Here is a 69,534-nt window from a genome sequence, read left to right as displayed (position 1 = left end):
AATTAATTAATCAAATACAACATGCATACTTTATGTTGGACATAGTGACAGGGGGATGCAGCCATGAACATTACAGATGGCATCCCTGCTATTTATTTATTTATTTATGGCTGAGCTGCATGGCTTTTGGGATCTTATTTCCCTAACCAGGGGTTGAACCTGGGCCACAGCAGTGAGAGTACTGAGTCCTAACCACTGGACTGCCAGGGAATTCCCCCTGCTCTTTTTTATAGAACTTTCTTTCTAATGGGGGAAGGAGGTAGATAACCCACAAATACATAAATACAGGTTGCAATAAATGCAATAAAGGGAATGAACAGGGTGTAATGTTAGAGAATAATGTCTGGAGGACAAGGCTGATATTTATACAAGGCGCTCAAGGGAGCAGCTGATTCTAAATAAGTATAGCATTTGCAAATGCACTGAGAAAAGGAGGATGCATGTTGAATTTCAACATCAATATTTCATAGCCCTTAACTTCCCTTTTCCATTGTCTATCTCTTGGTCTTTTTGGATCCTCATACCTGAAAGACTTTTTCAAAATTATTTTTCGAATTACTAATTCTGTTTTCAGTTATGGCCATTCTATTTATTCAGCCCTGTGTCTGCTGATTGCTCTTTTCATTGCAGCCTCTTTTTTTCTTTTTAAAGACTGTACTTTCGGGAATTCCCTGGTGGTCCAGTGATTGGGACTCGGCTCTTTCACTGCCAGGGCCCAGGTTCAAACCCTGGTCGGGAAATTAAAATCCCGCAAGCCCTGTGGTGCAGCAAAGAAAAAAAAAAGACTGTACTTTTAAAATTTTAATATTTATTTGGCTGTGCCGGGTCTTAGTTGTGGCACGGATCTTGGTTGCTGTGTGCGGGATCTTCCTTGCAGCATGCAAACTCTCAGTTGTGGCATGTGGGATCTAGTTCCCTGACCAGAGATCGAACCTAGGCCCGCTACATTGGGAGTGCAGAGTCTTAGCCACTGGACCACCAGGGAAGGCCCAAGACTATACTTTTTTTTTTTTTTTTTTTTTTTTTTTTTTGCTGCGTTGGGTCTTCGTTGCTGCGTGCGGGCTTTTCTGTAGTTGCGGCGAGTGGGGGCTACTCTTTGTTGTGGTGAGCGGACTTCTCATTACAGTGGCTTCTCTTGTCGCGGAGCACGGGCTCTAGGCGCGCGGGCTTCAGTTGTTTTGGCACGCAGGCTCAGTAGTAGTGGCTTGTGGGCTGTAGAGTGCAGGCTCAGTAGTTGTGGTGCATGGGCTTAGTTGCTCCGCAGCATGTGGGATCTTCCTGGACCAGGGCTCGAACCCGTGTCCCCTGCATTGGCAGGAGGATTCTTTTTTTTTTTTAAATAAATTTATTTATTTATTTATTTATTTATTTTTGGCTGTGTTGGGTCTTCGTTTCTGTGCAAGGGCTTTCTCTAGTTGCGGCGAGTGGTGGCCACTCTTCATCGCGGTGCACAGGCCTCTCACTGTCGCGGCCTCTCTTGTTGCGGAGCACAGGCTCCAGACGCGCAGGCTCAGTAGTTGTGGCTCACGGGCCTAGTTGCTCCGCGGCATGTGGGATCTTCCCAGACCAGGGCTCGAACCCGTGTCCTGGCAGGAGGATTCTTAACCACTGTGCCACCAGGGAAGTCCAAGACTATACTTTTTTAGAGCAGCTTTAGGTTCACAGAAAAATTGAGAGAAAGATACAAAGATTTTCCAATGCCCCTTGCCCCCACACATGGCCCATTCTTATTTTGCAAGTGTAGTGTCATCAATATTTAAGAAGATTCCATACTCCTTTGATTACTTTTGTTTCCTCTCATTTTTTTTCCTGTTCCATTTGTTCTTAGTCCTTACGTTTTGTATTATTGGTTATTCTTAAATTAACTCAATGCTTTATACATACTTACTGAATTCTTACTATATTCCAGGTGTGGGGATGCAATGGTGAAGAGATTGAAGACTCTGTCCCCGTGAAACTTACACCGTAGTTGGGGAGACAGTATGTAAAGCATTATAGAGGTAATATGATGAAGGGAAGTGTTAAGTGCTACAGTGTAAAATAAAGCAGACTCTAGAGACAGAAAACTTGAGGTAGAAATATCAAGGAAGGCCTCTTTGAAGGGGCGATATCTAAACAGACCAGGATGAAATGAGGGAACAAGGCACATGCAAAGAGAATAGCAAATAGCGAAGAGCATGAAGTTGTGAGCACACTCAGCATGTATGAAGAGCAGAAAGGAGACCAGTGCAGGTGCAGAGAGAGTGAGGGGGACAGTGGTAGGATGGGAGGTCAGAGATGTAACAAGGACTAGATCTCACAGGGCCTTGTGGACCATAGGACTTTAGCTTTTATTCTGATGGGAGCCAGGAAGGAATTCTGAGTACATAAGAGAAATTACTTGAGTTAGAGTTGGATACCTCTGGCTGCTATGAGGAAAAGAAACTGTAAGGAGGCAAGGAAAGAAGCAGGGAGACTAGTGAGGGAGCTACTGCAAGGGCCCAAATGACTGATGACAGTGCTGGCAGTGGAGGGGATGAGAAGGGGTTGGATTATGGATCTATTTTGAAGGTGGAGCCAAAAGGACTTCCTCAGAGACTAGATGTGGGGGTGAGAAAAAGAGAGGCATCAAGGATGCTTTCTGGTTTTTAAAAGAATGAAATAATGCCATTTGCAGTGACATGGATGGACCTAGAGATTATCATACTAAGTGAAGTAAGTCAAAGACAAATATCATATGATATCACTTTTTAAAAAAAAATTTATTTTATTTATGTATTTATTTTTGGCTGCGTTGGGCCTTCATTGCTGCACGTGGGCTGTCTCTAGTTGCGCTGAGCGGGGGCTACTCTTCATTGCGGTGGCTTCTCTTCTTGCGGAGCATGGGCTCTAGGCGCGTGGGCTTCAGTAGTTGTGGCTCACAGGCTCAGTAGTTGTGGCTTGCGGGCTCTAGAGCACAGGCTCAGTAGTTGGTGTGCACGGGCTTAGTTGCTCCGCGGCATATGGGATCTTCCCGGACCAGGGCTCAAACCCATGTTCCCTGCATTGGCAGGTGGATTCTTAACCACTGCGCCACCAGGGAAGCCCCTGATTATCACTTTTATGTGGAATCTAATTAAAAAATGATACAAACGAACGTTTTACAAAACAGAAACCGACTCACAGATCTCAAAATCAAACTTATGGTTACCAAAGGGGAAACATGGGGGGAGGTGATAAATTAGAAGATTGGGATTAACATATACACACTACTATATATAAAATATATATATACTGATTCACTTTGCTGTACACTTGAAACTAACACAACACTGTAAATCAACTATACTCCAATAAAAGTGTAAAAAAAAAGGATGCTTTATGGTTTTTGACCTGAGAAGCTGGGTGAATGAGGGACCATTTACAGAGATGGGGGAGCCTGAGAGAGGAATAGAGTTTTTGTTTGTTTTGTTTTTGTCTTTGTCGTGGAAGGGCAGGCCTTGGAGGCAGTAACTCAATAGTTCGATTTTGGGGAAGTTAGCATTGAGATGCCTATGAAACATCAAAGTGGAAATGTTGAGGAGGCAGTTGGATTTTGAATCTGGAGAGGCCCAGGCTAGAGATGTGAATTTGGGAGTTACAGTGAATACAGGCTATTTAAATGAATTAGAGGGACTTCCCTGGTGGCCCAGTGGGTAAGATTCCATGCTTCCAATGCAGGGGTCCTGGGTTTGATCCCTGGTCAGGGAACTACATCCTGCATGCATGCTGCAACTAAGACCCGGCACAGCCTAAATAAATAAATATATATTTTTTTAAAATAAAGGAATTAGAATGACAGAGCTCTGGAGGAGCTCATACTGGCAATTAAGTGCTCCAGCTTGAAGCCACACAGTCTGCTTCCACTCAGGATGGACTTCTGCAAAAGTCCATCCTTGCCGCTTGTATTTAGATTGTGGTTCCCTTAGCTCTTTTTTCCATATGGCTTGACTCCATCTGCAGTCTCCTAGAGAATATTCGGTCCCCTGATGGCTCCCTTGAAAAGCACCACTGGCAACATGGATGGACCTGGAGATTATTATACAAGTGAGGTAAGTCAGACAGAGAAAGACAAATATCATGTGATATCGCTTATATGTGGAATCTAAAAAAAAATGATACAAATGAACTTGTTTACAAAACAGAAATAGACTCACAGACTTAGAAAACAAACTAATGGTTAACAAAGGGGAAAGGTTGGGGGGGGAGGGATAAACTGGGAGTTTGGGATTGACAGATACACGCTACTATGTTTTAAATAGACAACCGACAAGAACCTACTGTATAGCACAGGGAACTCTGCTCAATATTCTGTAATAACCTAAATGGGAAAAGAATTGGAAAAAGAATATATATATAGGAGCCGGAGGAAGATGGCGGAAGAGTAAGACGCGGAGATCACCTTCCTCCCCACAGATACATCAGAAATTCATCTACACGTGGAACAACTCCAACAGAACACCTACTGAACGCTGACAGAAGACCTCAGACCCCCCAAAAGGCAAGAAACTCCCCACATACCTGGGTAGGGCAAAAGAAAAAAAGAATAAACAGAGACAATAGGATATGGACGGGACCTGCACCAGTGGGAGGGAGCCGTGAAGGAGGGAAGGTTTCCACACACTACAAGCCCCTTCGCGGGCGGAGACTGCAGGTGGCGGAGGGGGAAAGCTTCGGAGTAGCGGAGGAGAGCACAGCAACAGGGGTGCGGAGGGCAAAGCGGAGAGATTTTGGCACAGAGGATCGGTGCCCTCAGGCACACACCAGCCCGAGACGCTTGTCTGCTCGGCCCACGGGGCGGGCGGGGCTGGGAGCTGAGGCTCGGGTATCGGCTTTCAGTCGGAGCGCAGGGAGAGGACTGGGGCTGGCGGCAGGAAGAGAGCCTGAAGGGGTTAGTGCTAGCCCGGAGGGAGTCCGGGGAAAGGGTCTGGAGCTACTGGAGAGGCAAGAGACTTTTTTCCCTTTTGTTGCCTGGTGCGCGAGGAGAGGGCATTCCCCTCCCTCCCCTCTGCCTGAGTGAGCCAGAGCCCCCGAATCAGCGGCTCCTTTAAACCCGTCCTGTCTGAGCGAAGAACGGACGCCCTCCGGCGACCTACGCGCAGAGGCGGGGCCAGGTCCAAGGCTGAGACCCGGGAGTTGTGAGAGCAGAGACAGGGAAATCTCTCTGTGCAGCCTCGGAGGCAGTGGATTAAAGCTCCACGGTCCATTTGATGTGCCCTGCGTCTGTGGAGTGTATGAATGGACAGCGAATCATCCCAAATTGAGGAAGTGGACTTTGAGGACAAGATTTAAGACTTTCCCCCCTTTTTACAACGAATTATCCCAAATTAAGGAGGTGGACTTAGCAAGATTTCAGACTTCTCGCCCTTTTCCTCTTTTTACAACGAATTATCCCAAATCGAGGAGGTGGACTTGGAGAGCAAGATTTTTGATTTTTCCCCCTGCTCTCTTTTTGTGAATACGTGTGTGTAATCTTCTGTGTAAGATTCTCTCTGTATAGCTTTGCTTCCACCATATGTCCCAGGGTTCTATCGGTCCGTGTTTTTTTTTTCAATAACTACTTTTTAATTTTCATAACGCTACTATATTTCATACTTTATTCTATTTTACTTTACCTGCTCTTTCTTTTTTTCCTACCTTCCCTTCCTCCCTCCCTCCCTCCGCTCCTCCTTTCCTTCTTTCTTTTTCTTTCCTCCCTCCCTCCCTCCCACCCTTCTTCTTTCCACTTTCTTTTTCTTTCCTTCCTCCCTCCCTCCCTCCCTCCTGTCTTTCTTTCTTTCTTTCCTTCCTCCCTTCTTCCATTCACTCTTCCTTTTGCTTTCATTCCTCCCTCCCTCCCTCCTTTCTTTCCTTCTTTCTTTCCATCCTCCCTCCCTCCCTCCCTCCTTTCTTTCTTTCTTCCTTCCTTCCTTCCTTCCCTTCTTCCTTTCTTTCCCTCTCTCTTTCTTTCTTCTACTAATTCTTTCTTTCTACTTTTTCTCACTGTTATTCCGAGCCGGGTGGATGAAAGGCTCGTGGTGCTGCAGCCAGGAGTCAGTGCTGTGCCTCTGAAGTGGGAGAGCCAACCTCAGGACACGGGTCCACAAGAGACCTCCCAGCTCCACATAATATCAAGCAGCGAAAATCTCCCAGGGATCTCCATCTCAACACCAGCACCCAGCTTCAGTCAACGACCAGCAAGCTACAGGGCTGGTCACCCTATGCCAAGCAACTAGCAAGGCAGGAACACAACCCCACCCATTAGCAGAGAGGCTACCTAAAAACATAATAAGGCCACAGGCACCCCAAAACACACCACCAGACGTGGACCTGTCCACCAGAAAGACAAGATCGAGCCTCAACCACCAGAACACAGGCATTAGTCCCCCCCACCAGGAAGCCTACACAACCTACTGAAACAACCTTAGCCACGGGGGACAGACACCAAAAACAACGGGAACTACGAATCTGCAGCCTGCAAAAAGGAGACCCCAAACACAGTAACATAAGCAAAATGAGAAAGCAGAAAAACGCACAGCAGGTGAAGGAGCAAGATAAAAACCTACCAGACCTAACAAATGAAGAGGTAATAGGCAGTCTACCTGAAAAAGAATTCAGAATAATGATAGTAAAGATGATCCAAAATCTTGGAAATAGGATAGACAAAATGCAAAAAACAGTTAACAAGGACCTAGAAGAACTAAAGATGAATCAAGCATCGATTAAAAACACAGTAAATGAAATGAAAAATACTCTAGATGGGATCAATAGCAGAATAACTGAGGCAGAAGAACGGATAAGTGAGGTGGAAGATAAAATAGTGGAAATAACTGATGCAGAGCAAAATAAAGAAAAAAGAATGAAAAGAACAGAGGACAGTCTCAGAGACCTCTGGGACAACATTAAACGCACCAACATGCGAATTATAGGGGTTCCAGAAGAAGAAGAGAAAAAGAAAGGGACTGAGAAAATATTTGAAGAGATTATAGTTGAAAACTTCCCTAATATGGGAAAGGAAATAGTTAATCAAGTCCAGGAGGCACAGAGAGTCCCATACAGAATAAATCCAAGGAGAAATACGCCAAGACACATATTAATCAAACTGTCAAAAATTAAACACAAAGAAATCATATTAAAAGCAGCAAGGGAAAAACAACAAATAACACACAAGGGAATCCCCATCAGGATAACAGCTGATCTCTCAGCAGAAACTCTACAAGCCAGAAGGGAGTGGCAGGACATAATTAAAGTGATGAAGGAGAGAAACCTGCAACCAAGATTACTCTACCCAGCAAGGATCTCATTCAGATTTGATGGAGAAATTAAAACGTTTACAGACAAGCAAAAGCTGAGAGAGTTCAGCACCACCAAACCAGCTTTACAACAAATGCTAAAGGAACTTCTCTAGGCAAGAAACACAACAGAAGGAATATACCTACAATAACGAACCCAAAGCAATTAAGGAAATGGGAATAGAAACATACATATCAATAATTACCTTAAATGTAAATGGACTAAATGCTCCCACCGAAAGACACAGAGTGGCTGAATGGATACAAAAACAAGACCCATATATATGCTGTCTACAAGAGACCCACTTCAGACCTAGAGACACATACAGATTGAAAGTAAGGGGATGGAAAAAGATATTCCATGCAAATGGAAATCAAAAGAAAGCTGGAGTAGCAATTCTTATATCAGACAAAATAGACTTTAAAATAAAGACTATTAGAAGAGACAAAGAAGGACACTACATAACGATAAAGGGATCGATCCAAGAAGAAGATATAACAATTGTAAATATTTATGCACCCAACATAGGAGCACCTCAATACATAAGGCAAATACTAACAGCCATAAAAGGGGAAATTGATAGTAACACAATCATAGTAGGGGACTTTAGCACCCCACTTTCACCAATGGACAGATCATCCAAAATGAAAATAAATAAGGAAACACAAGCTTTAAATGATACATTAAACAAGATGGACTTAGTTGATATTTATAGGACATTCCATCCAAAAACAACAGAATACACATTTTTCCCAAGTGCTCATGGAACATTCTCCAGGATAGATCATATCTTGGGTCACAAATCAAGCCTTGGTAAATTTAAGAAAATTGAAATTGTATCAAGTATCTTTTCCGACCACAATGCTATGAGACTAGACATCAATTACAGGAAAAGAGCTGTAAAAAATACAAACACATGGAGGCTAAACAATACACTACTCAATAACGAAGTGATCACTGAAGAAATCAAAGAGGAAATAAAAAAATACCTAGAAACAAATGACAATGGAGACACGACGACCCAAAACCTATGGGACGCAGCAAAAGCAGTTCTAAGGGGGAAGTTTATAGCAATACAATGCCACCTTAAGAAACAGGAAACATTTCGAGTAAACAACCTGACGCTGCACCTAAAGCAATTAGAGAAAGAAGAACAAAAAACCCCCAAAGTTAGCAGAAGGAAAGAAATCATAAAGATCAGATCAGAAATAAATGAAAAAGAAATGAAGGAAACATTAGCAAAGATCAATAAAACTAAAAGCTGGTTCTTGGAGAAGATAAACAAAATTGACAAACCATTAGCCAGACTCATCAAGAAAATAAGGGAGAAGACTCAAATCAATAGAATTAGAAATGAAAAAGGAGAAGTAACAGCTGACACTGCAGAAATACAAAAGATCATGAGAGATTACTATCAGCAACTCTATGCCAATAAAATGGACAACCTGGAAGAAATGGACAAATTCTTAGAAATGCACAACCTACCAAGACTGACTCAGGAAGAAATAGAAAATATGAACAGACCAATCACAAGCACTGAAATTGAAACTGTGATTAAAAATCTTCCATCAAACAAAAGCCCAGGACCAGATGGCTTCACAGGCGAATTCTATCAAACATTTAGAGAAGAGCTAACACCCATCCTTCTCAAACTCTTCCAAACAATATCAGAGGAAGGAACACTCCCAAACTCATTCTACGAGGCCACCATCACCTTGATACCAAAACCAGGCAAGGATGTCACAAAGAAAGAAAACTACAGGCCAATATCACTGATGAACATAGATGCAAAAATCCTCAACAAAATACTAGCAAACAGAATCCAACAGCACATTAAAAGGATCATACACCATGATCAAGTGGGGTTTATTCCAGGAATGCAAGGATTCTTCAATATACGCAAATCAATCAATGTGATACACCATATTAACAAGTTGAAGGAGAAAAACCATATGATCATCTCAATAGATGCAGAGAAAGCTTTCGACAAAATTCAACACCCATTTATGATAAAAACCCTGCAGAAAGTAGGCATAGAGGGAACTTTCCTCAACATAATAAAGGCCATATATGACAAACCCACAGCCAACATTGTCCTCAATGGTGAAAAACTGAAACCATTTCCACTAAGATCAGGAACAAGACAAGGCTGCCCACTCTCACCACTCTTATTCAACCTAGTTTTGGAAGTTTTAGCCACAGCAATCAGAGAAGAAAAGGAAATAAAAGGAATCCAAATTGGAAAAGAAGAAGTAAAGCTGTCACTGTTTGCAGATGACATGATACTATACATAGAGAATCCTAAAGATGCTACCGAAAAACTACTAGAGCTAATCAATGAATTTGGTAAAGTAGCAGGATACAAAATTAATGCACAGAAATCTCTGGCATTCCTGTACACTAATGATGAAAAATCTGAAAATGAAATCAAGAAAACACTCCCATTTACCATTGCAACAAAAAGAATAAAATATCTAGGAATAAACCTACCTAAGGAGACAAAAGACCTGTATGCAGAAAATTATAAGACACTGATGAAAGAAATTAAAGAGGATACAAATAGATGGAGAGATATACCATGCTCCTGGATTGGAAGAATCAATATTGTGAAAATGACTCTACTCCCCAAAGCAATCTACAGATTCAATGCAATCCCTATCAAACTACCACTGGCATTTTTCACAGAACTAGAACAAAAAATTTCAAAATTTGTTTGGAAAAACAGAAGGCCCCGAATAGCCAAAGCAATCTTGAGAATGAAAAACGGAGCTGGAGGAATCAGGCTCCCTGACTTCAGACTATACTACAAAGCTACAGTAATTAAGACAGTGTGGTACTGGCATAAAAACAGAAAGATAGATCAGTGGATCAGGATAGAAAGCCCAGAGATAAACCCACGCACATATGGCCAACTTATCTTTGATAAAGGAGGCAGGAATGTACAGTGGAGAAAGGACAGCCTCTTCAATAAGTGGTGCTGGGAAAACTGGACAGGGACATGTAAAAGTATGAGATTAGATCATTCCCTAACACCATACACAAAAATAAGCTCAAAATGGATTAAAGACCTAAATGTAAGGCCAGAAACTATCAAACTCCTAGAGGAAAACATAGGTAGAACACTCTATGACATAAATCACAGCAAGATCCTTTTGGACCCACCTCCTAGAGAAATGGAACTAAAAACAAAGATAAACAAATGGGACCTAATGAAACTTCAAAGCTTTTGCACAGCAAAGGAAACCATAAACAAGACCAAAAGACAACCCTCAGAATGGGAGAAAATATTTGCAAATGAAGCAACTGACAAAGGATTAATCTCCCAAATTTATAAACAGCTCAGGCAGCTCAATAGCAAAAAAACAACCAACCCAATCCAAAAATGGGCAGAAGACTTAAATAGGCATTTCTCCAAAGAAGATATACAGACTGCCAACAAACACATGAAAGAATGCTCAACATCATTAATCATTAGAGAAATGCAAATCAAAACTGCAATGAGATATCATCTCACACCAGTCAGAATGGCCATCATCAAGAAATCTAGAAACAATAAATGCTGGAGAGGGTGTGGAGAAAAGGGAACACTCTTGCACTGCTGGTGGGAATGTGAATTGGTACAGCCACTATGGAGAACAGTATGGAGGTTCCTTAAAAAACTAAAAATAGAACTACCATATGACCCAGCAATACCACTACTAGGCATATACCCCGAGAAAACCATAATTCAAAAAGAGGCATGTACCAAAATGTTCATTGCAGCTCTATTCACAATAGCCCGGAGCTGGAAACAACCTAAGTGTCCATCATTGGATGAATGGATAAAGAAGATGTGGCACATATATACAATGGAATATTACTCAGCCATAAAAAGGAACGAAACTGAGCTATTTGTAATGAGGTGGATAGACCTAGAGTCTGTCATACAGAGTGAAGTAAGTCAGAAAGAGAAAGACAAATACCGTATGCTAACACATATATATGGAATTTAAAAAAAAAAATGTCATGAAGAACCTAGGGGTAAAACTGGAATAAAGACACAGACCTACTTGAGAACGGACTTGAGGATATGGGGAGGGTGAAGGGTAAGCTGTGACAAAGCGAAAGAGAGGCATGGACATATATACACTACCAAACGTAAGGTAGATAGCTAGTGGGAAGCAGCCGCAGAGCACAGGGAGATCAGCTCGGTGCTTTGTGACCGCCTGGAGGGGTGGGATAGGGAGGGTGGGAGGGAGGGAGACGCAATAGGGAAGGGATGTGGGAACAGATGTGTATGTATGACTGATTCACTTTGTTATAAAGCAGAAACTAATAAAAAATAAAAAAAAAATAAAAATAAAAAGAAGAATATATATATATATATATATATAAACTGAATCACTTTGCTGTACACTTGAAACTAACACAGCATTGTAAATCAACTATAGTTCAATATAAACTAAAAATTAAAGAAAGAATGAATGAAACAGAGAAAGAAGGAAAGAAAGGCACCACTGAAGATTTTCTTTTCAGGGTATTTTTTGGGTTGCTTTGGGAGAATTTGGGGAAGGAAGGGTGGTATCAACAGATGTGTGTGCTCATTAGACCAATTTGCTACACTCTCCCAGAAGGCTTCAAAATGCAGCAAATCAGAACATGTCCCTGCTGTGCTTCAGGCTGACTGGCCTTACTTTATGTGCCATGAATGTGCCATGCTGCTTCTCACCTTAGGTCCTTTTCTTGTGCAGTTCCCTCTGCCTGAAATGCTTTTCCCTTATACCCAGCTTCCTGGGTAACTCCTCCTGGACCTTTAGTTCTCAGCATGGATACCCTTTCTCAGGGGGAATTTTCCCAGCCCCCCTTCACTATGGGTGGTAGACCCTCTTACCACTGGGTACTTGACAACTCTGGTGTAGAGGCTAAATTTGGTTGAGTGCTGCCAGACAACTGTCCAGAATGGCTGCTCAAGCCCAGACTCTCACCAGCAGTACATGAAGGTTCTTGTATCCCCACATGACTTCCAGCACTTCGTGTGATTTCTAATTTTTGCAAATATGATGGGTGTAAAGTAATATTTCACTGTTTTTTCTAAAATTTGCACTTCTCTAATCATTAGTAAAATTAAGCATGTCTTCATATGCCTGATAACCCCATGGCTTTCCTCTTTTGTGATCTGTCTGTTGCTATCCTTTGTCCATTTCTCTTTGGGGTTCCTGTCTTTTTCTTGCTGATTTCCCAAAGCACCTTTATATTCCGGATGTTTAACCTCTGGTGATTTCAGCCATAGCAAGTAGATATTTGCTGTTATGTCTGTTAACTTTGTGTATAGGGGCTTTCATTAAACAGGAACTGTACATTTTTTTTGGCCGTGCCGTGTGGCTTGTGGGATCTTAGTTCACTGACCAGTGATTGAACTCATGCCCCCTGCAGTGGAAGCAGGGAGTCCTAACCACTGGACCACCAGGAAATCCCCCAGAAATTGTAAATTTTGATGTGTATACTGTCATTAACATTCTTCCTTGTGGTTTGTGCTTTTGAAGTTTTGTTCAGGAAGTCCCTCCCCATATCAAGGTCACATAGGCTATTTTTTTCTATTAATTTATAGTGTTTCCTTTTACATGAAGGTCTTTAACCTGTCTGGAGTTACTGTTTGTATATGGTGTGAGGTAGGGCTCCAGCTTATTTTCTTCCAGTTTTCCAAGCACCATCTACCTTTCTGGCCTTAGAACACATCCTAATACCTGGTAAGTAAAGTCTACCTTCTTTACTTCTCTTTTTCAGAATTAATTTAACTCTTCACAGACCTTTATTCTTTTATATAGATATTTATTTATTGAGATATAATTCACATACCATAAAGTTCATCATTTTAAAGTGTACAATTCAATATATTCTCTCAGAGCATTAATGTCTTCATCTGTAAAGAGAACAATTCCATCTCAAGAAATTGCCGTTGGGACTAAATGGTATTTTAAAGGTACTTTTGAATAAAAGGAAATTGTTAATTGTTAGATAAAGATATCTTTACTTGAAATGAAGATAAGTCATATATTGCCCTAAAAAAAAAAAGTGTACAATTCAATGGTTTTTAGTATATTCAGCCATCACCACTATCTAACACCAAAACATTTTCATCACCTCAAAAAGACACACTGTACTTATTTGCAGTAACTGCCCCCCGCACCCACTGCCATTCCATTCTCTTCTCCCCTCAACCCCTGGCAACCACTAATTAACTTTCTATCTCCATGGATTTGCCTATTCTGGGCATTTCACATAAACGGAATCATGCAATATGTGGCTTTTTGTGTCTGGCTTTTTTTCACTTAGCATATTTTCAAGTTTCATCCATATTGTAGCATGTATCAGTACTTCATTTCTTTTTATGGACAAGTAATATTCCATTGTATGGATGTACCTCATTTTGTCTATCCATTCATCAGTTGGTAGACATTTGAGTTGTTTCTATTTGGGGGCTATTATGAAAAATGCTGCTTTGAACATTCATGTATAAGCTTTGTGTGGACTCTTTATATACATTTTGAAATGTTTTATTGATTTTCTTTAAAATATTCAGCTGGGATTTAAATTAAGATTATATTTAAATTATATATTAATTTGGATATAATTGAAATATTTATAATATGAAATAGTCTCATCCAAGAGCATGAAATGTGTCTTCATTTATTCAGATCATCTTTTATAACTATTAGTGAAGTTTAACATTTTCTCTATAGAAGTCTTTTTTTTTTTTTTTTGGCCACACTGTGCAGCATGTGGGATCTTAGTTCCCCAACCAGGGATCGAACCCATGCCCCCGGCATTGGAAGCATGGAGTCTAAACCACTGGACCGCCAGGGAAATCCCTCTATAGAAGTCTTATTATCCCATTTATACTAGTTTCCTATTGCTGTGTAACAATATTACCATAAGCTTCTTAACTTGAAAAAACATTAACTCACAGTTTCTGTGGGCCAGGAGTCAGGGTGTGGCTTAACTTGGTTCTCTGCTTAGGGTCTCACAAGACCCTAAGGTGTTTACCAGGGCTGCAGTCTCATCTGATGCTCGACTGGGGAAAGATCTGTTTCCAAGCTCACTCAGGTCGTTGGCAGAATTCAATTCATTGAAGTCATAGGACTGAAGGCTTCAATTTCTTGCTGGCAGTCAGCTGAAGGCCACCCTAGGCTCCTAAAGGCCACCCTCTGTTTCTTGCCATGTGAGGTTCCCCAAAGTGGCCATTTGTTTCATCAAAGCCAGCAAGGGAGTGGGAGTTGCCTCACAAGTTGATCATTTCAACCTCATTTTTAGCATAATTATCTACATGTAATCATGTACATCTGGTCACCGTTGGACACACACACACACTCAAAGGGAGAGGATTACCCAAGGATGTGAACATCAGAAGGCAGGGATCATGGGAGTCATCTTAATTGCATGTCCATTACATCATCCCTGGGTATATACTCTTCAGGTCCAAGGGGGATGTGTATAAGGATTTTCATTGTAAAGTTGTTTGTAATACTGAGGAGATAGAGGCAGTTAGAATAAATGGATTAGATATATTCACAACATAAATGGATCTTTCTTTTCCTCACTTTTGATTTATGTCATGTTACCATACTTTAATTCCAACCAAAATGAAAATATCTTTTTTTTTATCTGATTATAATAGTAGTACCTATTCATTGAATCTTTCTTCCCCAGACAACTGAGAAAAGTGTAAAGGAGAACGTGACAAACCATCAGTTATCTCTCCCTGCCCCCAGTGACATGGCCTTCCATACCACTGACATGCCCTTCCTAACATTTTTCCCCCTATGGATACACAAATTTTACCAAAGTTTTGTTTCCTTTGATGAAGGAATGCAAAGAAATCCTTTGAATCCTTTTGATGCTTGAAATCCTTTTGGAACAATATATGAGTAAAATCTATCAGTGTATCTATCTATATATCTATGGAAAACCAAGTAGATACAGACAACAAAATAAAGACAGACGGGAGGAGTGTTGTGGAGATGAAGGGAGAGAAAGAATCAGAGGCAGGGAGAGACAGATGGGAGGGGAAGACAGAGAGAGCTATGGACACATAGGGTCAGAAAGAGAAACACAAAGCCATGGAGAGATGAAGATACTGGCAAACAGACAAGGAGAGAATAGAAAGGAACTTTTATTGAGCTCCTGCTGAATGTCATTAAACCTTCAAAGCCACTCTGGGAAGCAGTTACCAGTAACCCCTTTATGCAGGTAAGGGGCTGCACATTAGAATGGTGAGCTGACCTATGTATGGTCACATCACCTGGAATGAACCCATCACCCTGTAAAGGCCCTGGTCCATAGGGCATCCATAACTGTTTATCCAATGAACAAAGTCATATATCTCCTCCCCAAGGAGGGAGAGGCCGACACCAGACCCTCATTCCCCTCCACTGCGTCAATTTTTCCTGCCTGTCTGCTGAGGCGACAGCAAGGTCTGTTGCCCTGGCAACTGCCCTCCGACCGCCATGGCAACCGCCTTCGCAGTCTCCAGCTCGCCACCTTGCCCCTTGGGCATCTCCATGGCAACGGGCGGGATGGAGGGGCTGCGGGAGCTCCTAGGCTGCACCTGCGTGGAGTGGCGGGAGGGGGTGGGCAGGGTTCCCCGGCGTGCGCAGCCGCAGAGCACCGCATCCGTGTCCGCTAGCCCAGGCGCTGCGCACTTGCCAGCCAGTCAGCCCGTCCGGAGCCCGGCTCGCTGGGGCAGCATGGCGGGGTCGCCGCTGCTCCGCGGGCCGCGGGCCGGGGGCGTCGGCCTTTTGGTGCTGCTGCTTTGGGGCTTACTCGAGCCGCCCCCCGCGCTCTGCGCAAGGCCGGTAAAGGTGCGACCCGGGTCGGGCGCGGGGTGGGGGTGGGGTGGAGGATGCTACCGGCGAGGGTCGGTGCCTGGCCTCTGGCTCCTCATTCTCGCTGGTCCTGCTCCCGGGACGTGCGGAGAGATCGGCCAGGGTGGCCGGGGGTCCAGCCGCCAGTCTGCACCCAGGCCATGCCGGGGTTGGTCTCTTGGGTGTGCGGGTGGCAGTGTCCGGGGCTAGTCGGGCCGCCGCACTCTGCCGGTCCGCCCGGGCTCGGCCCGCCCGCCGCCTGTGGCTCTGTCCGTGGGACTAGCGCGCTTTAAGGCAGGGGGTGCGGGCATCGGTTTGTGTGCGCATGATGTGATGATAGGGACGTGAGGGTGTGCTCTCCCTGTGTGTGTCTTTTCATGTAAGAGCTTCCGAGCATCCATACAAAGGTGCCAGTGTGGGTCCGGGTGTGCAGTGTGTGATGCTTCTGCGTGTGACTTTTCTCAGTGACACTGTGTGCTTGTGAATTCTATGGTAATGGCGTGACTTATGGGCGTGTCTTTCTGTGTGTCTGTGTGGTCTTGTTTTTGTTTGGGAGAGAGTGGTCTCTGCATCCCTGAGTGCATATCCCATTTTGGTTCTGTTGAACTGAGTGACTAGGATTTTGTATGTGTGTTCACGAGGCTGTTCCTCCCTCCTTCTTTGTGGAGCTGTGTCATTGTGGGGAGAGGAGCCATGACGTCTCTTTCTGTGCTGCATTATGTCTTTAAGGGTGGTGCTTGTTCTTGCATCTGGATGGCTTGGCGATTGTAACCGCATGAGCATCGGTGTGCATGAACATGTGCAGTTCCTTGCGTGTGGATGTGGCAGTGTTGAGTTGCATATGTGACATCTCAAGGCCTGTCAGTCCAAATGAGTGTGTGTGAGGCCATGATTGTGTGTGATTCCCCGGGGTGTCTGAGGGGTGGTGGGCATCAAGGGCACTTGGAGCACATCCTCTTCATGAAGAGTTCAAGGCTGTCTGTGTCAAGGATGGTGTTTTTCTTAATTAAATATTTTTTATATATGACATAATACATTTAAACATATGTATATACAATGTAATAATGATAATAATGATAACCCTCTTGTGTACCCATTACTCAGCTTAAGAAATCGAGCATGACCAATCGTTAGAAGCCCCTGGGTGCCTCTCCCTAAGGCAGCCCCTCTTCTCCATAATTATCCTGTATTTTCTGTTAATTGATCCCTTACTTTTGTTTGCAGCTTATCACATATGTATGTATCGCTAAACAATATCTTGTCTAGTTTTTCCTCACAGAAATGGAATCATACTGGGTGTGTGGCTCCTGGTAGTCACTAGGGGTCACTAGGTAGTCATCAGGGTGTCTGGTAGTCGCAGGCAGTCTGCAGTGGAATTCTGTAACTTGCTTTTTTTTTCTCTACATTGGTTGTGAGATTCATCGCATTGAAGTATGTGGCTATAATTCATTTATTTTTATTGCTGCATAATTTTTTTTTTTTTTTTTTGCGGTACGCGGGCCTCTCACTGTTGTGGCCTCTCCCATTGCAGGGCACAGGCTCCGGACGCGCAGGCTCACCGGCCATGGCTCACGGGCCCAGCCGCTCCGCGGCATGTGGGATCTTCCGAGACCGGGTCACGAACCCGTGTCCCTTGAATTGGCAGGCGGACTCTCAACCACTGCGCCACCAGGGAAGCCCATGCTGCATAATATTTTATCCCTTGTGTATATCATGGTTTATAGATACATTCTTAATACGTCAGCAACAACATTTGGGTTGTTTCCAGCTTTTCTTTCTTTTTTTTTCCTCCCTTCACTTTTATGTTATTACAAACAGTGCTGCTGTAGTTCTTCATGCACTTGTGTCCAGCAGTATATGTGCAAAAGCTAGTCTGGGGTGTAACACCCCAGGAGTGTGGCATAGGATATGTGCATCTTTTAAGACATTGCCAAATTGTTCCTCAAAGGTATCTTAACAATTGAGTTCCCAGCAGCCGTGTATAAGAGCTTCCATTTTTTCTATATCCATGTCAACATTTGACATTATCAGACTTTAATTTTGGCAATCTTTTGGACGTATTCTGCATAGTGTATCTCACTGGTATTTTAATTTGCATTTTCCTGATTACTAATGAGGTTCACTATTTTTCATTTGTTTAGTAACCTTTTTTGTATTTTTTTCTTTAAAATTTATTTATTTATTTATTTATTTATTTATTTATTTATTTTTGGCTGTGTTGGGTCTTCGTTTCTGTGCAAGGGCTTTCTGTAGTTGTGGCGAGCGGGGGCCACTCTTCATCGCGGTGCGCGGGCCTCTCACTATCGCGGCCTCTCTTGTTGCAGAGCACAGGCTCCAGACGCACAGGCTCAGTAGTTGTGGCTCACGGGCCCAGTTGCTCCACAGCATGTGGGATCTTCCCAGACCAGGGCTCGAACCCGTGTCCCCTGCATTGGCAGTCAGATTCTCAACCACTGCGCCACCAGGGAAGCCCTAGTAACTGTTTTTGGTTCCTCTTTTGTGAAATACTTGATCATCAGTTTTGCCTATTTTTATATTAGTTTGCTTTTCTCCTACTGCTTTTTAGGCATTCTCTGTTTATTGGACATTAATCCTTTATTGACTGTTTGTGCTACAAGCGTCTTCTCCCACTCTGGTTTTACTTTTCGTTCTTTTTAGGGTGTCTTGGGATAAAAAGAAATTCTTAATTTGAATGTAGTTAAAATTATTTGTCTTTTCCTTTCCATTGTTCCCAAATTTGGATCACTTGTTGTTCCTGCACAATTTATTGAAGGAGTTGGTCCTGTCCCCACTGCTCTGCAGTGTCCCCTCTGTTGTAGCAAGTGTCAGTGTGTGTGGACCTGTTTCCAAGCTCTGTTCAATCCTATTCCTTCCGCTGCAATCGAATCTGCGGTTTAACTTGCCCATTTAATTTTTGATTTCATTAAAAGTATTTTTCTAGATGTTCTAGATGTTTCTTTTTCAAATCTTCATGGTCATTTTAATGGTCATTAGTTCCTCTCTTATACTTTTGATAGTCTTTTATTTCTTTAAACTTATTGAAATTGTTTCAAAACTGCCTGAACTGAAAATTAGTCATTGGGTAATTTATTTTACAGATGGACTTGCACACATGCCAAATGATATATGGACACGGTTATTCATCCCAACATTATTTATGAGAATAGCAAAAGATTGGAAACACCCTAAATGTTCATCAATTGGGCTGGTTAAATAAACTATTATACATCCATACAAAAGAGAATCAATACAGAAGAAAGGAAGGAAGAGAGAGAGAAAGGATGCTCTTAAGGTACTGATCTAGATCTAGATTCCAAAAAGCAAGGTGCAGAACAGTCTGCTACCTTTAGGGTAAAACAAGTGGACAACAGGAAGCTATAAAATGCAAATACAGGTTCCTGTTGTCCACAGCATCAATATAGAAAAATCCATAGCCGTCATATCTACCATCGCTACTCCTATGAAACAAACAAACAAAAACAAACAAACAAACCAAAAAACCTGGTCTTGGGCTTCCCCGGTGGCGCAGTGGTTGAGAGTCCGCCTGCCGATGCAGGGGACACGGGTTCGTGCCCCGGTCCGGGAAGATCCCACGTGCCGCGGAGCGGCTGGGCCCGTGAGCCATGGCCGCTGAGCCTGCACGTCCGGAGCCTGTGCTCCGCAACGGGAGAGGCCACAACAGTGAGAGGCCCACGTACCGCAAACAAAACAAAACAAAACAAAAACCCTGGTCTTCAGCAGCCCTGGGACAAGTTCTGAGTCACTAGGAAATCGTTAGGGGTGGTGAATCTAGGGGTCTTTGGTGGTCCTAAGAGTGTCCAGAGATATTTGGGGGTCTCCGTTGACCTTAGGGGTGTCTACTCATATTTGAGGGGCCACGGTGCCTTTGTTGGCATGTTGGCATCTAGGGATATTTGAGATCCACGGAGTCCCCCGGGTTGGGGGTCCCTGGCCTGACGGACGCTGACGACCTCTCGCTCCCCACCTGTCTTCCCGCAGGAGCCCCGCAGCCTGGGCGCAGCCTCTCCGCCCAAGGCTGAGGCCAGCACTCCCCGCCGCTTCCGGCGGGCAGCGACTCGAGGAGAGGCGGCGGGGGCTGTGCAGGAGCTGGCGCGGGCGCTGGCGCACCTGCTGGAGGCCGAACGGCAGGAGCGGGCGCGGGCCGAGGCGCAGGAGGCTGAGGATCAGCAAGCGCGCGTCCTGGCGCAGCTGCTGCGCGTCTGGGGCGCGCCCCGCACCAACGACCCGGCGCTGGGCCTGGAGGACGACCCCGACGCGCCAGCCGCGCAGCTCGCCCGAGCCCTGCTCCGCGCCCGCCTGGACCCCGCCGCCCTCGCAGCCCAGCTTGTTCCCGCCTCTGCCCCCGCCGCGGCACTCAGACCCCGGCCCCCAGTCTACGACGACGGCCCCACGGGCCCAGATGCCGAGGACGCCGGCGACGAGACGCCGGACCTGGATCCGGAGCTGCTGAGGTCCCCCCCACAAGGGGTGGTCGGGGCGGGGGCGGGCGCCTACATCCCGGGAGGAGGAGGGCGAGGAGCGGCGGGGGCCTGCTTCACGGGGTGGAGGTGCGAACACCTAGGTCCTGGAACCCTGGGAGGGAATTTTCTAGTCCTGGACCTAGGGTGTGGAGGCAGAGATGCCTGGCCAGCTTCCTTCGTCCGAATGGGAGGCGGGGAAACTATAGTTTCAGGGATGGAAGGCGGAGACATCTGTCTCCTGGAAGCAGTGGGATGCCTGGGTGGGAGGAGGCTGCCAGGTCCCCAGGCGGTCAGGGGTAGCGGCGCTGTCCAGGTCCTAGGGCCGGGGCGTTGGCGCACGGACACGTCCTCACTGCATTCCGCTCTGCTGCCCTGCAGGTATTTGTTGGGGCGGATCCTCGCGGGAAGCGCAGACCCCGAAGCTGTGGCTGCCCCGCGTCGCCTCCGCCGAGCCGCTGACCAGGACCTGGGCCCTGAGGTCCCCCCTGAGGGCGTGCTGGGGGCCCTGCTGCGCGTAAAGCGTCTGGAGACCCCCGCACCCCAGCCCCCAGCGCGCCGCCTCCTGCCTTGAGCACCGCCTGGATCAGCGCGCCGCCTCCTGCCCCGAGCACCGCCTGGATCCTGCGCGTACTCCGGGGGCCCAGGACCGCCTCGCCCCTGACACCCCGACAGCCAGTTGCTGCCCTGGAACCCCAAGATCCCCACCCCTGACCCCACAATAAATATGATCTGAAGCAACTATGTGCTTGTTTGAGTGGCAGTGTCTAGGGGGCCGGTGGACTGGGTGGAGACGGCTGCCCTCAGACAAGGGGAAAGGGGCCCCTGCCCTCCATCCTGCACTTTTGAGACAACCCCTGCCTCAGTCTTTGCCTCTCCTCACTGGAGAGATACCCATATGGACAATGGCAGTGCCCACCCGGATTCTGTGCCGTTTCTAGGCCTCGCTTGGGAATGGGGAGCCAAGAAGGCTTTGAAGCCACTTTCAGCGGCATCTTCTGGGGGTCCATCCTCCTGGGGACCAAGTGGTGGTCAAGGGGTGGCTGTTTGTGAGGCATGTGAGTAGAGCTTGGGCGGTGCTGGCACGACCACTTGCACACATGAGCGCCTGCCTGCTGATATGGGGAGGGGCTACCAGCAGGAAGAGAAACGGAGTGGGCTGCCGGCCAGGGGCCAGCCCTCCCAACACCATCACCTCCTGGCCTGGAACTCTCTGGGCCTTGAGGAAGTGTATTAGTCAAGGTAGGAGGATAGGATGTATTTTGTTAGTTTGATATGTAATGTTTAGTTATATAGTATAGACGCCATTCTATCTGTACTCTTATCCCAGCCCTGAAGGTACTGGGAGTTGGTGTGGTAACTGGTTTGTGGTCATGGCCTGTGCACTGGCTATTCCCTCTGCCCCTAGTTATCCACAAGTTTTTACCCAAATGTCACTTACTCAGTAAGGCTTTCCTTGACCTCCCTGTCACTCTGTTCCTTTGCCTGCCTTCAATACATAGCCCTATGTTATATCTACAAGGGCAGGGGCTTTTAGTGTCTTGCTTGCCCCTATTTTTTTTTTTTTTTTTTTTTTTGCGGCACGCGGGCCTCTCACTGTTGTGGCCTCTCCCGCTGCGAAGCACAGGCTCCGGACGCGCAGGCTCAGCGGCCATGGCTCACGGGCCCAGTCGCTCCGCGGCATGTGGGATCTTCCCGGACCGGGGCACGAACCCGTGTCCCCCGCATCAGCAGGTGGACTCTCAACCACTGCGCCACCAGGGAAGCCCTCACCCCACATTTCTTGAATGAAATAATTCTCACAATTCAAGTAACATTCTCCCCAGTCTCATTCCCACCCACATGACACTTGGCATGGAGGCAGCTTTGAAACCTAAGAACACTATTTAATTTTGCACAAAATCAACTTGACATAATATATAACCAACGCTACGGCCCCACATTGCCAAAGAGCCCATCACCAAAAGAAAACATCCCCAGGAGAAGGGTCCATCTATCCCCAGTACACCGGCAGTGTCCCACACAGCTAGCTGCTGGGGTCGGGGAGTGGAGGGGGGGCGGGCAGGTCTCCAGTGAAGGAACCACCACCCTGGTCTGGGGGAGGGTCCACTTTTCTAGACCAAGAACTTCAGGCCACGGAGCAGCCACAGCGGCACATGGCCTTCTGGTGCCGGCCTTTATCCCCACCTGGCCCTGCCATGGCCTCCTTTGCCATGGCCTCCCGGACTCTTTGGATCTCATGGATGAGCAGGGAAAAGGCCTCCTCCACACCTTGGCGTGTCTTGGCTGAGGTCTCCACAAAAGGGGCCCCCCAGCTCTTTGCGAGGGCTGCAGCAGCAGCACGAGCATCTCCGGTGGTGGTCACAAGGTCACACTTGTTGCCCACAAGGACGAGGGGCTGGGTGTGGTGTGGGCCCCAGGTGGCCCGCATCTGCTGCAGCTGGGCTAGAGACGAGGGGTCATCCAGGGCGAAGACACCCAGCACACCATCCCCAATCGCCACACACTGGTCACGCAGGGCCCGATGAGTGGCCTGCCCCGCCGTGTCCAGCACATTCAGAATGCAGCCTCCGTGGTCCAGGGCCATCTCCTTCCAGTAGGAATCCTGGATGGTGGGGTCGTGGTCTTCCACGAAGCACTGGTGGTTCAGCTGGATGGTCAGCGCGCTCTTTCCCACGCCACTCGCGCCCACGACCACGGCCTTGTACTCAGGCAGCTGCTTGCCAACACCCCTGGAGGGTGCCCGAGCCCTGTGGCTCTGCTCCTGGGAGCTAGGGCTCCAGGTGCCCAGGCCCAGATCAATCATGCTAGGCTTTGTTGGCAGCGCCATGGCCCCAAGTGGGCAGCTCAGGGAAGAGGTGCGGATAGCAGGCCCTGCAGGTGGAAAGAGAAGAAAGACAATGGGGGTGGGGGGTTGGGAGGTTAGGTGAGACCATTTAGGGGCAAGGGGACAGCCGGGTGTCATCGAATCAACATTTATTGAGTGCCTAGTGTGTGCTAATCACCTAATATACTATAATACATTATTTATGTTGTTTATTCTCTCTCACTCCCTTTTACAACATAAACGCTGTGAGATTTTAAAAACAGCTTAATTAATTTATATACCGTAAAGTTAACCTAGCTAAAATGTACAATTCAATGTTTTTTAGTACATTCACGAAGTTGTGTGACCTTCGCCATAGTCTGATTTTAGAACATTTCCAGTCACCCGGAAAAGACACCCCCTGCCCATTAGCAGTCCCTCCCCATTCCGGAGGGAGGGCAGGGATTTCGTCGGTTTTGGTTTCGGATTGTGTCACCGTTGGACCCCAACCTGGCACGCTGCTAGTCATAGTTGGTACAGAGCAACATTCCTGCCCCCAGGAGCTTACGTTTTAAAAGATGGAGACAATAAACCAAATAGGTAAGCAAATGATGAGGTCTGTTAGCCATTGTCATTGGAATTTAGTCTTTATTACTTATTCAACATACAAGCTGTTGAGAACCTACTGTGGGGCAAGGACAAAGAGGTGGGGAAAAAACAGATTAAGAAACCCCTGGCCCTCATGAACGTGACATTCTAGTCAGGAAGACAGACAGCAACAAAGATAAATCAGTAAAAAATGTTTCAGCAATAGGTGGTAAGCAGGCAGAAGGTGCTTGGTTAATGTTAGGTATTTCTATTATAATTTAATTTTCATTCATTAATTCGAGGACCTTCCTGCGTGCCAGGCATTGTGATGGGTGCAGGGATGGGGGGTGGGGTGGGGTGGGGGGCGGGGATATGGCTGAGAACAAAATAGAGTCCCTGCCCTTGGGAGGGTTAGATTCTGAAAGTGACAAAGAGACAATAAACAAGATAAGCAAGTAAATTACCATGTAGTTAGAAGAGGATGGGCACACAGCAGGTACTCAATTAGCGTTCACTATTAATACTAAGTCACCATTAACCCATTCAATACACATCCTGGTCTTGGTTCGGTGTGTGGCCTCAGGAAATGCATCATAATGGCTGCGGCCCCAAGTGTCCCAGGAAGCCCTGGGACAGTGGCAGCTGGGGGGCAGGTGGTGGGTTTGAGGGATCCACAGGGGGTGGGGGTGGAGGGGGGTTCTGTGGAATTTGGGATCCGGGGGTCAGGGTTGGGGGGCTAGGTCCCGGGTGGGGATCCAGCTGTGGGGCCCTCAGCCCTGAGAGGATCCCTGAAAAGAGTTGTGGAATGTGCTCGCCCAGGAAGAAGGGGGCCATGATGAGGAGATGTAAGCAGAGGACGGAGCTGAGGGGAAGGGGGCAGCGAGGAGGCCAGAGCAGTAATGCGGGCCACCAGTGGGGGATCTGGATGAGCCGGGTGGGATTCAGAGATGTTCCGAAGGCAGGCCTGACAGGATTTGCTGAGGGACTGGGAAAAAGGGGAGGGAGTCCAGGTGACTGGGGAGGTGGGTGCCGTCTCCCGAGGCAGGGCCCGGTGAGGGGGCCCTCGCTCCGGGCGGGGCGGTCGCTGGGGCTGACACCGAGAGCACCGGACACTGGCAGCAGAGGGCCGGCCGACCTCCCGACACCTGGAGGGGCGCTAGGCTGGCGGCGCCATGGCCGCTTCATCAAGGAACCGTGAGGCTCGGGGAAGTGAGCCGCGGTGACTGGCCCGAGGTCACACAGCCCATGGCAGGGCGACACGGGAATCTGGAAGCACCGCAGTGCCAAGTGCCAGTGGAGCACTGTCGGGGGTCCCTCCCCCACGCCCGTACCCCTTCCTTTGTGTCACCTCGCTGACCTGAGGGGAGCGGGGGCGCCCCCCCAAGCGCAGTCCCACCCGCTTCCAGGCTGGCCCGGGCCCCGTACACGTATCCCCTAAGCCCGGGCGGCTGGCCAGCGTGGGGCTGGGAGGGGGGACCCCCAGTTTCACCCCGAAGCCGTTACCCCGTGCTCGGCCTGGACCTCCCCGCTCAGCTCCCGGCTCCCTGCTCGGCGCCCACACCCTCACCCAGGTCCGTCCTCACAAAGGCGGCCCGGGGTTGCTGGCCCCTGAGGATGGGAGGGAACAGGGGAGGGTCCCCGACACCCGACCTCGGCCATACCCCCACAGCCCTAAGTGGAAGGACCTCTCAGGTCGGTGCCGGGGAGGGGGGGGGCCTGGGCGGCCCGGCTCACCTGTGTCCCGGGATGGCCGGTGGCGCTGGGACCCGAACCCTCCGCTGCTCTGACAGGACTGACAGGGAAGGAGATGTTCGTTCCAGCGGGGGGTATGGGGCGAGGTGGGGAATGGGCGGGGAGGGAGTGCGCATGCGCAGCCAGCTGCCCTCGGGCCCCTCCGCAGCTCACCCGTCCCCCGCCCCGGGGTGAGTGCTGGGTCACTGCCCGCCAGGCGAGTGTGCGCAAAGGAGGTCTTCTTGGGGTGCGCTCTGAGCGCTGACCTCCGCTGTGTGCCCCGTGCATCCCGCTGCACCTGTTCCTTACCTTATCCCCATCTGGGACGTGATTTCGTGTTTTTACTGCGTGGGGGGGGGTGTCAGATTTTTGACCTGAATGTCCAGACTCTTTGCCAAATGTTTTGTGAGGGCCTAAGGCCCTGGAGCTTGTGCTGCCTCAAGCGGGCTTTTTGGTAGCATGGGAGAGTTGCGTCCGGTCCTGGAGGGAGAGAGTTGCAGAGGAGGGGTTATTTTGTAAAGGCGGAGAGAACCTGATTTGAGGTGGATGTGTTCCAAGCTACACAATTTCGTAGACTCCCTTGCAGCTATGGCAGTCATGTGACACAATTCTGACCCATAAAATGTAAGCAGGAGTTGTGGGGCGGGGGCCACCACAATGCTCCTTCACAGAGGGTGGCTGAGCGGACCCTCCCCCTTTCCCATTCTCCTCTTCTTGACTGGGCGGGGCTCTGGTGGTCATCTTGGGTGATGACCAGAGGGTGGCCGTGAAGAAAAGTCCAGGAAACCTCAACCCAGACTCCTTTGAGTTGCCGAAGCAATTCTTATTATGTGGGAGAAATCAAACCCTAAAATTATCCCACAATTCCCCACCCTTGGTCAGTGGTAGACACTCCTTCCCCCAGGAAGCTACCCCTGACCGCCAAATCCAAGTGTGTTAAACCTGGACCCCCCACCCCCCAATCAAGACAAAGACAGATGGGGAGACTGAGGCCTAATGAAGACACTTCATGATCGTTTTCTTGCCTTCCCAGCCCAGGGTGTAGCTGGGACTGGCTGTGCGGCTCCTATTTCTAAGGCAGGAGCTCATTTTTTCGCAGATTCCCACCATTTAATCTCTTGTGGAGCCAGTCAAGCTGCTTGCTCTATTTCCAGTTAGTTTTTGGATGAGCAGGGGGTTGACCTGATAAAGACCCACACCCTCATTCCTTCATTACTCATCAGCCCTGTTGGCCGGGAAGGTGGGCTTCTTTACCCACTCAAGATTAAAAGCTTTCTCCAGGTTTTGTAATAGCTTGTACTTTATTACATATGCAGCCCCGCCATACCTGCCAGTCGATCCCCCTTCCCTCCAAAGTATCATCTTTATATCAGCCCCCTCTTGGCGTCACTGAGCTGCTCCCCTTGCCTTCTGGGGCAGAGCAGATGGAGTCCCTTGAGCAGGCAGTGGGAGATCTGTAACTGATCACAGTCCTCTTACAAATATATACACTTAAGTCAGCACCCTGGGGGAGTTGTAAAGGGTCTTCAGGATGGGATGGAGTGAGGCTACCCCCTCATCAAAGGTATAGCTTGGGATGGACTAAGGCTGGTCTATCTTGGGTCTCAGAAGGTGAAGAGGAGCACACTCTGGGATTTAGTGTGAGTGGGGCGTGTTCTCCCCAAACTTGTTCTGCTGGGCGATGTTCTTCACAGCTAGGAGAGCCTGAGGAGGAGGCAAGAGAGGGGAGGTAAGAGTGAGCACCCCTCCACCTCAGCCAGGAGGCTACCCCCACTCCAGCCCTCAACCGCCCTGTCTCTTGGCCTATCCCACATGCAGAAGGGTCTCCATTCGCCCCTTAGGCAATCACAAAAGGTGTGGGGGGGCAGTGTGAGTGAGTGTGTACACATTAGAGGGTCTGCCCAGGGCCCACCTCGTGGTGAACGTAGTCTTGACAGTGGTAACACCAGGTAGACAGGTCGGCGTAGCTGAGTACCAGCGGGTGTCCCGAGCCTTCATGGTGTTGGAGCATATGGGCATTGATGTAACGACTGCAGTAGACCTGAGGTTGGGGAGTGAGCATTGGGTGGGGAATCAGCACCCACCTGTGGTTTGCTCCTGGGCCAACCTCCACCCTATCCCTCTCCTCGGCTGCATACCTGGTAGCAAGACAGACACACCCAGTTCTCCTGGAGTGCTCCACAGTCCTGACAAGGTTGGGTCACATCCAGGCCTGCTTCAGGTACGGGGCATACTGCCACCAAATGGGGACACCAGGGCAGTGGTGTTACAGGATAAAACATGGCCTGGGGGTGGGTGAAACTGAGTAAGGTAGGGACTCCACCTCCCCATTATATGTTCCTATAGCCCATGCTCCTACGTGGAGGCACAAACGGGCATGAGAAGGAAGCCACTGTTCTAGCCTCTCCCAGAGCTCACTTGGTCAGTGTCAGCATGGTCTCCAGTGACCTGCATCAGTACTGACTCATTCATGTCCTGACCTCCAGCTGCCTCTCCTAGTAGCTCCTCCTCTTCTGGGGGTTCCTATACACACAGAGATAAGAGATGTATCCGGGAGGCCTGATTCTTGTCCCTTCTTTCCCCTACCTGGGTGTGGTGGGCCTTACCTGTGCCTTGTCTAGTTCCAAGGTCCTGAGATTTCCAGTCAGCTTACTGGGGGATATCTGGGTTGTGGCTCCTTGCATGGGTGACGCTGGAGGAGTCTGATTGTCAGTGCATGAGGCTGGAGGGGTTTGGATCAGCTCAGCTCCCCCCACAGCCTCCTCCGAGGTGGTCTGGTCCAGCGTGACATCCCCTGTGGCTGCCTCTGAGGTGGCCTGGTTCAGCGCAGCAGCTCCTCCCATGGCTGTCTCTGATGACTGGTCCTGAGTGAACTCCATCACAGCTGTCTCTGATGTAGTCTGGCCTGGAGTGGACTCTTTCACAGATGTTGCTGAGGTGGCCTTCCCCGTGCCTGTCTCCAGAATGTTCCCTTCTGGCATGGTCATCCCCTTGGCTGACCCAGGATTGGCTGGCTGGGGTGCCTTCTTGGTGATCAACTTAGAACTGGAGGGTCCCTCTTTATCTCTGACCTCTGGAACCACGGAAGGGAGATCCTTGAGTGAGGGTGCTACCCCTTCTCCTGCCTCTAATCCCTGCCCTCCCCTGAGCCCCCACTGCCCGCAGTTCCCCTCACCCACTCACTTGTGAGCCGCAAACTGCACCAGTATCTGCGATGGACTTGGATGGTCTCGGTGATCGAGGCCAGGGCCCCTGACAGTGGGGGCCGCAGCAGGGTCAGCAGGGGTGGCGGGTCCCCAAGGAGGGAGTGGGTGCAGGCGGCCATGGACTCCGAGATGGATGTCAGGTTATAACCACCCTTTGTTAAGGAAAAGAGGAGGGAAAGGTATGATGGGGGCGTCCTCAGGGAATTTGGGAGATGAGATGTCCTGCCTCCCAATCTCCCCTTGGGGTCCTGCAAGTCTGGAGGGTAGGTACTGGGGACAAGTAAGTAGAACCCACATCTGTCAGATGGACAGCACCCACTGTGTGAGGTGGTCGTTGAGGGGGATAGAATTGTGACGTAAAGTGCAAGATAATAATAACCACAAGAAGGACAGTACTGATGGCAACATTAGTAAGCGCTGACGTTCACTAAGTGCTTGCTGTGTGCTAGACCCTATTCTAAGCACTGAATCCTCACAACCACATGTGCTGAATCGGTGCGGGAACCTGCCTTCATAGTATGGGAACCTCTGGCCCCACCCACAGAGAAGGCCCTGCCCTGCCCTGGTACAGGAACAACTGGTCTTTCTCTCTACGTGAATCTCTACCCTGACCCGGTATGGGAACCCTCTTTTCTCGCACTCTACAGGAACCCCAGTCTCTGCTCTTTTTCCAGATAAAGTAACTGCGGCTCACAGTGGTTAGATGACTTGTCTGAGGTCTTAACAGCTGGTAAGAGGCAGCACTGAGGGTGGAACCTGGGCTACCTGAGGAAAGAGTCCACCACCCTGCTCCACCACAGGCAGGCCTGGGCACACAGTGGGACATCTTACCAGCCAATTAATCTCTCTGTGACTTATTGTCCTCATCTGTGAAGGAGTACAAATGACAGCACAGAAGGTTGCTGAGTGGGTTAAACTCATGTACGAACAACGCATAACCATAAGAAGCCACAGCTCTTGTACAGGGCTTACCATGTGCCAGGCACCCCTCCATGATTAGCCAGCCACACCTTACAGACAAGGAAACTGAGGCACAGGGGGTGGGGGCACTGAGTGCTTTACAAAAGGTCAGTGAATTTCCTTTGTCTCAGGATTTTGTTGGAGGTAGTTCAAGTAGAGGTAAAAAGCAAAGACTGGAGCCAGGCTGCCTGGGTTCAAGGCCTGGCTCTGCCATTATTAAATGTGTGACCTCCGGCTAGTCACCACAGCTCTCTGTACCTCAGTTTCCCTGATCTTGAGAGAGGAAAATGATGAGGTCAGTAGACCTTACCTCACAAGGCTACTTTGTTAAGTAAATGCATTAATAATGCACGTAAAGTGCCAAGAAGAGTGTCTTGCACATAGTGAGTGCTCAATTAAAGTTGCTAATGCTGGTGTTATTACTAATGCCCAGTGTGTGCCCACAACCCCAGGTGGGGACACCCAAGTCTCCCCGACCACCCTCCCACCACAGGAAGAGGGACCGAGACAGCTACCTCTAGGATAAGGATAATGCGGCCATTGGCCAGGCCCATCAGCAGGTGGGTGAGGTGGGCATAGCCCTCAGGCGACACCTGGCAGCTACCCAGTGGGTCCCCCAGGGCAGCATCGAAGCCAGCTGAGACCAGCACCAGTTCCGGGTTAAACTGAGGCAGGGAGAGAAGAGACACGTGAGCATGAGGGTGGGGGCATGGGGAGGCAGCAGTTCAGGGAGACCCAGAGACACAGACAAGGACAAACGAAGACATGGCAATGCAAGTCAGAGAGATGGAGACATGGGACCTGCAGCCCGGGAGACACAAGACCAGAGCCCTGAAAATAGGGAGGGGAGGACATGGAGACACAAGAGAGATTCAGAGACGTAGATACATCAGACACAGATTTAGAGACCCGAGATACAGAGATATGGAGATGTGAGAAACAGATAGACAGGGTCATGAAGCAGAGTTGTGAGGTGTGGAGACTCATGTCAAGAGACAGTGACATGAGATGGAGAGATATGTCCTCACATACACACCCAAGGGTGAGACCAAGAGGCACACACTCCCCTCCCTGGGTCAGACATGGGACACATGGGCACAACACAGGGTTTTATACACATGGCACCAAAGAGAGGTGCACACGTTTCCATCACAGAAGATGACAACACAAGTGCCACACACAGAAGATGGTCACATACAGTCACATACACCCACACACAATCAGACAGTCTCACACAGACCAGACTATACATGGTACTAGTCACACACACACACACAGTTTCTCAGAGGGAACAGTAATCCACAGCTACCCCTGCACAAACACAATCATACACATGCCACCACCACAGTCACAATAGTCACATGTGCTGTTGCACCCACAGGAGGTGGTCACTTGCACATGGTCACACACACACTATTTCATAGAGTTACACACACACAGAGATAGTCACAGCCAACTGTGCACAGACACACATACACATCTGAACACGCATGTCTGCACAGAGGTCACAGAGATGGCACTCATGTTCATCCACCCTCAGAGTTAGTCATGTACACATGATTTGCCACACATACACACAGTTTACATACGGAGGAGGCAGTTACCTACAGCCACTCACACAGAGTCAGGGAAATGTATATAGGCCATAGGAGAGAGAGATGACTGTCACACACAGCCTTCCACATGCAGAAAGTCACACGCTGGCTGTCAGAGAGAGCAATGTGCAATGACGTACAACATCACACCCATCACACAGAGCAGCGGTAGTGACAAATAGCTCCCTGCGCAGAGTTTCACACGTGCTCGAACCCCTCCCCACCTGGCACGTGCAGTTCCACAGAGATGGCAGTCACATGGGGCCACCATCACACACAGATAGGCACTAGTGATGGTGTACACACAGGACAGGTACACAGCCAGGCACATCCCCAGGCAAGACCACCCCCGCACACTCCCAAGTCCTCACAGTTACACACAGAAGGCAGTCACATACAGCCACTGTACAAACATAACCAAAGGCCATCAGAGTCACATCCCCTCCCCCAAAGCCATCACAGCAGCCACCTGCAGGTCCTCTCACGGGATCAGTCACTGAGACGTCGGACACATGCACGCCTGCTGCCACCCACACAGTCTTGTCACGTGCGTCCTAAATCATACCTCATAGGCAATAGGAAGCACCAGACGATGCCAGGCAGCCAGGTAGTCGGCATCACCCAAGCGGGGCCCATTCCAGGCCACGTTGACGGTGAAGCCCGTGCCTGCAGCCTGACCTATCTGGCTGCTGGCACCCTCGTCGCCCATAGGAAAGAAGGTGCCACGATCATAGCGGTGCAGAGAAATGTACAGCACGCTGCAGGAACATGGTGGGAAGGAGGGATGTGCCTGGTTAGCGAGGCACCCACGAGGCATGGCCCGCCCACCTCCCTGACCACACCCCACCCCCTGCCACAGCCCCTCACCTGGGGTCCTCCTCAAATATGTGCTGAGTTCCATTACCATGATGGACGTCCCAGTCCACGATCAGGATCCTGAGGAGGGAGGGGACAGCTTCTCAGTTACCCTGGGACACTTGCCCCCTGGGGGAGGGCAGGGACTAGACTCCTGGAGTCTGTATGCAGGGGCATTTATTGTAGATGGGGGGACCCTGGGTCCCTGGGGAAAGCACTGGGTGGCAGGCTTGTGGGTCCTATCAGAGTCCTAAGGGCTTTACTGTGGGCCCGAGTAAGTGCTCAGGGCCAGATCCTGGGCCTTGTGTGGGTAAGTGCCAGGGGCTAGATCGTGGGTCTTTTGAAGGAAGCACCAGAGGCCAGACCCTGAGTTCTGTTGGGATAGTCATCAGGGGACAGAAATTCTGGGGAAGGGGACCTTGGATTCTGTTTTATAAGCACCTGGGTGCTGCAATCTGGGGATACTATCTGGGTAAGCACTGAGAGGCTAGATCCTTGGTCCTTTTCTGGAAGTGCTGGGCAGTTGGACCCTTGGGTGGTTCAGGGTAACTTTGGGGGCTGCACTATGGGGCCTGCTGCATAAGCACCAGGCAGTGGGGGCAGGGAGCCCTCACCGCAGCGCACGCCCACTGACGGCCTGGGCATGGCGAGCAGCCACAGCCACAGAGTTGAAAAAGCAGAAACCGCAAGCGGCATCCCGCTCTGCATGGTGGCCGGGGGGACGTACCACAGCAATGCCATTCAAAACCTGGGGGAGGGGCAGGGAACAAAGATTAGACCACCCACCCTCCCCGCTTTCCCTTCCCTTTCCTCTCCTCTTCCATCTCTCCTGTCCCTCTACTATTCCACCAGCTGCTAGGGGCCCCCATGCCTGTAGCCCCCATCCCGCTGGGTGCACTTCCCCAGGAGCCAGGCCTCTGGTGAGCTGGGATCTCCTCCCATTGCATGCCTCCTTTCCTCAGGCCTGGCCCACCTCTCAGAGCCGCCTCTTTCCCCACCCTCCACCCCCAGGCCTTCCTCTCCTGGAGCCCAAGGTCCCCTCCCCGAAGTGCAGGCACCTCTCCCGCCAGCACAGCCTCCACCAGGCGGCAGGCGGCGCCAGCAGCCAGCTGCGCACAGGTGAAGGTGCTGGGGCAGATGTAGATGGAGTCATAGCTGTCGCCCTCGCGGTGCAGCTCCCGGGTCTTCATCTTCTCCGTGGCCCGCAGACGATCCACGTGCTCAGCACTGGAGGCACAGAGGGGGCACTCAAGGGGACACCCAGGTGACTCTGTCTCCTCCACGTCCTCTCCTGTGTCTCGCAGCAGCTCCATGTAACAGAGGCAAGCCCAGACTCCAGCCCCCAGGGTGGCTTGCGTGCTCTGAGGCCCCATCCCAACCCGGCCACAGGGGTCTGACCTGTGGCAGGCGAGCAGCTCAGCGTCCGTGGCTGGACGTGCCGGTAGGGCGAGACAGCGCCTGGCAAGACCCAGCTCCTCCAGGTGGTGCATGATACGCTTGATGCGCTGAGGCGTCTCGGGGTGGTGGCTAGGAGTGGGGGAATCGGAGGCAGGGCTTAGTGCGCTTGAAGTGGGGGCTCCCTCCCCTCCTCCCACTTAGCCCGGCTCTCTCGACTGCATACTTGTCCCACAAGTTGTAGTGATCCATCATCTGTGGGTCATAGACCAGCCCTGTGCGAGCCTGCAGCACCGGCCACGTCAGGACTGGGAGCTCAGGGGGCTGCCACGGTCCCTCCTTCTCCTTCTCCTCCACATCGTCCCCCTCCACAGTGTCCTCCTCCTCCAGGGTCTCAGCTGCATGGGGAGGCCACATTCACCCTACTCCCCCACCCTGGATCCCCTTAATACTCTGGAACTCAGTTTACCCAAACCTAAAAAGGGGTGGGAGGCCTGAAACAAGGGCCCAGTGAGAGAGAGGGCCCGACCCTCCCCCATCAAGGCGGCGAGGAAAGTCAGAGTGGGGTCTGGAAGAGTCTCCTCCCACAGCTCCTTCCCTGCCCAACCCCCCACCCAGTGCACTCCCTGCCAACTACCTGATCTCACAAAGACCTCCCAGAAGGGCTCAAGGGCTTCCAGGGCACAGGAGATCGACGCCTGGGCACTGGAGGGCAAGGGAGAGGAAAATGTGACCAACTGGCCCCTGAGTGGGCAATGAGGGGCCTACTTCTCCCCTCCTCCACGCGGGCTCACCTCGGGCAAGGGGCGCCAGGGAACTCCAGCACGGGGCAAGGGTCTCCCAGAAGGGTGTGGAGCGAGGCACTGACGCCCTCAGCCAGGGAGCGGAGGTTGTAGCCACCCTGGGAGAAGGAGTTCACATGAGGGACAGCAGGAAAGAGCCAGATGTTACCAGAGACGAGTAGGGTGTTGTCAAGCAACAGGGCATTTGAAGGCTGACTTCATTTCACGTGCTGGACAGTATTATGGGGTGATGACTACAATTATAATGCCCATTTTACATAAGGAAAGCAGAGGCACAGGGAAGCTGAGTGACTTAGGAGAGGTTGTCCAGCTAGTAAGTGGAATTGCTGGGACAGGACTGAAAGTTGTTCTTACGTCTTCCAGGATCCACGGACTGAGAGACGAAGTGAGTCACTCACCTCCAGTGAGAGGATCAGCTTGCCTCCTGCCAGACCCATGAGCAGGTGGGTTAGCTGGGCGAACCCTGCCGGAGTGGCGGCCATCTCGCCCTGGAGGGACGTGGAGGGTCAGCCCTGCTCCGTGCAGCCCCCTTCTGCCCTCCTGCCATCCCAGTGCACCTGCCTTACCTTGGGGTCCCCTTGGAGGGCATCAAATCCAGCAGCTACCAGGACCAGCTGGGGCTGGAACTGAGAGGGAAGGAACTACATGAGGCCACCTGCCCTCACAGCCCTTCCCTCAACATCGCCTCTGCCCCAACACACCCCAGACCCCCAGGACCTCAAGGGAAACTGGCAGCAGGACGTGCAGGAAAGCAGCGATGTAGTCGGCATCTCGCATCCCCACCTGCAGACAGGGAGGCATGATGGGGACATCCTGCCATCTGCCCTGAAGGTCAGGGGTGGGCCTCATTTTGGGGGCAAAGGGTGGGAAGATACCGACCTGGTTCCAAGGCACATTGATGGTGTATCCCTGGCCTTGGCCAAAACCTGTGGTGGACCAGTTGGAGGCTGTAAGGTGGGGCCAGAACCGACCCTGCTCGTAGCGGTGGATGGAGAAATAGAGGACGCTAGAGGCAGAGAAAAAAAAGAGGTGGGGGCTGAGGAATCAGTACCCCCAGAAACCCCCAACCCACAGCTACCACAGTTGACTCAACCATTCATTCATTCTCTCATTAATTTCCCCATGAATTCTTTAATTCATATATTCATTCATTCTTCCATTCAGTTGCCGGCTTCTTCAGCCTCTCATCCATTAATTCTTCCATTTATTCATCCATTACCTCACTCACTCATTCATTTGCTCTCTTACTGAAATTGCTCCCTCAGCAAACACTGCTGCCCCTCTCAGTGCCCACCCAGTTCTAGCTCTGAGACCCTGAGAGCTATCAAGTCTATCCCACCCCCTAGGGCTCCTGACCCCGTGGGGGACTCTAGATCATGCCTGCCCACCCACCAGCAGGAAAAACCCTGTGACACTGGAGGTCCACAGAGGCATGAGGCTCTTAGCTGGCAGGAGCCAGCTAAGGCTGAAAAGAACACCAGGCAAGGCTAGGGAGCTTAGTATTTTCCCTGAAGGAAGTGGGGAGACTCGGGGCCTAGGGGTTAGGAGGGGTGGGACTCGGTTCTGTATGTGAAGCTGGAGTGGGGATGCTGGCTGGGGCTCCATGAGGCCAGTGAGGGGGCAATTCCTTGTCTCCAATACCTTACAGGCTACCTCTACTATTTCTTCTATTTTCTAGGTGAGAAACTGAGCACTCAGAGCAGTGAGGGGGGCTGACACAGAACAGATACTGAAAAGACACAATGGTATATGTTCTGATAGTAAGCCAAGTAGGAGGGCTTGATTCTGACTGAGGCGATCAAAATGAATATCTCTCATCCATCCTTCCATCCATCTGTTCATCCACTCCCTGCCTTGTTCCAGAAAGGACTTAAGGCAGCATTTTTTCCTTTTTTAGGGAAATGCAAGAAACAGTGGTAAGCAATAAATCTAGACAAACTTAACAGTCACATTTTAATAAATGTTGATAATATAGTTGTGAAATTAAATGCAATTGGTATACAAGGATTTTTGGAATTGGGGAATAAAGACCATGTGAAAGCTCTGGTCTTGAGGAGATGGGGGATGACTGTTTTACTTTTGACTCTAACAGATAAACATACAGTAGAACATAAATATTATCATCGGGCAAGATAGGAATAAAGAAAAGATCTGAAGAAAGTCCACCCCACAAGAGAGCCACCAAAGTCAACAAACAGAAGAACTAACACCCAAGGAAATTAAGTTTATAAAGCAAATAGAAGGAGATTTTAAAATAAGTTCAACCGACTTCCAGTAAAAGAATGGTGGACTGGGCTTCCCTGGTGGCACAGTGCTTGAGAATCTGCCTGCTAATGCAGGGGACACGGGTTCGAGCCCTGGTCTGGGAGGATCCCATATGCCGCGGAGCAACTAGGCCCGTGAGCCACAACTACTGAGCCTGCGCGTCTGGAGCCTGTGCTCTGCAACAAGAGAGGCCGCGATAGTCAGAGGCCCGCGTACCGCGATGAAGAGTGGCCCCCGCTTGTCACAACTAGAGAAAGCCCTCGTACAGAAACGAAGACCCAACACAGCAAAAATAAATAAATAAATTACTAAACTCCTACCCCCAACATCTTCTTTAAAAAAAAAAAAAAGAATGGTGGACTGATAGCACAGGTTTACCTCCTCATTCTCCTACAATCCTAGTCAAAAGACAGTAAAGGAATTTTAAACAAGTATCAACCCAGGAAGACAGAGAGTGGGAGAAAGGATGTCAGACAATTAGAGACTTCAACACATCTCTGGAAAGTAGTCTGAGGCTCCAAGGGCCCCAGCAGGCCCTCTCCAATGCTGAACAGGTTGGGAAGTCACCCAAGACAATCTGAGGTTTCCCTTCTGGAGAAGTCAAGCACAGATCCAGGTCAATGCTCACAAAATCAATTCTGAATAGCCAATTCACTGAATAACCAACTCACTAAATTTACTTGTTCCTTTTAACTACTAAGCTTTAGTTTACTAAATGAATTCTTGCTAATTTTCTTAGGCATAATAACAAGAATTCCTTAATATCATTAATCATTCCTTTTTGTTTTAAAAGTGCATTGGAGGCAATAGCTGTGTTATTTTGTGGATATATGACTATGTGCATAGATATGAAGAATTGTGAATATATTCAATGCATTCTTCTTTATGAATAAGAATGTATAAATAAAAAAAAATCTATCCATGACCTTCAATCTCCCAGCTCCCCATCTCTCAATCTCTTAACTCCATCAGGAGGGTCCTGGCTGGAGACAAATTGGATAGCCCTTAAAATACTATTATGAAGACAAGGAAAACAACTAAACTAAAGCTTAGTAGAGCATAAACACAGAGAGGAAGAAAGTGCTCTTGAAGCTTAAAAGAAGGAATGGAAGGTAAAGTTGAGGAAATCTCCCAGGACACTGAGCAAAAGGAAAAAAGAGACAGAAGACATGAGATAAAAAATAAGAGACACAGAGGATCAACCCAGGAAGTCTAACATCTGACTAACAGAGAGACCAGAGAGGACACAGTAGAAGAAATCATCAACAATCTAATAGAAGAAAACTTCTGAGGATCTAAGAAAGGCATGAGTCTTCAGATATAAAATATCTACCACTGGTAAGCAGAATGAGGGGCAGGGTGAAAATTCACAACGCCAGGGATAATGAGAAGAACCTAAAACCTTCCAGAGAGGAAAATGCAGCTCAATAACAAAAAAAAAACAAACAACCCAATCCAAAAATGGGCAGAAGACCTAAACAGACATTTCTCCAAAGAAGATATACAGACTGCCAACAAACACATGAAAGAATGCTCAACATCATTAATCATTAGAGAAATGCAAATCAAAACTACAATGAGATATCATCTCACACCAGTCAGAATGGCCATCATCAAAAAATCTAGAAACAATAAATGCTGGAGAGGGTGTGGAGAAAAGGGAACACTCTTGCACTGCTGGTGGGAATGTGAATTGGTACAGCCACTATGGAGAACAGTATGGAGGTTCCTTAAAAAACTACAAATAGCACTACCATATGACCCAGCAATCCCACTACTGGGCATATACCCTGAGAAAACCATAATTCAAAAAGAGTCATGGGGCTTCCCTGGTGGCGCAGTGGTTGAGAGTCCGCCTGCCGATGCAGGGGACACGGGTTCGTGCCCCGGTCTGGGAGGATCCCACATGCCGCGGAGCAGCTGGGCCCGTGAGCCATGGCCACTGAGCCTGCGCGTCCGGAGCCTGTGCTCCGCAACGGGAGAGGCCACAACAGTGAGAGGCCCGCGTACCACAAAAAAAAAAAAAAAAAAAGAGTCATGTACAAAAATGTTCATTGCAGCTCTATTTACAATAGCCTGGAGATGGAAACAACCTAAGTGTCCATCATCGGATGAATGGATAAAGAAGATGTGGCACATATATACAATGGAATATTACTCAACCATAAAAAGAAACGAAATTGAGCTATTTGTAATGAGGTGGATGGACCTAGAGTCTGTCATACAGAGTGAAGTAAGTCAGAAAGAGAAAGACAAATACCGTATGCTAACACATATATGGAATTTAAGGAAAAAAATGTCATGAAGAACCTAGGGGTAAGACGGGAATAAAGACACAGACCTACTAGAGAATGGACTTGAGGATATGGGGAGGGGGAAGGGTAAGCTGTGACAAAGCGAGAGGGTGGCATGGACATATATACACTACCAAACGTAAAATAGATAGCTAGTGGGAAGCAGCCGCATAGCACAGGGAGATCAGCTCGGTGCTTTGTGACCTCCTAGAGGGGTGGGATAGGGAGGGTGGGAGGGAGGGAGACGCAAGAGGGAAGAGATATGGGAACATGTGTATAACTGATTCACTTTGTTATAAAGCAGAAAATAACACACCATTGTAAAGCAATTACACTCCAATAAAGATTAAAAAAAGAAAAAAAAAGAAAATCAGACTGACATCTAGACATCTGTCAGCAACACTGAATGGTGGAAAATAATGAAGCAATGTCTGGAGAACAACCAACCTAGATTAGATAATGGGCCACAGGAGCTCAGGAACCACGGGAAAAAGTGGAATTTATGCAGTCAATTCAATAAAAGGCTGGATAAAACAACAACTGTTTAGTAGTGTCCCCTACTGACAAGGATGGGCTCAATCACTTTCTGCAGGAAGGGTAAGGTGGTTCTCTTTCTGGAGGGAAGTCTGGCACTAGATTCTAGACTTTCAAGCACAGTGACCCTCTGACGAATTGGAAATTCATCCTACAGATATACTCAGAGGAGTATAAAATTATATATTTACAAGACTATTCACTGTAGAATTATCTGTATAGCAAAGACTGGGAAGACCTATAAACGTCCTGGGGTTAAATGACCAAAGGTATAGCCACACAATGGAACACTGTACAGCTCTTATAAAGAACGAGATGCTTTTCAGAGGCACTAACATGGAGAGGTGTCCACACCATGCTGTTAAATGCAAAAAGCAAGTTGTTGAAGAAAATGTAGTGGTAGTATGTTAATAATAATAATGATAATGATGAATATTCGTACATCTACAGGAAAAATTCTGTAACTATCAACAGTTACTTTTGAGGTGATAGGAATTACAGGAGACTCACTGCTTTAGACATTTCGATATTTAGTTGTTTTGTTTGTTTTTTGGCCATGCCATGTGGCTTACGGGATCGCAGTTCCCCGACCAGGGGTTGAACCCTGGCAGAGGCAGTTAAAGGCCAGAATCCTAACCACTAGGATGCCAGGGAACTAACTCCCTTTAATTTTCTAAAGAAATAAAATTTGCAGTATTGTCATAATCGGAAAACCTAAAGTAGTAATTTGAGGTTCACTCCAGCTCCAGGATAAATTGGTGAATGAGATCTCCAAACATTTGTGGGCTCAAATCTCGTCTCCTCAACTTCTTCTATGACCTCTTAACCTGTAAGCCTCAGCTCCCTGATCTGTAAAATGGGGAACCCAACAGCCCCTGCCTCAGAGTGGAATTAAGAGACAGCAGACACGCAGAGGGCAGTACCGAGCCTGTTGCCAGGGCAGGCCCAACAAATGTGAATGCTTCCCCTTCCCTCCTGGGCCCCTTCTGGCTGCGCCTGTAAAGGTGGCGGGTGGCTGGGAGTCTAGCATCTAGGGTGGTACTCCGGGCATACCTGGGGTCTTGGTCAAAGGTGAACTGTGTTCCTTGACCATGGTGCACATCCCAATCCACGATAAGGACCCTGTGAGTGGGAGAGAGGGGGGCACTATGTAAGAAGATCAAGGAGCATCTGGGGGAAGTGCCCAGACCAAGATACCCAACCCTGCGCCACCCTCATTACACCCACCCTGCTGCTTGCTGCTGACCTCTGAATGTCATGCTTCTGTTGAGCATAGCGGGCAGCCACAGCCACGTGGTTGAACATGCAATACCCGTCCATAAGACTGTGCTGGGCGTGGTGTCCAGGAGGCCTGGGAAGGGCAGGGAAGGCCACAGATTGATGGTGGTGAGGGGTCCTACTCTTCAGAGATGGACTCTTCCCTGCTCTCTAATCCTGGACCACCAACTCCCCCAGTGCCGATGCCTGCACATCTGCCAGGAACTGAGTAATTGGGTCCCTCAGATCCTCACCCCCAGTCTACTCTTCTCTCTCTGAAGGAAATTTGATAATGCTCATTAAAATTATCAATGCATACACCCTCATACCAAGTCCTTCCGCTCCTGGGGACTTAGTCCACAACCTATATAACAAAAAGGGTGAAATAACATGTTTATAAATGGATGATATTTGGTGCAGCATTTTTTGGAAACAGCAAATGATTGGAGAGAACCAAAATGCCCAGTGGTAGCAGGCAGGTTAACTTACTGTGCATTTGTATAATGGCGTTCTACATGGGTCTAGGCTATACACTGTTAAGAGAAAAGCTTTCCAAGATATATAAGTGAAAAACGCATGATACAGGGAGTGTGTCGAGTGCTACCATAATTTGTGGCTAAAAAAGGGGAGGTGGGAGAAAAGCTACGTCTTCTGCATTTCATCACTTCTGGGATGCCAGTGATGAGAAGATGTACTGTGATTTTACGTGCCAATAACAAAGCAGAAAATGTTGCCAAAGGAATTCTGAGACACCATTGTTTATAGGATGCATCTGGATTTCAAGATGTTTCAAATATGAAAAAAATATACATCTTAGAATCAACAAAATATGGTATTTATTCCATGAATGGCACAGACTATTTCTGGGAGGACACAAGAGTCGTTGGTGACAGCAACTGCCTCCAGGAGAGGAATCAGGTGTCTGGAGACGGGGGTGGGGAGGACTTTTACTTGTACCTGACCCCCAACCTTTTTTAACATTTGATTCTTGAACCATGTGAATATACTTCCCATACCATTACCTTTTACATTTGAGAAAGGAATTTTTTGCAAAGTGAAAAAGCCTTATGCTAGTGGGTCCTACCTGATTATCGCCATGCCATTCCGGATCTCAGCCCCCAGGACTGCATCCACCAGCCTGAGGACGGAGCCTGAGGCCAGGCAGGCGCAGATGTATGAGTTCTGGAGAGACAGTGGGGAGCCAGAGAGGGAGTGAGGGAGACAGCAGCCCTGTCCACTCAGCTGCCCCCCTCCAAGGTGGGGTGGATGTGGGGATGGGGGACCCCGGGATTGCCACCACCCTCTGCCCTCACAGTTCTCATCCATACCGGATGCAGATAAACTGAGTCATAGGTATCTGCTAGGACACGGAGTTCCCCCTCATTCATGTACTGGGTCGTCTCCATCAGATCAATGTATTCTAGACTGGGTACATAGATGGGGGATGGGATTCAGGGGCCCGCCTCCCTCCCTGGCCCTGAGCCAGGGCCCTATCCCCTTCCCAGCTGAGTCCTCCACGCACCAAACCCCTGGACAAGTCAGGCCTCCTCAATTGTCAATCCAGGGAATAGCTGGGATGTAGGATACCTTCCCTGCTTCTTCCCCAGCCTGCCTCATTTCCAGTAACAACCCTTGCCCTCTGCTCTGGCCACATCCAATCCTACCTCCAGGTCTTTGACCAGACAGTTCCAGCTGTCTGCATCTCCCTTTCCTCAGCCTTCTGCTTCATGGGACTCATTCTTTTTCTCCTCTTAAAGCTCAGCTCAGATACCCGCTCTGCCACACTAACTTTCCTTGAGCCATACCACATCGGGCCTCTTACTCTGGGTTCCTTCAGCCCCCTGGGGGAACCCCTTGATCACTCTGTCCACATATCCATCATCTGTTTACACATCAGATTACAATAACAAAAAGAGCTCATCAGGGACTGATGATATGTCAGGCACCATTCTAAGCACCTGACACATATCAAGCCCTCCTGAGGAGCTCATGTTTACTAGCCCCCAAGTTACAGGCAATGCCACTGAGATTCAGAGAGGCTCAGTGACTTGCCCAAGACCACAGAGCCCATGACATTCCTTCCCAAAGCATCTGGCCTGCCCTGGTTGGCCCAGGGCAGCCTCCTCCCGATCCCTACAAGGCCCCCAAGCCTTCACCTGTGAACCAACATCAGCTCCTCCTTTTCGGCGAATCGGGCCTGGGGAGACACGAGGAATAAAGGGCTAAGGCTCTGGCTGTCCCACCAGCTGCTTCCCTCTGCCCAGGATGTCGGCTGGGGGACTCACCTGAAAGGACACACAGCGATCCAGGAGGCCCTCCTGGATCAGCTGCTCCTTGATGGCATGGAGCCGCTCAGGGCCTTCAGGGAAGCTGGGTTGACAGAGATACAAATACAGATATAGATACAGATATATATGACACTGGTGAGCACCACATCTGCTTCTGCACATCTTCCCCATCTGCCCTTCCACAGCTGCCGATGCATGAAACTTTGGAGTCATCCCTGGCGCCTGTTGGTCTCCGTTCTCATGATATATGCAGAGCCTGGCCCTCTCCCATCACCCCCACTGCTGCTACCATAACCTCTCGCCTGGGCTATTGCACTCAGCTGGCCTCCCAGCTTCTGCCCTTGCTCCCCCAACAGTCCTTTCTCTGCACAGCAGCCCAGACACTGGTTAAAACTCAAATCAGGTCACGTCCCTTCTCTACTCAGAAACTTCTCCTGGCTCCCAGCTCACTCAGGGTAAAAGCCAAAGTCCTCCCCATGCCCCAGAAGGCCCTTGACGACCTGCGCCATCCCCTCTTTGACCCCTATCTCCTACTGCTCTCCCCCTCACTCACTGCTTCTCCTACACTGGGCTTCTCCCTGTTCCTCAATCAAACCAAGTACGTTTCCGCTAGCTCTTCTTCCTGCCCAGGACAATCTTCTCCCCGATGTTTCCATAGCTCACTCCCTCACCTCCTTCAGATCCCTGCTCAGATAGTAAGGCTCTCCTTGATCATCGTATTTAAAACTGAAGAGTCCCCTCCACTGCACTTTCTGCTACTTCCCCTCCCGCTTCAGTGTTTCTCCACAGCACTTCTCTAACACACTTTATCACTTGCTTTTTCCTTGTTTACTATCTGTCTCCCTCCTCTAAAATGTAATCTCCACAAAGGCAGGAGTTTTGTGTATTTTGTGTACTGCCTGTCCCTAGCGCCTCAGGAGATGGTAGATATGTATTCAATAATGAAGTCTTTTGCCATCCTGAGTCTTCCACTGGGACAGGGGAGATAGATACTAAACTAGTAAACACATAAGTACAATAATGGACAAACAGTGGCATGGGCTAGGAATATCTTGATGCTCAGGTGTGGGGGAAGCGGAGTGGCTAGGCAAAGCCCTCTCAGAGGGTCTCCTTGAGATGTGAATGTTAACTAGGAGACGAGAAGGTGGAAATGAATCTCTGGAAAAGGGATTGGCCAGGGTAAGGGCCTGAGATGAGAGAGTGCCTGGCATGTTGGAAGAACAGCAAGGGGATCAGTGTGTGTGAAGTGAAGTGAAGCGAATGAGGGGGAGGATTGGCTGACGAGGTCACCATGGTGATATGGAGCCAGATCATGTGGAACCTTAGAGGCCAGGATGAAGAATTTGAACTTTACCTTCAGGGCAACACCGTGCCCTTGAAGGACTTTAAGAGAGAATATCATCTCGTACATATTTTTTTAGGCTGTTGTGTGAAGAACAGGCAGAAGGGGTGAGGGTGGAAACAGGGAGGCCTCTGCAAGTCTAGGTGAGTGATGATGGTGGTGGCAGTGGAGGCGGTGAGGAAAGGTCAGATACTGAATACATTTCAAACATAGGGCCAAAAGAATTTGCTGATGGATTGTAATGTGTGACTGAATGGGAAGTGTAATTCTTCCATTTCAGCACAAACATCCCTTCTTCAAGGAATCCTTCTGGGAACCCTGGATGCTAGTCTAGGGTCCTCTATTAAACACTCTTGAAAGCTCTGGTCTTAGGTCCTCCTTCATTAAACACCTCACACTGCTGATGGCGGTTTAGGGACCTGCTCTCCTACTCACCTGTCAGCTCCCTGTCTTGTCTGACACATTTGTATCACCATCTCCAGCACACAGAAGGCACTCAATAAATGTTTGTTGGCTAAATGAAAACAACCCATTCAAGCCTGAGCCCCATCTCCCTAAATCATCTGCTTCCGGTCTCTAGGCTAGAGTAAGAAAGGATTCGTTCTTCTAATGGGCTCTAAGTGTATGTCTTTGTATGGCTTGGGTATGACCTGGAGGAGCCAGCCTCACCTGTCATCCCAGAGGCAGTGGAATTCATTTAGCTGCTCATCGAACACCAAGCCAGTGCCAGACAGTGTCCTGGCCTCCCGGTTCAGATCCTGCAAGGAAAAAAAATGGGAGAGACTGATGCACTGAGGGCCTGAGTCGGAGGGAGCATCCCACACTGTCCAGGATGGAGAAGCTCAGGGTTTTGATTGTCACAGGAGGTTAAGTTGCGGCCAGGCCCCTCTCACCAGCCCTTGCAGCCCCACGACTAGGTCTTGCTCGGCTGCTTGACTAAGCTTCTTCATTCTGCCTTTCTTCTTTACCTCCGCTAGATTGGGGCTGGAGCGGAGTACGGCACCCTTTTTAACACCTCGCTTCTGCCAAACAGAGAGAAGGGTCAGAGTCCAACGCACAGCCCGCTGCTCCCCATCCCCCTCATCAGGGCAGGTCTGGGGCCTCACCGAGGTCTGGGGCCTCACCGAGGTGATGCTGGAGTCGTGGGGGGCTGGATGCGGATTGTGCCTACTCCTTCGCTGTCTGGTTGTGGTGGAATCCTGGCCGGTGGAGGTCATGGCTGGGGAGACTTCACCCTTGAAGCGTTTCTGGGGGGTGGGGTGGAGGTGACTCTGAAGGGGCCCAACGCCCTGAAAACCCTACATCCCAGCCCTTCCCAGGCCCCGCCCCCTACGCTAGTCTCTATCCCTTTTGCTATCTATTCCACACCACCTTCTAAACTCTGCCTCTCAAGGCTCTCTCCCTCCATTCTACCTGGTCCCGCCCATTCCACTAGGTTCCACCCCTTTAACACTATTCTTTCTCCTTTCAAAGTCTTGCCCTTTCACAGAGCAATTAACCCCCTGGTTCAGTCCGTTCTAGAGCCTGCCCTTTCCAGCTAATCACCGCCCCTTCCACTCTATCAAGCCCCATTCCCAGACCCTTTCATTCCTCAAAGCCTCGCCCAGACCCCACCCCTTCTCAAACCTGAGCATTCCAGCCAATCTCCCGGGATAATCACCCACTCATTCACTCAGCCAGACCCAGCCAGGGCCCCGACTCCACCCTTAACGATCCACTTAACTCCACCCCTTATCGGGCCCGACCGGCACCTTCTACTTGGCTAGATCCCGCCCCTCACATTTCAACAAGCCCAGCTCCTCAGGGGACTGCCCCTTTCCTCCCACCAGGCTCCACCCCCTACCCAGGCCCAATCCCTAACGCTTCACCAAGCCCCTCCACCCAGTTCCGAGCCACCTCCCGCTAGCCCCTCCCCCTTCCCGCCCCCACCGTCGACGCGGGCGCAGCCCCTTTCTCAAACTCCGCCTTTGGCTGACGCCTCAAAATTCCCCGAGCGCCCTCTTCTCCGTTGGGCCGGGGTTCTCTACAGTCCGCCCCAATCCCTCCCACACTGGGGGTCTTGCCGCAAGGCCGCGCCCCCCGTGCGGGCCACACCTCCCACGAACTCACAAACTGCGGGTCTGCCCGAGAGCTGGCGACGCAGGCCGTGCTGCGCCTGTACGAAGCGCGCGCCAACGGCTGGACGATGTGCTCGGGGTCAGACTCGCCCCTCTCCCAACCACCGCCGCTGTCGTCCTGGCGGCCGTGGCCGCCGTCCCTCCGTCCCTGTCCAGTTACCTTAGGAGCCCTCCGGACCAGCGCCAACTGTACCGTACGATTAACTCAAGAGTGCAAGCAAGCAAGCAAGGCCGTTAGGAAGGGGCGTCTTCTCTCCTCCCAGTGGCTTCCCGCGCGACGCGCCGTGATGACGTAGTGAGGGTGGGCCTGGAGCGCGGTGGGAAGTGGACAAGGCTGGTGGCGGCCAAAATGGGAGTGGTGATGTTAATAAATGTGAGGATTTTCTGAGTTCATATTCACTAAGGTGGTACACAGGAAGCACTCACCAAATGATAGCTACTAATATTCCGCCGTGAAAATGAATGGTGGAGCGGAAGGAGTCTTAGTAGAGCCAAATAACGGTGATGATAGCAAGTAATATGTGACAGGCATTGTCGCAGGCCACAATTCTGTAAGGTAGTTCCTTAAGGCTGCTTTGAAGATAAGGAAACTGAGGTTATGCGACTTAGCCATGTGACCTTGAGCAAGTTACTGAGCATCTCTGGGCTTCAGTTTTCTCATCTGGGAAATTTTGGTAATTATAGTGCCGGAGCAATGGACCTCAGGAGGGGAGTTTTTCTTTGGGCGGCGGCTCTCCCTGGCGGCCCCCTCCACTGGGTCACCTCTGCCCCCAAGCTGTAATAGAAAGTGTGTGCCTAAGGGGTAGGGGGAGTTGCCACTATGCACCAGCCCCCAACTCCCCCCCACACACCGTGTCTAAATGCCTAAATGTCAGGCCCGTAGGAGGCCGGTTTGTCCTCCTAATCTCCCTCTCTCATTCTTCACCATTTCCTACCGGGCTGTAGGCTGGGGCGGGAGAGATAAGCGGTCTGGGGTTCAGCATCGCTGACTAACTAACAGATTGACAGCCCCGCCGCCCAGTAGCCGGGCCCTCTTACCCACTTGCAAACCCCAGTTCCAGCCTTCTCTTCCCTTCCACTCTTTTTCTACCTGGACGTGTCTTTTTGTCCCAGTGGAAGAGGGTCACAGCCCTAAGACTTTTAAACCTCCAGATACACCAAAGAAAACATATATACAATGATACACACTGAGGAACATTCTGAGGTTGTGATGCCTGCAAAGTAAAAGAGTAGGAAGTCTTGTAAAGGCCAAGGCCTATTTTTTCTGTATAGTCAGAAGAGAGGTTCCTGTAGAGCCAAGGTTAGCAAACTTTTTCTATAAAGGGCCAAATAGTAAATATTTTAGGCTTTGCAAACCACGTACTGCTGCTGTGACGTTTTCTTTCTTCCTCCCCTCCCCTCCTCCCTCCCTTTCTTTCTTTGTTTTCCTTTCTTTCTTTTCCTTCTTCTCTCCCTCCCCTTCCCTCCCCTCCCTTTCCTTCCCCTTTGTCTCCTTTATTTTCTTTCTTTCCCTTAAACAAATGTAAAAACAGTTTGCAGTCTAGCTTTGGCCTGAAGCCCATAGTTTGCTGATCCCTGCCTTAGGGTGTCAGTCTTTGGTTTCCTTTATCTGGCTGGGATTCTTTTACAGGTTGAGTGCAGAGGTTACATGTTTCCTGAGGAGAGGTATTCCTTTTGTGTGAGTTGTGAGGACAGGGGTTCATGGACAGGGTCAGGTCATTTCTGGTGTTCTTGTACTGGGTCAAGCAAATGTTCCTAGACAGAGTGAGGGGATAGGGATTCCTATAGTTTCTATAGTGTTGTTCCTCTACTGAACTAAGCAGGGGTTTCTATACAGGGCAGACCAGTTGTTTCTAGGGAGCTCCAGACTAGGGGTTCCCATACAAATTCAGGATGGGGCTCCTTAGACTGCATCATGACAGGTTCCTATGAAGAGATTAGGCAGCCCAATTCAGGGTCAGCACAGGTGTTTCTGTACAGGTTCAGAGCTGTGTTCATATAGGTATTAGGATTAGGTGTTCATGTCCAGATTCAGTCAAGAGATTGTTATTAATGGGCTAAATTATGTTAGCTGCTGTAAACCCAAGAATCTCGGGCTTCACAAATACATGTTTCTTTTTTTTTAATAAATTTACTCATTTTATTTTTGGCTGCATTGGGTTTTCATTGCTGCGCACAGGCTTTCTCTAGTTGTGTCAAGCGGGGGCTGCTCTTCATTGTGGTGCGCGGGCTTCTCATTGCAGTGGTTTCTCTTGTTGTGGAGCACGGGCTCTTGGCGCGTGGGCTTCAGTAGTTGTGGCCCTCAGGCTCAGTAGTTGTGGCTCACAGGCTCTAGAGCACAGGCTCAGTAGTTGTGGCACATGGGCTTAGTTGCTCCGTGGCATGTGGGATCTTCCCGCACCAGGGCTCGAACCCATGTCCTCTGCATTGGCCGGCGGATTCTTAACCACTGCGCCACCAGGGAAGCCCCAATACATGTTTCTTACTCATACAAAATCCACTGTGAATATTTATTACTGGTCATTCATGGACCCAGGCAACTTCCATTTTGCAGTTCTGCTCTCCTCTGAGCCCTTGGAGTTCTCACTATTCAGCTGGTAGATGGGGAAAGAGAAAGTGGGGGATTGTGTGAGAGACTTTTAGGGGCCAGGCCTGGAAGTGTGATATGTCACTCCCACACTCCATGGGTCAGAGCTCTGTCACATGTCCACATCTAACTGTAAGGGAAGTTGGAAAAGTGTGTGAGCTTAGGAAGAAAAGGGACAGGTTTGAAGAGCCTATAGCAGTGCCTGCTACAGGATTCTATAGACTTCACAGAGCTATACTGTCCAGTGTGGTAGCCACTAGCCACATGGGGCTTCTGAGCTCTTGAAATGTGACTAGTCCAACTTGAGGTGTGGTGTAAGTGTAGAATACACACTGGATTTCCAAAAAAAATAGTATAAAAAAATATGTCAATAACTTTTATATTGATTGCATATTGAAATGAAATACCATTGATCCTTGAACAACACGGGTTTGAATTGAGTGGGTCCACTTATATGCAGCTTTTTTTCAATAAATACTGCAGTACTACATGACCTGAGGTTGGTTGAATCCACAGATGTGAAACTGCAGATATGGAGGAACCGAGGATATGGAGGGATGACTATAAAGTTATACACGGATTTTTCTGCTGCCTAGGGGTGTCAGCACCCCTAACCACCCTCTCGTTAAAGGGTCAACTGTATTTAACTATACTGGGTAAAGTAAAATATATCATTAAAATTAACTTCACCTGGTTTTTTTTTGCTTTTTAATGCAGCTACATGAAAATTTTAAATTACACATGTGACTCAAATTGTATTTCCTTAGGACAGCACTGCTATAGAGAATTCTCTTTAAAGTATCAGCACAGGGGTTCTTGTGTAGGTGTAGGGGTTTCTCTATAGGGTCAAGTTAGTGTCTCTTGTCTTGGGTCAGGAGAATGATTCTATTATCTGGTAAGGCAGGTTTGTAGAAAAACATGAAGGTTGGAGACATTGTAGAGTGAGAGGGAAGAACGTGAAGGCATTTTTTTCTCGTGCAGATTAAGATTAGCTGTTCCTTTAGAGGCCAGAAGGGTGGTTTTCTGTAGAGGGTGAGGCCAGAGGATCACAACATACTCAGGCCAGGTATTTCTGCATGGGATCAGAGCTAGGTTCCCAGAGACACAGATCAGGTGATCCTATTAGGGGTTAGGCCTGGGGTTCTTGTACAGGCTCGGGACAGGTGATCATGGTGATTCAGATTCTGGATTGTTTAACAAGGTCAGAGCAGAGGTTTCTATGCAGTACAGGTGTTTTAATTTTTTTTTTTTTTTGCAGTATGCGGGCCTCTCACTGTTGTGGCCTCTCCCGTTGCGGAGCACAGGCTCCGGACGTGCAGGCTTAGCAGCCATGGCTCATGGGCCCAGCCACTCCGCGGCGTGTGGGATCTTCCCTGACCTGGGCACGAACCCGTGTCCCCTGCATCGGCAGGTGGACTCTCAACCACTGCCCGACCAGGGAAGCCCCAGGTGTTTTTATACTGGTTCATTTCTTGGATGTCTCTCAAGTCAGAGGTTCCTGTTGAGGGTGAGAGCGGGGTTTTCTGTACCAGCTCAGGACACAAGTTCCTACTGGGACTCAGAGGGTGGTCCCACGCAGGGTCAGGACAGAGATCCTGTGCAGAGGTAGGACACTGTCACCTTCAGAGATTCAGGTTAGTGTTTCTACTGTTGGCTCAGGACAGTAGCTCCTATGCAGGGCAAGTGTGGGGCTTCTGGGACAAGCCCAGGGCAGGGGCTGTCATAGAGAGTCACAGGGCTTCCTGTGCAGGGTCAGGAGAGTATTTCCAGAGGGGAAGGTTAGGAGTTCCTGTAAAGGATCAGGTAAGAGTTTCCTATAAATGAGTCAAGTTAAGGATTTCTGTTGAGAGTCAGGAAAAGGTTTTCTGCAGAGAGTCTGGTCAGAAGTTCCAGTACAGTTGTATTCAAGGCTTCCTGTAGAGGTTCAGGGCCATGGAGCTAACACAGGATGAGGATAAGAAGCCCTGTACAGTGTCTGGGAAGGAAGTCCTGTGCCAGGTGAGGCCATAGGTGCCTGTATCGGATGAGATATGGGCTTAAAGTAGAGGGTCAGGACAGGCGTCCCTGACACAGGGTCAGGAAAGGGTTTTCTGTGTAAGTTCAAGACAGAGGTTCATGTTAAGAGTTAGACCATGGGTTCCTGCGTACTCTACGGGGTGGGTCACAAGATCAGGATTGTTGTGCAGAGTGAAGTCTTCGGGAGTCATCAACCGTGGAGGCAAGGGCTTCTACACTCAGTCTAGATTTTCTACACTCACTAGATTTTCTTGTGAGCGAAGTATTTTAAAAATGCTACCTGGGGGGCACGGCTCCAGTACAGTGTGAGGACAGAGGTGTCCTGTCCAAGGTCAAGACAAGATTCCTATAAAGAGATTGAGACTTGGGGAAAGGGTCAGGACAGGCATTTCTGTTAGGGATGGTACAGGGACTTCCTTACAGTGTGAGCTCAGAGATTCCTAACCAGAGTAAGGCAGAGGTTCCTGTGCCATATGGGAGGACTGGGGTTACTCCTGTGCAAGGTGAGGGCTGGTGTTCCTGTCCAGACTCAGGATGGGTTTCCTGTTGATAATTAGAGAAAGGGTTCCCTTAGAGTTCTAGAACCAGATTCCTGTACCAGGCTAGTGCACCCGTTCTTATAGGGAGTGAGGACTGGGGTTCCTGAACAAGGCGGGGCCAGGCACATTTCCACACAGGTTCTGAGAGGGGTTTCTTTTTTTAAAATATTTATTTATTATATTTGGTTGCACCGGGTCTTAGTTGTGGCAGGTGGGCTCCTTAGTTGCGGCATGCAGGCTCTTTAGTTGTGGCATGCGAACTCTTAGTTGCAGCATGCATGTGGGATCTAGTTCCCTAACCAGGGATCGAACCCGGGACCCCTGCATTGATAGCGTGAAGTCTTAGCCACTGGACCACCAGGGAAGTGCCCTGAGAGGGGTTTCTGTTCAAGACGAAGACAGGGGCTCCTCCAGGGTAAGAGGGCTGGGGTTCCATGGGGCAGCCAGGCAGGAGGCTTTTACAGGGCCAGGGCATGCTCCTGTAAGGAACATGGACTACTGTGATTCTCGAGTGGGCTAGTGTGGTGACTTGCTGAAGGGGTGCTGTTCTGTTGAGGACATCTGCTCACGCATACTGTGTTCAGGATGTGCGGGCCCACAGTCCCCACCTCTGGGGCTTCAGGGGGGAGAAGCTGTAAAGAGAAGCAGCCCAGTTAAGTGTGAGCAAGGCTCACTTTGGTAGGGGAGGGTCGCCCATCTAAAATCCACTCCTTAAACTCAGCATGGTCAGGGCAAGTTCTGAGCCTCAGTTTTTCATTAGTAAAAAGAGCATGAGTGTACTTTCCTCAGTCTTTTTTTTTTTCAGGTATTCATGAACTAAAGCAACTGAAGCCTCTCAGCCATTGCCGACCCACAGTGAGCACTCAGTTAAAGACGCTGCTTGCTGTTAGGAGCCGTTGGGAAGCCTGAGCCACGGAGCCTGGCTAACCCTGTGCCATCAGCTGTGTGGCCTCGGGCGAGCCACTTAACCTGTCTGGCTTAGGACGTCACCTGACTGGGTGACTGTTTCTGTGTAAGCGTTTGTTAAATGGAAGTACAGATTCCACTCTGGGGGGAGCAGTTCACCCAGGTGAGTAGGTGCGTTGGGGAGGGAGATGGTACTGTGGGGAGCTCCCCGACCTCCAGGGTCTAAATATCACCCCCAGAGGCTATTTTGTCCTCCTAATCTACCCCTCTTGTTCTCTACCATTTCCCACAGGGCTGCAGGCTGAGCTGGGCTGAAAGAGATAAGAGATGAGTGACAGGAAGGCCCATGGACAACCTCATGGTCCCATACTGGCCTTCTGACCTTCTTGACAGCTACCATTCCTGCCCCACCCTTCCTCCCTTTCCTGTCCTCAGCATGTCTAATGTCCCTTGGAGGAGGGTCCCTAGCTTACACCGACTGAAACTATACATGTTGACACTTCCATAAATATGTGTACACAGGGCTGCTCCCATTGTCAGCCACTTAGAGACACTGACATGGCCCACGCCACACAATATGCTCACACACACACACACACAGACTTGCACAGAAATACTGTCATCACCAGACCCACAGAGACATCCTGACACGCAGACCCTCACGGTCACACTGTTATGCCTCACACACTGTCACACAGTAGTTCTTGTTCAACTTTCCAAAATGTGTATGGATCCACTTCTGTGCCCAGTGCATATGCTGTCGTGCTGTCTCAAAGGTCACCCCGAGTGGTGCACAACCCCACGTGTTTCCTCAGCACACACTGTTGCGGGCACACCTCCACGTCCGCTCACACAGTCACCCGTGCCCGGCCTCTTACAGGCATTTGGAGTCACGCACATCATCTCATACAGCCTCATCCCCACTGCCCGCTGCACACCAGCTCTCACCATGACATGTGGCTGCATGTGCTATTTCATACAACCTGGACGCCGTCACACGCGGTGTCACATATTCTGTTACAATTGTGAAGCGTCGCGTGCCATCTCACATGGTCACACACGGCAGCCACACACTGTCATCAAAGAATCACGGACACTGATACACAACACCCCCACCGCTGTTCTTTATTTGGTCCCACACAGACTCACACATTCAATTTCAGGACTCTGGTGGTTTTATTTTACAAAAGCTTTGAACGTCCACACCAAGGCTTGTCTGGGGCCCAGAGGGTTGGGTTGGACAGACATCTGGCTACAAGAGGGGAGGGACACCAACCCCTGCCCTGAGGCCATGCTCTGTGCCCTCATGAGCTGAGTGGGGCCACCACAGTGGTGGTGGTGGTGGGAGGCATGGGGCCTGTGGGGAAGGAGCCTGTGGGTGAGCCCAACAGGGGCCCTGGGAAAGGCATGAGGTGGCTAACAGGCCCTGACAGCACCACGGGGCCCAGGCCTTGGTAGAGGTGGGCAGTACCAGGTGGGCCCAATGTCAAGCCTGGGGCCACCTCCCCACAATTCCCACTACTGCTGCCCCCAGCCACCACCATGAAGCTGCCAGCTGGCCCTTCAGCTGCTCCTGTACCTCCTAGACTCGATCCCCGTTTCTTTTTTCCTTTTCCAGATGCCTTGCGGTTTCGAGTCTGGATACCATCCTTCCGCATGGTCAGTGGTCGGTTCACCTGCCAAGAGGGAGGTGTTTCCCAACTCCACATCTTGCCTCTATGTCTCCTCCAGGGTTGCTCTCTCCACCCCACTTCTTAAGAATAGGGAATTGGTTCAAGGACTAGGGAGTGCGCCCCTGGTGTGGCACAGGTATCGTCCTCAAGAATCCCGAGGTTGTGAGGCCCTGAGCTTGGGAAAGCCTTTCAGGCTAATGGGAGCTGCCCCTGGTCTAGGACGGGGGAGTGGAAGTTAGCTGATGGCCAAGGGAGGAGGAGGGAGGAGGGAGCAGGAGGAAGAAAGGAGATGAAGGAGTGGAGGAGGGCGGGGTGGGGAAGATGGAGTGGGGATGGAGGAAGAGGGAGGAGAATAACAAACGGAGAAGGGAAGGGAGAAGGAAGGAACAGAGAACGAAGGGAAGTGGGAGGAGAGGAGGGAGGCTCCGAGGGGCCCCAGGGCACCTGGTGTAGCTTGTAGTAGAGGCCGCAGGCATTGCACACAGGGTCGCCACTGGCGTTTCTCCGCCACAGTGTGGTGGTGGTTGTCTGGCAGTTGGTGCACTGGGTACCTGCCCGTTTGCTGACAATCTGGGGGAGAGAGAATGTGAGGATGAGCACACTGGTGGGTGGAGGACTAAAAGAGGTGAGGGTCAGGTTAAGGCAGGGTTTCCGACAGGGTGAGGGCTGGGGGTTCTGTGTGGATGAGGACAGGACTTCCTGGCCGGGATAGGGGTTTTGGGTATTATATGGGTGAATACACCAGTAGTACCCAACTTTGGCCATCCACTGGAATCACTTGGGGAGTTAGAAACAGTCCTGATGCCCAGGCAGCACCCCAGACCAATTAAATCAACACATGTGGGGAGGGCCCCAGGCCCTAGTGGTTTCAAAGTGCCCCAAGGTGATCTCAGTGTGAAGCCGGGGATGAAAACTGCGGTGCAGGGAGAGGATGGGGTTCCTGCTTGCAGACTGTGAGGATAGGTTGAGGATAGGCGGTCCCGTACAAAGCTGGCTTCCTTTGTGGATGGGGAAGGGGTGGGGGATGTGGGTTCTTGCAGAGCGTGAGGACTGGGATCCCTGCACAGGGTTAGCACAGCGGTGGAGGCAGGCCTGGGTCTTACCAGGCGCTTCTTGGGCCGGATGAGGGGCCTGTTCTGCCCGTTCATCTTGTGATAGAGACCACAGGCGTTGCACAGGTAATGGCCCGTCCTGTCCCGCCGCCACAGCGGGGTGGCCGTTGCTCCGCAGTTCACACACTCTCTGGCCTCTGGTGGGGTAGACAGAGGGGAAGAGGGAGCCAGGCTCAGTCCAGCTTCGCCCTGGACCACGCCCCCAGCCCTCCCCCGCCAACCTCCACCTCCCAGTCCCTTTTAGAGAACCTCACCACAGGGGGTTAGGGGCAGAGTTCCACGAAGCTTGGGGGAGGAATAGGCTGCTGGATTGAGGGGGCTCCCAGTGGGAGAAAAGAAGGTACTGGAAAAGTCAGGGCCCCCATAGGCACTGCTGGGGACTGGAATTGATGAAGGCAGTGCAGGCCCCAGTGTCAAGAGGTCTGGACTCAGCCGCTCTGTCTTTAAGGTCTCCAGGAAGCTGCCGCCGCCTTTCCCATCCAGGTCTTCTGGGGCCTGGGGAGGGGAGTCCTCGCGGGTGGGGCACGCAGTCGAGGCAGGGTAGAGCCCGGTCTTGCCATAGGCCCAGCCAGCATATGGTGAGCTCCCTGGGATGCCTTCCATACAGTTGAGCAGTGGGTACACCTGAAAGACTATTGCGGGGTATGGAAAAGGAGGAGGAAAGAAGAAGCGCAATCAGTCTAAAGTCATCTTGCTTTCAGGGTCTAATGATGCCCAAGAACCCCAACATGGTGGCCAAGTTTCCAACCTTTCTACAGGTGACCAGAATAGCTACTGGCCATTGGGTGACTCCTGGGTCCTGAGCCCCACTGGTCACTCTGGCAACTGAAATAACCTCCAGCCATTTCCAAGTGGGCTTTGAGGATGACTTGTTGGGATTTGGAGCCCATAGGTCAGTCGGCAACTCGGGCCACCACCTACTTCCAACATTGCTTCCCAGTATGGCTATCCCAAGATGGCAGGCTGGGGAGCATTGGCATTCCCAGGTCTGGACTTAGCTAGGGGTCAGCACAGCCACATGAAGGCTTCCGGCCATTTTCAGGATGACTTCTTAGTAGGATTCTGCCTTAGCTAAGGGTCTCCATGGCAACCCCAATAACACAGAGCCAGTGCCAAGACAGCTACCCAAAGAAGTTACCTGGGGAGTGTCTGTAGGCCTCAGCATCCCTGTAGTAGGCCAGTGCAGCAGCTGCAGCCGTGGCGGTGCTGGGGGCGGTGGAGGAGGCTGCTGTATCCAAGCCCTCAGGCCCAGAGGGGAAGAAGACCCCCGATTCTGGTGGTGAGGACACCAAGGCAGGGTCCATAAACTGGGGCAGGGGCTCGGAGGTCCCCAGGGCCCCGAGGCCAGGGAACTCCATGGGGCCTCTGGGGTTTGACCTGTGAGCACAGGAGGGGTCCTCAGACACAGAAGCCCTCTTCTCCCCTCTCCACCCCTTCTTCCCTCCTTTCTCCCTCTTCCCACTCCATCCCCTCAATCCTCTTATCCCCCCTTTCCATCTCCCTAGTACTCTCCTCTTGCCTCCTCTCCCCCTCCTCTCCCTCTCTCCCCTCCCTCATCTCTCCCTTACCTTCCACTCCATCCTCTCACTCCCCATCCTGCTCCTTTCCGCTTCTTCCTCATTTATCTTTCCTCTCCTCCTCTCCCTCTTCCGCACCCTCCTCTTCCTCCTCTTCCCTTTCTTCTCCTCCCTCCCCCTTCTCTTCCTCCTCCCTCCTCTCAGCTGCCCTTCTTTCTCCTCCTCTTCCCCTTCTTTCTTCTCTTTCTAGTCCTGCCTCCCTCCCTCTTCTCGCTTCTTCCCCTCTTCCTCTCCCCCTCCTCCTCTTCTCCCTGGTCCCCCTCCTCTCCCTCCATCTCTTCCTCCTCCACCTCCCCTTTGCTCAGCCACCTCCCCCCTTCCCCTTTCTATATCTGCTCCACTCCTCTCTCCTTCTCCTCCCTTTCCCTCCCCTCCTGTCTTCTGTCTTCATCCTTCTCCTCTCCCTCCCCTTCTGCTCATCTCTTTCTCCCTCTCCTCATTTTCTCCTCTCCTCCTCCACCTCCTCTTCTCCCTCTGCCCCCACACTTTCTCCCCTCTGCCTCTAAAAGAATCGAGGTGGGGTGGGCTGGGGTGTGGAACCAGAGTCCCTCGAACTCCTTGGTCAGCCCCCTGGACCCTGGGGTTCACCCTCCTGTGCTCCCCAACTTCATCCCTATCTGTTGCATCTTGCCTTCTGACTTTCTCAGAAACCCCATGGTTTCCGGCTTGACTCTCCCCTCCCCCACCTCCGTTGGGTCTGCAGAGGGAGGGCCCCTCAGTTCCTCCCTGCTCCATGGGGGAGTCAGTACCCCCACTGCTTATCTCTGCCATCCCCGCCCAACTTTTGAAATCACCCCAAGGCCACTGGCTTCCTCTAAGGAGGGGGACAGGTGGGAGGTGTTCCCTCCCCATACCCTGTCCCCTGGGGAGGTCTGCCATAGTTCTGCTTTCAAGTTCCTTCAGTCCCCACCATCCTCAGGCCTCAGTTTCCCTATCTGCCAGATAGGAGGTGGTGACAGGGCTCGAGCTAAGACTTAGGAGAAGGCAGCTTGGTCTCTCTGCCCCTTTGCCTCTGTCCTTCCCTGTGTGTATCTCTGTCTCCCTGTGTCTCTTTTTCCCTGACCATGTTTCTTCTCAAGTCTGGCTCTCTGTATTTCCCTCCCATTTTTCTATGCTACCATGATACATCTTGCTCTGTCTTTCTGTGCTTTTATAAATGTCTAATGTTTTTTCCCCTCCCTTTCTCTGTCCTCCCATGTCTCTGAGTGTTTCTCTCCTTCTTTATCTCTTTTTATCTCTTTGTTTCTCTATCTCTTTCTTTGCTCTCTGTGTCTTTTTCTGTTTCTCTTTTTCCCTCTCCATTCATCTCTCTGAATGTACATCTCTCCCACTCTGTTTCTTTCTGCTTGTTTGCCTCTTCCTTAGTCTCTCTCTCTGGGTCCTCTGGCCTTATTTCCATGTCTGTCCGACTATTCACGTACCCATGAACACACCCTCCTGCACAGAGCCCCAGATGAAGAGGCAAGAAACCTACCCCTGCCCCTGACTTGCCCAGTGAATCTGAAGGCTCCCTGTCTCCCTGTCTGTAGGGTGGAGTGACGAATATAGAGAAGACCATCTTCCCCTGCTTATGTGACCCACTGTATAGACAGGCTACGAGTTCGGCCAGGGGTTAGGGGTTGTGCTGAGCTAGAGATGGGCCTGTCAGTGTGCCCACCACCAACCTCCTCTAGGGTCCAGGGCACCTGCTGTCTCTCCCAAGGGAGAGTGTCTTGCCTCCTCCTCATCCATCTCTTTCCTCTCTGTCTCGCCATGATTCTATCTGTATCTCTCTCTGAGTTCCTGTCTCGCTCTCCTTTTCTGTTCCTGGGTCTCCCCCTCTTTCTTGTCTCTCTGTCTCTCTTACTCTTTCTTTGAGTCTCTGTTTTTCTTCTTTCTCTTCATGTCTCTGGCTTTTGCTTCTTTTCTCTCTCTCTCCATCTCTCTTTGTTCTTTCCTCCCTTCTCTCTGTCTCTGTTTGTCTCTTGCTCTTTTTGTCTCTATCACCACTCTTCCTTTATCCCCTCATTCTCACCTCACCACCACCCCCAATCTCCCTCCAGCTCCACTGCCCCCCGTCCCTGCACCTTGTACCTTGGTGGGTCCAGGACTGCCCACCCCTCCCATGGCAGGGGCCCAGCCCCCCCACCCCCAGTTATCACTCTCTGGACAGAGATAAAGTTTATCTCGAGGCTGGGGGATATGAAAGCTCCTTATCAGCTGCCCCACTAGAGTAAGTGCTGCCCCAACGGGCAGCAGGCAGCAGGCCGGCACCCTCAACTCTCCCTCCGCCCAGCCCCTCACCCCAGGTAACGTCCCTCTCCCAGCCCTCAAGGGAGGGTCCCTCGGGACTGAAGGGAGCAGAGCTGGGATACGGGGGTAGATGACTCTTGGGAGAGTTTGAGGTGGAGTTTGAGGATTAGGTATGGGGGTGAGGAATCAGAGGTTTGGAGAACAGCTGTGGAGTTTGGGGTAAGCAGATATGGGTTTGAGGAGCAGAGAAGGGTCTGCTTGAAAGGTCCCATTTGGGGATCAGAAATAAGTTGGGAAAGCAGAGACAGGGTTGGGGATCAGAGCCAAAGTTTGAGAGAGAGAAAGCTGAGAAGTTGGAAATGTAGTTTAGGGGTCGGGGTGGATTCCAAGAGTCATGGAAAAGCCTTAGGGTCCAAGGGTTTTGCTGGAGCGGAGGTGGAGTTTGGACAGGCAGTCAGAAATGTGTCTGAGGATTAGAGATGGCTTATGGGAGCACAGAAGGAGTTTGAGAACAGATAGAATTGGAGTACAGAAAGATCTGGGGCCAGAGAGGACACCTGGGGGGGACACAAAAATAGTTGGGGGCTAAGATGGGGTTTAGGGAAGGCAGGCATGAGGATTCATGTGACAGAACAGATTTTGGGGGGGGTAGACTTGGTGTTTGGAGTGACAGAGGGTTGGGGCAGAGATGGTTTTAGGGGATCAGAGAGAAGTCACAGGGAACAAATATGGGGTTTGAGAGGTGGAGATGGGGGTAAGAGCGTGGAGCTAGGGTTTGGCAGGCCAGAGAGGTTTGGGGGGTCAGAGGGAGGATTAGGGGCAGAGACAAGGATGTTGTGGAGTAGACAAGGGCTTGGGGAGCAGAAATAGGTATGGGGGGACAAGAGTGAGCCTTTGTGGAGAATTCAGAGGCAGAGAGAAGTTTGGGCGAGTGAAAGTCAGATTTGGGGCAGAGGTAGGATTTGGCAGGATGAAAGCATGTTTCAGGGGGCAGAGGTGGGGTATGGTGGGCAGAGTTAAGGGATCGGGGGAGCATAGATATCTTGGAAGGAGTGGATGGGAGGCAGGGCAGAGAGAGGTGGGGTTTGGGCAGTAGATTTGGGGTAGAGATGGGGGTTGGAAATACAGAGGTGGTCTGGAGGAGCTGTCAGGGGATTCAGGGGTGGTAGACACTTTGGGGACCAGTGGTGGGTTGGGGAGCCTAGAGCAAGCTGGGGGAATAGCCTTGAAGTAAGGGGCAGCAGGCCCAGGCTTTGCCTTGCTGGGGGCTCTTGAAGGGCTGAGACTGACCTGGGCTGGTTGGTGCGGAGGGTTCAGCTGCTTTGGGGATGTGGCGAGCTCAGTGTGATCCCAGGGGGTGTCCTGGCTGGCCTTGGCCTTTGAGGCTCCCTTCCTCCTTCCCTCCCTCCCTCCCCTCTCCCTCCTCCCTCCTCCCCAGGGAGTGGCTGGTTCCCCAGTGGGTGGGGCGGGCCAGGGGAGGGGGCGGGCCCCCCTCCTGGTGGGGCACCTCTTGGGCAGTGGGGGCCTTCCTCCAGCCCACCTGCCCACCTCGTGGATTCTTGGACCCTGTTTGACTTGGGCTTCTGTGGATTTCAGTGTCCAGCCAAACAAAATGGGCTGAAGCCAAGATAAAATGAAAATAGCAGATGTGGTTTCATGACCCCTCTGGGCTTTTCAGTGAGTGTTTGTAAAGCCCCTACTGTGTGCTTAGCCAGGTGTGGGCTGGGCCCTTATGTATGTGTCTTCCTGGCCAAAGGGAGAGGAGGTATGTGACTGTACCCATTTTGCAGGTGACAACAATGAGGCTCAAAGAGGTTTGGTGGGAATTTGAATCAAGGTGTCCGTGGGACATCTTCAGGACCCAGGCCCACCCTGGGGACCAGGCCAGGACTGGCGGAAGGCAGAGGCACATTCACTCAGCGCCCCACTTGGGGCTTACGCCAGCTCCGGCCTGCCCTGGGGCAGCAGATAAGTCTTATCAGATGGAGGCCAGTGTGGCTGTTGGCTCCGCGGTGGTAACAGGCTGTCTTGGGATGGGGGGCGGGGCTCGGTGGGGGACACCCAGGGACAGCGGCCTCAACTCCTTGCCCTCAACTTCTTGCCCGCCATGCGGCTTTGGAGGCGGGAAACAGGTGGGACTTGGGGCTGATTCCTCTGTGGGCCCTTGAGTAGGATAGGGTGGGGCAAGGGAAGGAGGATTGAAGGGATAGAGAAGGGAGAGAGGCAGAGAGACAGAGAGATGGGAATGGGGAGATGCAGATAAACAGAGAGAAAGAGACCTAGAGCTGGGAGGAGACAGAGGGCACAGAAAGGAATGAGAGACAGAGGGGTGAGAGATGCACAGAGAGAGCCGGAGACAGTTAAGGACAGATAGAAAGAGGGGCAAAGAGAGCGGGACGCAGGTAGAGATGGACAGAAGGGGAAAGATAAAGCCTGAAAGTGACAGAGGCCAAGGATACAGGTGGAGAAACTGAGAAGGGAGAAAAAGATGATGTAGAGAGGGGGACAGAGACAGAGATTCAGAAACAGAGAGTCTGAGAGGAAGTCCATGAGACCCCAGGTAGCAGCCTGGGGTATGCCCTGGGCAGGTGGTGCCAGGGTGGGGTGGGAGGGGGTGTGGATTGATGTGGACCCATGTGGCCTGTGGCTCTGCCCTCAACTTGCTGAGAGGGACCTCCAGAGAGTCACTGGGCCCCTGTGCCTCAGTCCCCACCTTCTTGCCCTGTCCTACCTCCCCCAAATAGTAACAACGGTGACAAGACCAGTGTCTCATTGCTGACACAGACCCGTGCCTGGCCTGTTCTGGGCACTTTCCCCATGTAAAATCATTGAACACACATGTATGCAGTAGGTGTCTAACTTGGGTCCCTGTAGGACAGTGGGTAAGACTAACCAGTCAATGGCCCTGGGACTCCATGGGACAGGGAGCTCCCCTGACCACCCATTCTGTAGATGAGGAGACTGAGACCCACCAAGGGCAGAGGGCAAGGATGGAGCCCTGGGTCGGTAGGGTCTGCTCACTCACTGGCCCACCCCACAGGGAGTTTACCATCCTCATCTTACCTCTCTGGGCCTCAGTGTCCTCATGTGCAAAATGGGAGACTTGAGGAGGAAAGAGAGCAAGGCCATTTTTTGAGCTCCTGCTCTGTGCCCCACTCTGTGCCAAGCCCTCGTCAGTAAGAACAAGGACAAAGACTCCTCTGACTCAAGTGGCGATAGTTTCAGGACATCCACTCTGGAGCCAGTCCACCCTCATTTATAGGCTGCCCTTATCACCGACTGGCGTGTGGCCTTGGGTGAGTTACTGTCCCCTCTGGACCTCAGTTCCTCATCTGAAGAGATGGGGTAATAATAGCGGCTACTCCATAGGGTGATTAGGGTGACTGAATGAGATTTAATCCATTAAGTGATTTTAACTCATTTGATTCTGAAATCTCAATAAATATTAAGTATTCTTATTTATTCATTGAGTACCTACTGTATACGAAGGATAGTATTTGGCCCTTTTTTATCAGCACTACTACTAATTCTAGTACTAATGCTAATAATATGCTGACACCAATACCAGTACTAATTCTAATTACTACTATTCTAATATTGATATGAGCACTAATGCTAATTTTCACAGTGACAGTAATAATAATACTAGCTGTAATCTAACACGAGTACTTTATGAATATTAATACTAATTCAAAACTAATAATTATTCATTTTAATTCTATCAACAACTGTAATGGTAATAATAATAATAATTCTGATACTAATACTTTTCCTAGCATTAATATAATAACAACAGCAGCATTATTTTGCCCTGCCACCCCAGGCACTGTGCTAAATGTTCTCCATGCATGATTTTATCCTATTCTCACCAGGTCCTTGTGGTATAAGTGCATATAATTGCCCCCATCTTCTAGACTGGGAGTAGGTGCAGAGAAATGATGTTCGTCTAAGGCCCTTGTCTCAGCTCTAACTGATTTGCTACATGATTCCTGGGGAGGCCACCCTCTGAGCCTTAGTTTCTTTGCCTGGAAAATGGGTATAATCATAGAATCCACCTCAAATGTTGTTGAAAGGCCACTCATCACAGGGCCTGCCTGCACGCCATAAATGGTGAGCTCTGTAGTGGTAACTCTCCTCATTGTTACTGTTACTAGGAATAGCGGTTGCAATGTTGGGATGAGGTAGGGAAAGCTGCCCCCCCCCTTGGGAAGGGCAGGCTGGAGGCATGTCTCAGACAAGGGTTTGGCTGCTGGACCTACAGTCCATTTCTTCATAACTGGAGCAGAGGAAGGGCTCAGGAAGGGAAGTAAAGGGTGGGGAGTGGGGGCCTCAGGGCTCTGCCTCCATCAAGGGCCAAAACCCTGTGGCTCTGAGGCCAGGCCTCACCCCATTCCCTCCCCCATCCCTGTGGAGGGGGCATAGGCCCAGAAGCCTGTGGCGGCAGTTCAGCCAGCAGGGAGGCAGCTGGGAGTGGGCAGATAAGGGAATCGGCAGGGCCAGGCCAGGCTTTGGGGGAGACCGACGAGGGTGGGGGCAGGGGTGGGGGTGGGTGTTTGGGCCAAGCATCCTTTCCATCAGGCCTCCATTTGAGACGCAGCCCCAACGGCCTTTCTTCCCCTCTCTTCCCGGAAGCCTTCCCTGACTTGTTCCCTCCCTCCTGACATCTTCTGGGGCTCCAGAGCTTGGTCCAAGCCCATGGCATTTGGACTAGTCTTGTCTAAATCCTACTTGGTCATGGTGTATAATCCTTTTATATGTTGCTGAATTCTATTTACTAGTATTTTGATGAAGATTTTTGTATCTATATTCAAAAGAGATATTGGTCTATAGTTGTCTTTTCTAATTATGTCTTTGGTTTTGGTATGAAGTAATGATGGCCTCATAAGTTCATTTCCTTTTATTGCCAAGTAATAGTCCATGGAATCGATATACTATAGTTTAGTTAACCGTTCATCTGCTGAGGGACATCTGGGTTGTTTTCAGTCTTTTTCTTACTACAGCAAACCTGTAACTTACAAACTCATATGTCTCTCTCTCTGTGCACACACACGTGGAAGAGTTTTTTCCTGGGGCAGGGGATACCAGTCTATCCACCCATCCACCTACCCAACCGTCTATCCATCCACCCATCCACCTACCCAACCATCTATCCATCCACCCATCCACCGACCCATTCATTTATCCACCTATTTGCTGCCCCTCCTCCCTTCTTTCCTCCCTTCCATTCTTTCCTTCCTTCCTTCCATAAATCATCTATCTCTAGGCACATGACATCTGGGCCCAAGGCAAGCTGTTTTGTAAAAATAGGCAAGAAACCTGCTACAGCTTTTGGCAAAGCCTTTCGTGTGCTGAAACTCACATCCTTAACCATCCTCTATTCCCAACATTTTGGGGGCTCCCTGGGAGTTTACTCATAGGGCATGGCTGAACTACCACCTGGAGACTGTTTAGAGACCAGAGTCCACAGGACTAGGGGCTCCCTCACGTCCAGGAGATCCTCGTATGTACTCCTTCATCCATCTCTTATTTGCTCGGGGACCATACTCTCCCTTTTCCTCTTTTCCGGCCTCATTTGCTGGTTCCTCCTCTTGTTTCAGAACTCTAAATGTCCCTGGGCCTCTTCTCTAGTTGACATTTTCTCTCTTGGCAAACTCATCCAGTCTCTGTCTTCAGAGTATCTCCAGAATCTAACCTTTTTTTTTTGCGGTACGCAGGCCTCTCACTGTTGTGGCCTCTCCCGTCACGGAGCACAGGCTCCGGACACGCAGGCCCAGCGGCCACAGCTCACGGGCCCAGCTGCTCTGCGGCATGTGGGATCCTCCCGGACCGGGGCACGAACCCGTGTCCCCTGCATTGGCAGGCGGACTCCCAACCACTGCGCCACCAGGGAAGCCCCTAACCATTTTTTTTTATCACCTCCCCTGCCAGCACCAGCATCACTCACCTGGACCACTGCAATGGCCTCCTCCTCAGGGTCCCCCAGCTTCCACCCTCAACCCTACAGTCTATTTTCCTCATAGCAGCCAGAGGAAGCCTGTTAAATCCTAAGTCAGATCATGGCCCTCCTCTGCTCAAGACCCTCCTGCGGCTCCCCTGTCATTCAGAGTAAAAGCCAGAGTTCTCTCCATGGCCCGTGAGGCCCCACGCGATCTGTGCCTCCACCTCTCCCACCTCACCTCCTGCCACTCCCCCTCACTCCCTCTGCTCCACTGCACGGCCTCCTCCTCGCTGTTCCTCACACATATTAGCCACGGCCCCTTCATGCCTCAGGGCCTTTGTACTGGCTGTACTCTCTGCCTGGTATGCTCTTCCTCCAGCTATTGGCTCGGCTCCCTCCCTCATCTCTTCAGGTCTGTGCTCAAATGTCTCCTTAGTGAGGTTTCCCCTGACCATCCCGTTACACATTGGAAACTGCCCCAGTGATTTTTATCTGTGTCACCACTTTTCCATATTTTCTTTTTCTCCAAAGCACTTATCCTCTAACACACTTGATATTTTCCTTACTTAATATTATTTCTTTTCTGTCTCTCCCACTAGAATGGCAGCTCCACAAACATAGATGTGCTTATCTCTTCTGTTCAACACTGTGTCTCCAATGCCTGGAACAGGGCCAAGCACGCGGTAGGTGCTCAATGTATGTTTATTGGTTGGTTGACTGAGTGAATGGTGGGGGAAGGGGACAGAAACAGAGGAAATTTGTTCTTGTCCCATCTGTCTACTCTGTCAGGAGCTGAGCCTCAGTTGAGATGAGTCTGAACGTACCAGATCCAAAGGTAGAAAGTGCCACATTCCCCGGGGATGAGACCAGCTAAGGCGCTCCAGGACGAGGTAGTATCATCTGGGCTGTGAAGGCCCCATGGGAATCACAGAGATCTTGGGGTTCAGTCAAGCCAATGTGGTGGAGGAAACAGCAAGCAGCACTTGGAAGGAGTGAGATGAATCAAAAAGGATGAAAAGGATGGGCTCACTGACAAGGAGAAATCTGTCAGGGGCCTTGAATCCGAAGGCGATGACCCTAAATTTGGTCCTCAGCGATGTCATACCCTGGTCACTGACCCCCAAACAGCTCAGAGACCTCACGTCCTAGACAAACACCCATACATAAAGCTGAAACAGTAATTAATGAAGAGCTCATATTAATTGAAAGTTATTAATTTATTGGGGCAGCTTGGATGGAGGACACTCAGACATGTTGGTCCCAAACCTGCCTCAGATCCTCCAGCAGGATGTGTGAAGTGCCTAAGTCCTCAGTCCTTAGAGGTTTCTGGGCCTGGGCGAAGGTTTGCAGGAAGGAAGGGAGAGGGCGACATAGCAGGGGACAAGATGGCAGAGAGCTAGCCTCCATCACAAGGAGATGTAGTTGGACACCTCAATCAGGTTTCTGTCAGGGTCTTGGAAGTAGATGGACATACTTTTGCCCCCTTTTGCCCCCATTCTGGGGACTGGACCCTCCCCAATGGGGACATCACAAGCCTGAAATGGGAAGAGAAAACAAAAGTCATTCGTCACAGTCCATGTGTGGGACCAAAATTTCATTCTTTACAGTGACCTAGAAGACCCCTGTATCTTTCTCACTTCATCTCCTGCCATTCTCCCCTCCCTCACCCTGCTCCAGCTACTTACTAGCTGTATGACCTCAAGCAGAGTACCTAACTGCTCTGTACCTCAGTTTCCTCATCTGTCAAATGGGGATGATAATGTACCTACTGTTACCTAGTAAGTGACAGAGTCAGAATTCAAACCCAGGCAAGTCTGGGCCAAAGTAAGTCCGTACCCTTAATCCCGATGCTTTACCCACTTTCCTTCCAAACCAGACTTTTCCGCTGATATTTTCCAAAGGAGTCCAGGTCAATTTGCATGAAGTGTATTTAATACCTCAATCTGTGTTCCCCAAAAGGAGAACCAATGACCCCTTCAAATGAAATCATTTTAAGTATTACAAGGACACTAAATTAAATAACAGTGAGTCAGTAATTATTCCTTCTTCAATCCTCTGATTATACAAAGAAGAAAGTCTCTGGTGGATGCGAAGTCCTTAACCACTTGCCAAATCTAAATTTGTCAGGCCCAGAGAGTGGGGGCCATGGAAGTGGCTATAATCTAATGACATTGTGATGCTTTTATAGCTGTTTGTTTTTACAGTTACCTCCCCTTTATGCCAAGATATAATGGGTTTTCATTTACTTGGTTGAACATTTTCTTTTTACATAAATGTATTTATATAAATAGAGCTTAGGTATAATTTTTTTCACAAGGGTGATGTAAAGTTTTCTTTTAAAATACATTTGTGAGCTTCCCTGGTGTCGCAGTGGTTGAGAATCTGCCTGCCAATGCAGGGGACATGGGTTCAATCCCTGGTCTGGGAAGATCCCCCTAAGCCTGTGTGCCACAACTACTGAGCCTGTGCTCTAGAGTCCACGAGCCACAACTACTGAGCCCGCATGCTGCAACTACTGAAGCCCGCATGCCTAGAGCCCGTGCTCCGCAACAAGAGAAGCCACCGCAATGAGAAGCCCGCGTGCTGCAATGAAGACCCAACACAGCCAAAAATAAATAAAATAAGTTTATTTTAAAAAATACATTTGCTTAGAGGGAAAAATGATGTCAATAAAAATAGTGAATAAACAATTGTGCATAGATCTTATCTGGGTGTGATGAAACCTGTTATGTCTGAAGTTTGAGTCATGCTTCTGTTTTCACTGCATCTGCAGCAGCTTTCTCAAAAGAGGATGGAAGTCTGACTCACCGCGAGGTGCTGGACCATTTCCTTCAAAGGCTGTGATCAAGCATATATCCAGGGAGCCAGGGACTGGGTGAGTGGCTTTGGGTTCAAATTCCTTTCCCGCCTCATGGAGGTTAAATTTCTGGTCTCCAAAACACAATGCTTTCCGGTCTCCCTATTTGGGGGGAGAAAACAACCTGGAACTAAACCTCCAAGATGAGTGTGAGGCAAAGCCCCCTACCTACCCCAACAAGGTTAAAAAATAAAAAGTAGAACAAGGTTTTTGATGAAAAATAGCAGCCTATTGTCCCACACTTGTCTCATTCCCTAGAGGCAAACTGCTTTCAACGTGTGTACGTGTTTCTTCTGGAAATTATTTCCATACCTCCCAAATAATATGTTTATACTACCCATGGCAGAGACTGCGATCTGTCTACTTAATATACATTTCTCTCCTTTTCTTTTAAACACAACCCAAGTTTCAGTGGGGTTTATTGTACACCCAGCTTTAAAAACCTGCATTCCCCAGCATTCCTTGCTGGGTGACCATGTAAGATGAGACAATGAGATGTCAGCAGAGCCTGTGAGCAGTGCATCTGGGAACCTCCCCACCCCACTAAGCTCATGCTTTTTGCCCACTCACTTCCTCCTTCCAGCCACTGCCCGAGCCCTGCCTGCCTACCTCTGGACTGATTGTTGAATGAGAGAAAAACAAAACTCTATTTTATTTAACCCGCTGGTAGTTAAATTTTCTCCCACATGCCTCCAAACAATCCCTAACTGATGTGCCACTATGTCTTGATTTAGCAACTTCAGACATTTTCTATCCTTTCCCTGCTAAGATAAATGAGAATTTAGCTCATCCACATTACTACCCCTCCCAACAAAATTCTGTGATCGGTTTTAGCTCCTCTTTTGGTTCCTTTACAATTTTAAAATAACCCACTTTCGTCTTTATGTTTTGATGGACGAACATAGTATCTCATTGGCCCGACTATCCTCTTCATCCTGCCTCCCTCTCCTGTGCCTCTCAACTTCTGCCATTTGTTAAAAAATCGTTTTATGTCCCTTTCATCTCACCATGATGGATACTACATCCATCCTATCAGAAAATGACTTTATTTCACTTGAATGATAGTTCGGCTGAGTATAGAATTTGAGGTTGTAGGTTATTTTCCTGCAGCCTTTTATTTTTTATTAAATTTTTAAAAAATATTCTACTTTTTAAAATAAATGTATTTTATTTATTTATTTATTTATTTTGGGTCTTCATTGCTGTGCTGGGGCTTTCTCTAGTTGTGGTGAGTGGGGGCTACTCTTCTATGCGGTGCACAGGCTCTAGGCATGTGCAGTAGTTGCAGCACGCAGGCTTCAGTAGTTGCAGCACTCGGGCTCGGTAGTTGTGGCCCACGGGCTCTAGAGCACAGGCTCAGTAGTTGTGGCGCACGGGCTTAGTTGCTCCGCGGCATGTGGGATCTTCCTGGACCAGGGATCGAACCCATGTTGCCTTCATTGGCAGGTGGATTCTTAACCACTGCGCCACCAGG

The 69,534-nt window shown here is 49.8% G+C and overlaps 5 protein-coding genes across 6 annotated transcripts in view; 1 reads left to right on the top strand and 4 right to left on the bottom strand.

The window, feature by feature from the left end:
• The first annotated feature begins 15,979 nt into the window (after positions 1-15,979).
• PCSK1N (proprotein convertase subtilisin/kexin type 1 inhibitor) lies at positions 15,980-21,322 on the top strand. The gene is made up of 3 exons (XM_079728312.1): positions 15,980-16,106; positions 20,109-20,581; positions 20,969-21,322. The coding sequence occupies exons 1-3, from the start codon at positions 15,993-15,995 to the stop codon at positions 21,159-21,161; spliced, it is 780 nt and encodes a 259-aa protein (XP_079584438.1). The 5' UTR covers positions 15,980-15,992; the 3' UTR covers positions 21,162-21,322.
• Positions 21,323-22,715: 1,393 nt separating this feature from the next.
• ERAS (ES cell expressed Ras) lies at positions 22,716-23,417 on the bottom strand (the record flags this gene model as incomplete). The annotated part of the gene is made up of 1 exon (XM_079727817.1): positions 22,716-23,417. The coding sequence occupies one exon, from the start codon at positions 23,415-23,417 to the stop codon at positions 22,716-22,718; it is 702 nt and encodes a 233-aa protein (XP_079583943.1).
• Positions 23,418-27,003: 3,586 nt separating this feature from the next.
• On the bottom strand, positions 27,004-45,735 carry HDAC6 (histone deacetylase 6). 2 transcript variants are annotated; one of them, XM_079727341.1, is made up of 28 exons: positions 45,631-45,735; positions 45,400-45,528; positions 45,176-45,264; positions 43,162-43,246; positions 43,033-43,073; positions 42,205-42,301; positions 41,961-42,058; positions 40,866-40,970; positions 40,673-40,741; positions 35,406-35,532; positions 35,244-35,309; positions 35,093-35,152; positions 34,925-35,014; positions 34,518-34,624; positions 34,361-34,428; positions 33,950-34,121; positions 33,727-33,855; positions 33,387-33,555; positions 32,943-33,076; positions 32,341-32,409; positions 32,039-32,231; positions 30,394-30,543; positions 28,896-29,070; positions 28,319-28,785; positions 28,131-28,235; positions 27,851-27,997; positions 27,621-27,753; positions 27,004-27,416 (listed from the first exon to the last, which is right to left on the bottom strand). In XM_079727341.1, exons 1-28 carry the CDS (start codon positions 45,721-45,723, stop codon positions 27,271-27,273), a joined length of 3,513 nt encoding a protein of 1,170 aa, XP_079583467.1. In that variant the 5' UTR covers positions 45,724-45,735; the 3' UTR covers positions 27,004-27,270. The 2 variants fall into 2 exon arrangements, with proteins under 2 accessions (XP_079583467.1, XP_079583468.1); XM_079727342.1 differs by having other exon boundaries at positions 27,625-27,753.
• An 8,240-nt stretch (positions 45,736-53,975) lies between these two features.
• On the bottom strand, positions 53,976-56,829 carry GATA1 (GATA binding protein 1; the record flags this gene model as incomplete). Its single annotated transcript, XM_079727653.1, has 5 exons — positions 56,595-56,829; positions 55,711-56,088; positions 55,448-55,593; positions 54,789-54,914; positions 53,976-54,347 (listed from the first exon to the last, which is right to left on the bottom strand). The coding sequence occupies exons 1-5, from the start codon at positions 56,812-56,814 to the stop codon at positions 53,976-53,978; spliced, it is 1,242 nt and encodes a 413-aa protein (XP_079583779.1). The 5' UTR covers positions 56,815-56,829.
• A 9,780-nt stretch (positions 56,830-66,609) lies between these two features.
• The window catches only part of GLOD5 (glyoxalase domain containing 5), a gene marked incomplete at its 3' end in the record, with an annotated part of 9,507 nt that continues 6,582 nt past the window's right edge, over positions 66,610-69,534 (bottom strand). The window contains 3 exon segments of the mRNA XM_079727814.1: positions 66,610-66,738; positions 68,012-68,042; positions 68,044-68,162. Of these exon segments, the coding sequence (XP_079583940.1) occupies positions 66,610-66,738; positions 68,012-68,042; positions 68,044-68,162 (279 nt within the window).

This window comes from Hyperoodon ampullatus (assembly GCF_949752795.1).
Source record: "Hyperoodon ampullatus genome assembly, chromosome: X".
NCBI lineage: Eukaryota > Metazoa > Chordata > Mammalia > Artiodactyla > Ziphiidae > Hyperoodon > Hyperoodon ampullatus.
The sequence above is the reverse complement of the archived record's forward strand: the minus strand, read 5'-3'. Positions and strand labels throughout refer to the sequence as shown.

What these genes read in the sequence shown, in the direction of transcription:
- PCSK1N (XM_079728312.1), top strand. Translation starts at nt 15,993, where the DNA reads ATGGCGGGGTCGCCGCTGCTCCGCGGGCCGCGGGCCGGGGGCGTCGGC. An exon ending in TCTGCGCAAGGCCGGTAAAG is followed by an intron (nt 16,107 to 20,108) that starts GTGCGACCCGGG and finishes GTCTTCCCGCAG; the next exon opens with GAGCCCCGCAGCCTGGGCGC. An exon ending in CTGGATCCGGAGCTGCTGAG is followed by an intron (nt 20,582 to 20,968) that starts GTCCCCCCCACA and finishes GCTGCCCTGCAG; the next exon opens with GTATTTGTTGGGGCGGATCC.
- HDAC6 (XM_079727341.1), bottom strand. Translation starts at nt 45,723, where the DNA reads ATGACCTCCACCGGCCAGGATTCCACCACAACCAGACAGCGAAGGAGT. An exon ending in CAGAAGCATGACATTCAGAG is followed by an intron (nt 40,742 to 40,865) that starts GTCAGCAGCAAG and finishes TCCCACTCACAG; the next exon opens with GGTCCTTATCGTGGATTGGG. An exon ending in ACCATGCTGACACTGACCAA is followed by an intron (nt 27,998 to 28,130) that starts GTGAGCTCTGGG and finishes ACCCACCCCCAG; the next exon opens with GCCATGTTTTATCCTGTAAC.